At 43.0% G+C, this 60,948-nt stretch overlaps 2 protein-coding genes across 2 annotated transcripts in view; both read left to right on the top strand.

Annotated features, from left to right (window-relative positions):
* Nucleotides 1–8,975: 8,975 nt before the first annotated feature.
* ERICH2 (glutamate rich 2) lies at nt 8,976–32,417 on the top strand. Its single transcript, XM_081095445.1, has 11 exons — nt 8,976–9,084; nt 12,447–12,482; nt 14,159–14,207; nt 14,435–14,471; nt 14,782–14,895; nt 19,743–19,891; nt 23,225–23,409; nt 29,330–29,387; nt 30,781–30,852; nt 31,473–31,600; nt 31,890–32,417. Exons 4-10 carry the CDS (start codon nt 14,443–14,445, stop codon nt 31,592–31,594), a joined length of 729 nt encoding a protein of 242 aa, XP_080951571.1. The 5' UTR covers nt 8,976–9,084; nt 12,447–12,482; nt 14,159–14,207; nt 14,435–14,442; the 3' UTR covers nt 31,595–31,600; nt 31,890–32,417.
* A 12,723-nt stretch (nt 32,418–45,140) lies between these two features.
* Nucleotides 45,141–60,948, top strand: part of GAD1 (glutamate decarboxylase 1) — a 45,142-nt gene continuing 29,334 nt past the window's right edge. Inside the window, exons 1-5 of the mRNA XM_081095444.1 lie at nt 45,141–45,486; nt 46,867–47,010; nt 50,237–50,299; nt 55,619–55,777; nt 56,882–57,124. Coding sequence (XP_080951570.1) covers nt 46,929–47,010; nt 50,237–50,299; nt 55,619–55,777; nt 56,882–57,124 — 547 coding nt within the window. The 5' untranslated portion in view covers nt 45,141–45,486; nt 46,867–46,928. The remainder of the gene's footprint in view (nt 45,487–46,866; nt 47,011–50,236; nt 50,300–55,618; nt 55,778–56,881; nt 57,125–60,948) is intronic.

Genomic DNA, 60,948 nt, shown 5'->3' with positions numbered 1-60,948 from the left:
AATGTACACCCAATCTGAAAGAAATCACGTAAAAGTTTTATCTGATGTATCTTTAAACAATTAGTAGTCCCAGAAATTATTCCAGTTACACTGAAAAGAATCAGGGTTATTAACTTACACTGATTTATTGTTCAAATAACATGGCCCTAAGGATGAATACTAAGAATAACTTAAACAATATTTGCTCATATTTAAATGCATTTAGAAAGCCATTTTAGCATCCAGTATATATATATTTTTTTACCAATCCCCTTTGTTTTCCTGGATTCTCCCCAAGAATGCTCCATGTTCTTGACAATAGTCTGGGATAGAGGAGTCTAGGTCTTTCAACAAAAACTGTTATTACTTTCACCAGCCCACTCTACAATGTGTCACAGCTGAAAACATTTCAATCTGAGTCAAAATACCGTGTCTCTAATGCTGGTTTTACTTTAACTAAAATATACTTAGAGCAGAGAAAGACAAGAAATCCAAAATGTGTACAGTATGATGTCTTGGTCCATCACAAAAAGGTACTACCCTTTGGCTTGTCCCACAAGGTACTTACAAAATGGAGGTCACCTTTGAGATTTGAGATGGGTGAGAGATATGCTTTTTTTTGTAAAGTGAAGGAGAAGCAGGGAAATTTTAGGAAAGAGTCCATATAGATGTTGAGGATCTAGTAGCTGATTCCCTTAAACTATTTTTTAATGCAATTGCCATTTGAAGACCAGTGGTGTAGGAGAGGAGGAGAGCAGATGGACTGAGGGCACGAGGTACAATGATAGGGCAGCACTGATGACCCCCTTGAGGTTAACCATAATGAATTTAAAATGAAACTAGTCATGTGTTTTCCATTAGTCACAGTCTACTGGGCTGATACACGCATGAAGAAGGTAGAAAACCAGATTTAACCAGAGTTGAGGACTTAACCAAGCAAGTAGTTTTGAGAGTTTATTTTTTATTTATTTTTACACACACACACACACCGGTTTCGAGAATTTAAAGATGAGAAAGGAAATGTAATCACAGTGCACTACTAGATTTTACAGTAATGCAATTTAATATAGATTTTAGCTCCTGGCTCATCATACTCGCTAAGTAAGTGTAGTCTGGTGGTCACCACTCCATCTCATTTTCTCTGTGTTGGGGATTTAGACCTTTGTCATTCTTTTATTATCATAATAAATGTGATAAACATGTGCCTTATTTGTCATCTTGAGAAAAAAGTTCTCAAATTGCATTTTTTTTTCTTTTCAAATTCCATTTTAAAAGATCATGCTGGCTCTTGGTTAAAATGGATTTGGTGAGGAAATGAGTGGATGTAGTGGCATTAGGAGACCGTTGCAGTAATCCAAGGAAAGGGTGCTGTTAGCTTGGTCCAAAGTGGTAGAAGTAGAAGCACATGGTGTGGAGAGTTATTCAGACCTACAGTTAACATGACTGGGTTATGGAATGGAAATGGGGAATAAAAAAGAGATATTTGTTCAGTCTCCTTGTTAATGGCCATATTCACTAAGATAAGGAACACCGAAACAGGACAATAATAGTGGTGGGAGATCATTAATGTAGTTTTAGAGCTATTGAGCTTGAAGTACCATTGAGATATCCCAGTAAGAGGTCAAGGAGGCATATATTATATGAGTTTATAGGTGAGGACGAGAAGGAGACATATGTTAGGGAGTCATTGCTAGTATATTGATGGACAGTGAGCCAAATGAATGGGTGAAATCTATTAGGAAATACAGAGTAAGAAGCAAAGGAGGTAGTAGTATATTGTAAAAAATGGCCACATATTCCTCTCGTTTTGGTTTGCATGACTCTTTACAATGTGATTTTGTCTCTCATTAAGAGGAGTTTCTTTCTCCCAACTCTTAAGCCTGGAGCAGCCTTGCAACTTGCTTTGACCAATAAAACATGGTAAAAGTAACACTGTGGGACTATGAGCCTAAATATCAAGAGGCCTTGCAGCTTCTGCTTCTCCTGCCCTGTTAAGAAGCCTGGATTAGCCTTCTTGGGGACAAGTGATAACAAGCTATCACTAACCACCATACTTATGGGAAAGGTCATTTTAGGTAATCCAGGCCTCTGTTTGACATCAGATAGCTGTAGATGCATGAGTGGCTATAGGCAAGAGCACAGAGCCTCTCAGCCAAGCCAAATCCAACTTGCTGACCCATAAAATCATGAACAAATAAAATATTTGCTATTTTAAGCCACTAAGTTTTGAGGTGCAGCAATAGACCACTGATGCAGAAGCCCAGGAAAGTCTTAAGAAACTCCAATATTTAAATATTGGGTAGAGAAACAAAAGCTGGTGAAAAGAAAGGAAAGGAAAGGAAAGGAAAGGAAAGGAAAGGAAAGAAAAGGAAAGAAAAGAAAAGAAAAGAAAAGAAAAGAAAAGAAAAGAAAAGAAAAGAAAAGAAAAAAGAAAAGAAAAAGAATCCCAAGTGTTTGGGGTTTTTTAAAAGAAAAGAAAAAAAAGAACAAAAAGTGAGAGCCAGAGAGAGAGGAAGAAAACCAGTGTCACAGCAGCGAGGAATTGACCCACAGAAATCAAGGAGTGTTTCAAGAATGAGGGAATACCAACAGGGTCAAATATGGCTGAAAGGTTACATCAGATGAGATGAACATTCCTGTTGGATTTAATGACATGAAGGCATGGTCATGGTGACGTTTGGGGCAAAGGAAAATATGATAAGTTCAGTTTAAGACAGAGTGTGGGATGCCTGTGGAGTATATAAGTAAGTACATGAAGCTCAGTGAGAAGTTTCACACCTGTGGGCATATTGGTGATAAAGTGTGGATGTGACTCCAGGAAGGCTACGTAAAGTGGGATGGGGAGAGGATCTTGGGGCACACCGGGTTTTAGAGGGTGGGTATAGTCAGATACACCACAAAGAAGCCCATGAAGTAGGAAAACTGGGAGAAAGAAGTATACAAAAGCTAAAAAAAAAAAAAAAAAAGTATTTCATAAAGGTCTATGTATGGTGCCAGGTGGGTACTAGACTTACCAAGAGAATCAATTTGTAAGTTATATAAATGCCTAACCACTATACTGTATACCTGAAAGTAATGTAATATTGAATGTCAGCTGTAATTTTTTTAAAAAGGTAACTGGGGGTGAGAAGTATGTCAAATGCAGCAGAGAGCTTAGTAAGGCTAGAACCAGAAGGTCCTCCCATTGAATCTGACACCATTTGCCAGGAAAATGTTTTAGCAGCACCGTGCAGGCAAAGCCAGCAAGGTGTGCTGAGCCCTGGCAGAAAACTAGAATAGGCATGCCTGTGTGTAAAGAGAATCCATGCAGCGAGAAGAGGAGGTCACTTTTCAATGTCAAGTGTTTGGGTTTTTTTTAATTAATTTCGTTTGTTTGTCTTAAGGCTATGTGACTTTTGCTTGTTTAGTAATTGAGGAGAAAGAGGTAATAAAAGAAAACCAAAAAAGGGGGGGAGAGGGGTTACACTCAGGATCTTTTTTCTAACATTTTCTTTTCCAGATTCCATGAAAAATCCTTCTACTTAGTTTTTGCAGTATGGCCCTTCATCTCGAGATTATATCTATCTATCTATATATATATATATATATATATATATATATATATATATATATATTTGAAATTCCCAGGTTTGTTTGCTTTTTCCATTAAGACTTTAGGTTAGCTGATTCCTAATTAAGTTGAGGATGGACAGGGCATTTTATTTTTCTCGTTTGGAGCTAGCTTCAAATCACAGAGGAAGTATCTAGTGATCCAAGAGTTCCCAAATGGCCCTAAGAATAGAAGTGAAATTTCCTGGTCAAATAATTTGAGAAAGGCTATCCATTAAAAATCTCCCTCTGAGAGACTGACAAAGTACATTAGCATATTAAAGCCTCTGAGCCATCCTAGTTAAACAACAACAACAACAAAACTCTGTTTAAAAGTTTACAAACTCATTCCCCTCCCCCATGCTTTTTTTCTCTGAATGTTATTAACATACCAGAAGAATTTCCCCTTAATACCCGTTTAGGAAACCCTGCTGTAGCAATTTGATTCTCCCTATGTTCTGTGGACGGTGAGGTTTTAAACAGAGGTTCTCCATCTTATCTCTAGATTCAAGGATTCATGTTACCCTCCCTAAACGGTGAAGAACAATGGTGACCACAAATTACCTTGCGGACCCCTTTATACCACCAGGACCGGAGACAGTAACAAAAACTCAGGATGCTGAGGATGAAGATGGTTGAGGAGAGGTCATCAAGATACATCATCTTTAATTAAGGAAAACAAAAATTGCCGCTCAGTGAAAGGATTGGCAATTTATTACCTTCCTAGGATGTGCCTTCAAGACGGGATCAACGTGTCTCCTTATGTGTCTGCAGGAAGCAGTCAACTAAACTATAGTCGCTTTAGTAAGATTTTTGAAGTTCTGATGAAATAAACAATCACGATGTAAAGCCCATGGAAATGGATGGTCTACATCAGGGGTCCTCAAACTTTTTAAACGGGGGGCCAGTTCACTGTCCCTCAGACCGTTGGAGGGCCAGACTATAGTTTAAAAAAAAAAACTATGAACAAATTCCTATGCACACTGCACATATCTTATTTTGAAGTAAAAAAACAAAACGGAAACAAATACAATATTTGTATTTGCATGTGGCCCGCGGGCCGTAGTTTGAGGACCCCTGGTCTACATTATGGGTTGAAAAGGGGGAAATTCTGGAGCACAAATATGTCATTGTGGCAGTGTGCTGTCTCCAGCATTACCCAGAGGACAATGGGAGTCAGGCTGGTCCCAGCATGAACCCTGATGGGGTCTAGCATGAACTGGCAGCCAACCTTCCCCTTCCTATTAAAGTGACTATTTAGATACAATCAACCTTTTCTGGGGGAAAAAGATTACTATATCACATATATGCTAGTATTTAAATTCATCCACACCTCAAGACTTGGGAGACAATCATCATTTATGCGAAGCCTAAAATAACGATGTTTTGGCTCCAGGCTCCCTCTACTGTCTCTGCAATAATAAATAAACATTTTATGGCACTCTCCTGACTAGATTCCAGAATTTATGAAAGTCAAAGCAAACACAATCTTGTGCAGTAATAAAGGAAATCGTTAGTATAGTAATCAGGAAGTTCAATATTTGGAGAAAGTTGAGAAAGATCACAAACTAGTTAATGATATAGATAGAACCACATGAAGTTATTTGACTATTTTTAATCCACAAATGACAATTTCATATGGCTCAGCTTGTATTTAAACATTTTATTGTCAAACATTGGTGGTGGTGGTGGTGGTGGTGGTGGTGGTGTGTGTATTGAGGTGGTTATTACTTTTAATAAATAATCTTTATTATGAAATCCCCTAAATATATTTGTTAATTTACATGTTGTTTCTTGACCAAAATTAACTACAGGGTATGTGTGCATGTGTTATAACTTGGGTTTAAAAGTTAAAAAGTGTGAAAATACAAAATGTTTCACACAGGAAGGTAAATGAAAGAAATGTAGAAAAGCCATATGTTTACAAAGAGGAAAGCTAGAAATAAAATAGTTAACATTTTAACTGTGAGAGGAGGAAGTAGGGCAATTTGCATAGACTTCAAACAATCTCACACTATTGAGAAAACCTGCAAATCCTGGAAAGAATTAGAGATAAAAGCCAAAGTCAATACACTTCAACCACCCTTGATGTTTCACAGTCACTAACGAGAAAGCATCTTCTGGGTAAGTTCACACTTTGCACAAAATAAATATTAAGTCGGTTGGCAATTTTCCAAACAGTTAATATTTTACAGTTCAGGATTTTATTTAAGTTTGCCTTTGAACCAGAAAAAAAAAATGCTTTTTGAAGTTGTTTCCATAGTTCTAGGAATTCAGTCTAAGAATGAAAGATGCTATCAAAAATTTATTTACAAGGGTGTTCATCAAAACCTTATATTTACAGTTATTGTTCACCACTTAAGTCTTATGCCTAGTATAGCACCTAGCATCCAGAAAAATCTCAATAAATATTCTTGGAAGAATGAATTACAGGAAAATGTTGGAAATTTCCAAATGGGTGACTAGTTGAATAATTATGGGTAAATTGTGGTTTATACATATTATATATGACCATTAAAATGTTTTCAAGACTTTTTAAAAGACATTAGGGAAATGTTAAGGCATTAGATAAAATGTTAAGCAAAAAGGGCTGACTACAATGTGTACACTAATACAAATCTTATAAATATATATGGACACAAAAATGGTTAAATTATTGATTGAAGTGGGTTTTTTTTTCTGTGTGTTGCAAATTGCCTATCATGAGTATGGATTGTTTTTATAATCAGAGCACTAAATGTTATTTAAACATTTTTATAATGCTCTGCTAACATTCATATCTGTAATAAAAATTTATCTATTAAAACCCATGGAGCCCTAGCTGTTTTGGCTCAGTGGATAGAGCTTTGGCCTGTGGAATGAAGGGTCACAGGTTCAATTCCAGTCAAGGGAACATGCCTAGGTTGCGGGCTGGATCCCCAGTGGAGGGGGGGGGGGGGGCAATGAGTCTCTCATTGATGTTTCTGTTTCTCCCTCTCCCTTTCTCTCTGAAATCAATAAAAATATGCATATATAAAAAAACCCATGGGGTTTAATAGAAGGTATTTGCTGTAGGGTGATTCAATATTTGTATAAGAGTGTCTGGCTTTTCCCTATTATTTTGTTAAAACAAATGCTCACTAGATACTTACTTTTGATAATTTATTCAGTGGTCTGAATCATGAGCCAGAGCTAAATTGTGCTCTACTTTTGAGCATTACACCAATAACTTCTGTATACAAGTTCACAGAGATAGGTGAATCATTTCTGAAGTTATACAAAGATAAAATGTGTTTTTTCATCAGTGAGAAATAAAATAACCACTATGTATAGGCACTGGGCCAGGCAGCTTCCCTTTATTCATACACATGACATTATAGTAGAAGTAGTAATAATAGCTAAGTTATTGATCAATTGTCATGTGCCATACTCTGTGTCAGGGGCTTATTTTCTCTCATCATTTCATGTTTTGAGCTATTGGGGCAGGTAGTGTATATTATCACCACTTTGCACTTGAAGACCCTGAAGCCCAAGGTGGAAGCTAGAAATAACCATCCTCCATGTGGAGAAAATACTTTTATGCTCAAATGTCATTAAACCATTGTTGCCCCTTCTTTCAGGAACAATAAATAAACACTGAAAACACTGTATTCTACAAATGAACGTGATCATCTGTTGGAAGGAAGGGGGGGCGGGTGTAGGAGGAGGCAACTTAATCAGCTAGAGTAGAGGTTTTCTTACTTTCCTTGGAGTATAACAATGGGAATAGCCAGTCAGACATCACCCATTATCAATACAAAGCAAATTCATCAAAACTGACTTTTTCAAAGATATTCGTCAAGAAATATAATGATTTTCCCTTTGCCTATTTGAACAAAAAGTCTGCAAACTTCAGACATTGGCTACGTAAGGGTGTTCCTATAATAGAGGTAGTGGCGTGCTATGTCCTTATCAAACAAGGGATGTTTTTGTCAATGACTTCATTGAATTCTTTAAAAAAAACTTCTATTCTGGCTTTATCCCTTTGCCTCCTTCCTTCCATCCAGGGTTCCAAGGAAATTTAGAGTGAATGTGGAGAAATGATTTAAAAATTTTTAAAATAACAGACACTCTGCATACTTTTGTTTCCTGAAATGGTTCGGCTGGCTCTATTTTTAATAATAGTAATAAATTAATTTAAAATTGCCACATATGAAGCATCTTTTACATGCCAGAGCTTTATATATTTTGTGTCATTTGAAGCTCACAACCATCTACCAAGGTACATATTCCCAGAGGGCACCTAGTCCAAAGGTTAAGTAGCAATTAAACTTCATATCAGGGCTATTCAGTGAAATTTGAATCAAGATTTGATTCCAACAAACAGGCTTCCTTCAAAACACGTTGCCTGGCAACAAATCGATCCTAGTGACTTCTACGCATCTTAAGTGGAGAAAACCAACCAATTCCTTCCTAGAGGCCAAGCTTGAAGAACAATTAGAATTGTTTAATGATATTCTTCCCCGCCCCCTTCTGTGACTAACACAGTCATCTAATCAGTAAAACCTCCCATTGGCCGATTTCACTTGGGACTTGGCAGGGGTTGGTGGGACTGAGGAGGGTCCCGGGTTCTATTCACTCGAACCTGATTTGTGGGGAAACTGGCGTCCAGAGACCCCCCAGGAAACCCATAACCTTCTTGGGGCGACCTCAGGTTGAGGGGCCAAGTCCTGCAGGGGACATTTGTTCATTCACATTCAGGGAGAACCCTCCCTCCCAGTGCAAGACTGAGCCTCCTTTTACTCCACAAGTTTAAAACTCTACCGCGGCCACCACGCCCTTTTCCCTCTTCCCACCAAGAATAGGATCAGGTATGAACAGTGATATTTCAACCTCCCTTCCTTCGGCCCTTCTCCCAGTAACCGGGGAACGTGCGGACGTGCGTCCGAGGGTGTATGCACTTGACCTACTGCGCGGCGGGACCCCTAGATCCAAGGGGCTCTCAAGTCAGGGTTTCGCGCCCCGCACCTGCCTTCACTCGCAGAGCGTGCTCCGCCTCCGCCTCACCTTCGCCCCGCCCCGCAGCCCCCGCCCAGGCTCGCCCGGCCCCGCCCCCTCAGCCGGGCCCCAGGCACGCCCCGCCCCCTAAGTTGGGCCCCGCCCAGCCTCCTCAGCCCGGCCCCGCCCCCTCAGCCCGGCCCCGCCCCAGGCCCGACCCGCCCCCTCAGCCCGGACCGGGACCCGGTCCCTCCCCGCCCCCACAGCCTGGCCCCAGGCCCGCCCCGCCCCCTCAACCCGCTTCGTCTCGCGCCAACTGCGGCTCCCCAGGCGCGGCCCGCCCCCTCCACGCCCCTTCTCTGCTCCCGAGCTCGCCCCTAACAATCCCCGCCCCTTCCACCGCCTTCCACGGCGGCTCCCTGGACTCCAGCCGCAAGTGGTATCGTCTCCATGGCGACGAGGCGTCCACAGCTCGCTGCTCCGAAACCCGCGCGAACCTCCAGCTGGGCCGGCCTTCGGCGACTGCCTTTCAGATGATCCGCTTCCGAGGGCCCCAAGCGGGTAAGAGGCGCCGCGGCAACTGCGGGTCTCCCTCTCCCGGCCCCCGCGTGCAGCCGGACTCCCCTCTCACCTCGGACCACCCGGGCCCGGCGCCTGGCTCCGCCAACTTTTGTACACCCTCCAGGTTTGGGCTGTGCGGCCCCACGGCTGCCAGGCGGCACGCGAGAAGGTAGGACCCGCTCGCACGGCTGGAGGCGCCTCTCTGGCCGCAGTGGGAGGCAGGACGTTAGTGTCCGGAGAGTGAGCGATGGCGGCGCTGCCCCGCGGGCACACACGCCGCCAGCTCCGGCCGGCGGACTCCCGCCTGCCAGCCCCCTCCTCCCCTCCCGCCCCCGTGACAAGTGCTCCGTTTCATCTCAAGGCTTCCGCTACTTCCTTTGGTCCTCTACTAAAATTTTATCCTTATTTATTTAGATATTTATTTATTATTTATTTGTTTTTGGAAACTGCTTAATGGCCAATAGGAGCAAGCACTCACTGCTACAGTTAAGACGTCATTACTCTCTAGACATAACTTGCGCAGCCAAAAAGTTTCGGTGGAATTTGGACGAATTATTTAACGCCCGCGGGCTTTCTTTTCATCTTTCGTAAAATGAGGGCCTTGGACAAGGGATCACTTGTAAGGTTCCGTCTTCAGCCTTGACATGACATCGACCTGAGATTTCTGGTCTTAGTGAAGTCTTTCTGACTGCTGCCTTAAACTGTTCCACCCTGCGCCCGGCGGCATTTAACTTAACACATGGATGAATCTGTTCTTATCCAAGAAGTTATTGTGGTTTTTTTAATAAGCCTGAAAAAGACACTGAAAATGTTTTTTATTTATATATTCGTTTCATTCTCCTGAAAACCAAATACAATGTTCCCCAAATCCACCTTGCTATTTTTATTTTTTGCTAATTGAAGTTTTGTGTTTTTTAATCTCAGGGAAACAACACTGCTCTTTGTTAAGAGTTTACCAGAGTTGAATTGCAACACCTTTGTAGCAATTCCGCTGCTGCACTCCAGAATTCAGAGCTTCCTGCTTACCACCTTGGAGCTGGGTTATCAGTGCTTCCCCCCTCCTTTGCCCCATCCAGTCTCAGCTGTGCACTTAGATCTGTCTTCCCTAAGTCAGAGTTCACCTTCAGGACTGTCCCTGACAGGCTGTGGGTAATAATAATAATAGTAACTGGAGGAGGAGTTGTAATTAATTATAATTACAGGTGCCACTAATACTTATTATTATTTATATTAACCCTCATAATTCTATGAGGTAGGTAGTATTTTTATACTCATTTTACAGTCGAGGAAAGTGAATCATAGAGAGGTTAAGGGACTTTGCTCAAGGTCACACAATTTGCTGGGATTTGAACATAGGCAGTCTGACTCCAGAGGCTGGGCACTGAATTATGTTGTAAACGAAAAATAGAAAATTTATATGTAGTCACTTTTAAATATGAACGTGAGCAACAGATGATCATTGACGCCATTTTATACACCGTTGAGCTCTGCAATGAAATAATGTCCTTTTATGTTTCCTCATTAAGTTCTTCTGGGACGGAGGATGGTGCTTAATCAGCTCTGCGTCTCCTTCTCACCACATTGGCAAATCCTGGACATGTAGCTATTTAGTAATTCATTCCTTGCCTAGTAGAGTACAAGATAGCTTATAAAAACAAATAGCACAAAAGGGTAAAATAATTGCACAAGTGGGATGAAGAAAAGATGTCTTCCAATATTACAAGAAAAACCTAAAATACGGATTTTGTGAAATCTGAATTTTTAATATTGGTCAATTAAATCCCTTATTTTAAGCTCATGGGCTGGGGATATCTGAGGGGGTCAGCAAGCAGTGGAGGCAGAATTGGAAAGATAAAGGAAGAGAAAGTCTAATAAACAGAGCAGTCCCGGAACAACTTTCCAGTAACAGAATCAAGCTTGAGGCCTGTTCTCTGGATTTGCTATATTCTTTCAGGTATAATTTCTTTAAGTATCCCTAGAATACAGTATTGTCTACTGATAGCCTCTTCCTCCTTATGTGGTTAAAAGATCCAGCCCATCTGAATATAAGAGTAGGTACTGTCCTAAGACACAGCAATCATAGTAATTCATAAGCTATGGATCCGTCCCCTGCCGGCCTCACCTGCCCAGCCCTGCCCATCACCGGACACTGCCGCCTCCAGTCCAGCCCGGCCCCCAGGTTTGCAGCGCTCCAAGTCAGACCTGAGTGAGCGCTTCTCGCGGGCAGCGGCCGACCTGGAGCGATTTTTTAACTTCTGCGGCCTGGACCCAGAGGAGGCACGGGGGTTGGGTGTGGCCCACCTGGCACGAGCCAGCTCAGACATAGTGTCTCTGGCGGGGCCCAGTGCTGGGCCAGGTAGCTCCGAGGGGGGCTGCTCCCACCGCAGCTCGGCCACTATTGAGGAGCGGGCCCGGGAGCGCGTCCCCTATGGCGTGTCTCCATCCAGGTAAAAGGTTGGACAGTAGCAATCCATAAAGATTCTGGAGCTAGAAAGGCAAACTATGGCAACACAGGATTGTGGAAATCTGTGGAGTAGAAGTATTTCTCAGGAGAAGCCATCCCAGATTTCTTTTGTTAAGGCCTTATTTGGTTCATTGTATTGTTTCAAGTTCTGAGCTCTGTCTACTACCCTAGAGAATTAGGAGGAAAATCTTTCATTTATTCTAGAGTTTAGTCTTCTACGACTGTTTTCCCCCAAAAGATGCCATGCTTTTCTGGTGTACTTTAGCTCTCTGTGAGCTTCTCAGAGGGATAATCTATACTAATAAAAGGGTAATATGCTAATTAGACTGGGAGACCTTCCAGACGCCCTTCTGGACAAAGCCATGGTGGCGGGGCTGAGGCAGAGGAGGTTAGGGGCAATCAGGCCAGGAGGGGAGGGCAGTTGGGGGTGATCAGGCCAGCGGGTGTGGGGGGGCAGTTGGGCTTGAGCAGGCCAGCGGGGGGGGGGGGGCAGTTGGGGGCAATCAGGCTGGCAGGGGGGGCAGTTGGAGGCAAGAAGGCTGGTGTGGGGGGGCAGTTTGGGGGCGAGCAAGCCAGCAGGCAGGTGAGCGGTTAGGAGCCAGCAGTCCCAGATTGCGAGAGGGATGTCCAAGAGGTCCCAGATTGGAAAGGGTGCAGGCCGGGCTGACGTACCCCCTCCCCCCCCCCCACAACACAATGCACAAATTTTGTGCACCGGGCCACTAGTCAAATTAATAACAATGTCTGGCTTGGTTAGGGTTGCCTGGAAAACAAAGCTCGAGGCAAAAGTTTACATACTACTGATGTATTCAGGAGTACAGATCAGTGTGAGGGAGCTGGATTTAAAAAGAGAAAAACTTAATGCAAAATAATGAAGCTTTTCTTTTATTGTCCACAGATCTGGCCCTACACTTTATATTCCAGAAATCCCTAGGTATGTACTACTAATAATAATTTGAGAAGTCTGGCTTAGGATTTGGGGACAAGTGAATTGTTTCCTATGAAAAGTTTAGGTGTGTCCTCTCTCAAACATAAAAAAACCGTATGAGCTGATTTTTCTCCCTGAAATTAGAATGAAATTTATGCAAGTACATAAAGGGCTAACTTGTAGGAAAATCAGTCTACAGAGGGTAACTTAGGAAAGGTAAAACTTCACAGAAAAAACATTTTAACTTATAAGTGTTAATAAACATAAGGGAATTTATAAGGTAAGAATTACTTGTCTAGAGAAAAATCAAAGGTTAATTTCTAAATGTTTTTATTGAAATAATATTTTATTAGAAATGCAATATCTTCTTCTGGCTTATATGCACTCTATAAAGGTGTTTTTCATAATATGGATGAACTAAAATCTGGCAGGCAGTTTGGCTCACGTTTTGTTGAAGACAAAAGCTGAGGAGACAAAAGCTGGTGTAAATAATTTGCTGGTGTAATAATTTGTAGGGTCAGCTCAGTAGGAAAGGTGAATCCTTAATCTGCTATTGATTGTATTTGTATCTAGATCTAGAGACCGTGTGTGTGTGTGTGTGTGTGTTATTTTTAATCCTCACCCAAGGATATTTTTCCCATTGAGTTTTAGAGAGAGTGGAAGAGAGAAGGACAGACAGAGAGAAATATCGATGTGAGAGAAACACATTGATTGGTTGCCTCCTGCACAAGCTCTGACCAAGGCCTGGGCCAGGGAGGAACCTGCAACTGAGGTATGTGCCGTTGAAGTATGTGCCCTTGACCAGAATCGAACCTGGAACCCTTCAGTCCGCAGGCCAACACTCTACCCACTGAGCCAAACCAGCTAGGGCTAGAGACCAGGCTTTATAAAATCAAATAGTAACAGAGTTAGTGGCTTATTTAATCCATCACTTTTCTAACATGCAAAATTATTGCTATAACTCTTTTTGCATAGACTCCAAGGTAAAAGGGGACAAAGGGTTAATTTCTGTATACTTTTTTTTTAATTTAGTTTCATCATCCAGAAAATGAGGTTTTCCAGTTAGGATGGAAATAATCTATACCAAATACAAAAAACAATATACATATTTAATACTCTACTGACAAACTGAGTTCTGCATTTTATTTTATTTTATTTTTTTAAATATATTTTTATTGATTTTTTACAGAGAGGAAGGGAGAGAGATAGTTAGAAACATCGATGAGAGAGAAACATCAATCGGCTGCCTCTTGCACATCTCCTACTGGGGATGTGCCCGCAACCCAAGTACATGCCCTAGACCGGAATTGAACCCGGGACCTTTCAGTCCGCAGGCCGACGCTCTATCCACTGAGCCAAACCGGTTTCGGCCATTCTATTTTATTTTGAGTCTAAATTTATACAATTGTTCACTTATGAAATAAATATTTTGGTTTTTGCAGGAATTATCTAGATAAGACAGATGCTGTAAAGGTAAGAGTACACAAGCTTTTTAAGGACACTTTACTAGTAGTTCTATTTTACCATCAACATATAGTTTTTTAAATAATTGCTTTAGGATAAAGTTACCTTTTAGCCTAAATAACAGAAATGTTTATATAAGACTATGAATAAATCACTTCAAATACAGCAAATGAAAATAATAATGATAATGCTAGTTTTTATTTCTGCTTCTATTTTAGGCTCCAAAATATAGACAGAATGGCAAGTTGCTGGTGGTTGCTCCAAAGGGTAAGTGATTTATTACTTAAAAAAGAATATGTTTAAATAACATTTTGTCTTAAATATTAAGAAGATAATTTACTGGAATAGTTGAGTCTGATTGAAAGACTTAGCAATTAATCCTTTATTATATTGCCTGTCATTCAAAAAATGCCTAAATATTTGCCAGTCAGGAATTTCTGTTAGGAACATCACTATTGATAAAATACTGAGAGTGTTTTTTTCTTCTCTTTCAGAAAAAGTGATGATTGAACCAAATGAAACAATGTCAGAGTAAGAAAATGTCTCTGATTGTGCCACTGATCTATCACACGCCTTTTGAGCAATTAGAATTAGATAATACAATCATTTGTCACCCAATTAAATTTGAAAGGCCAGAAGTACATGGATTAGCACTTTGGCTTTGGCTTCAGTCAAAGCAATTGTTACTAGATAAAAGGACACTTAAAATGAAACATGAATTTTCATAAAATTGTAGAGATATAGGTAATATTCACTTTTTTAAAATGCTTAAATGCCAAGGATTCTGTACTTACGTAATTCTCATTGCTCATTTCTTTTTCTTCTTTGTTTTTTTTTCTAGAGAGAGTGGAAGAGAGGGGGAGAGACAGAAAGAGAAAGACACATCGATTGATTGCCTCCCCCATGCACTCCGACCAGGGCAGGGACCAGGGCAGGCATGGAGTCTGCAACCGAGGTATGTGCTCTTGACCTTGACTGGAATCGAACCCGCGACAACTTCAGTCTGCAGGCCAGTGCTCTATCCACTGGGCAAAACCAGCTAGGGCCTCATTGCTCATTTCTTTCAGAATATATCTTTAAATGAATATTTATAAACAGATTTTTTATTTACTATGAGATGATTCATTACTAGTAAATAAGGAAAATACATTCATACCCCAAGTAGATGAAGAGATTAGTGATAAAAAGAGCCATAGTTCAGTTTAAACTTAGTAGCTAAAGATTAAGTAGCTGATTCTGCTCATTTATCAAAGCCCTTCCTGATATGATCATCTGCTATCACCTGAAAAAAATATTCTATCATTTAGTCTATAAAAAATTACATTTTGAAAGCTGATCATAAAACACATTTATAGAGATCAATTATTGACAGGTTTGTAAGCACCATTCTGGTGGGATTCTATTCAAATTAATATTATTTTGACTTATTGTGAATATTTTGGCTGGGAAAAATTTCATGTAATGCAATATGTATTTCAACTTCATACTATCAAACCTAAAAATTAAAATTAGATTCCACCTTTGCTTTGTTGTAAATTACATATTAAATACATATTCTTATATTAAAGGGAGAGTAATGTACAGCAGATCAATGATGAGAATCTATATACTTCAGATTAAACATTATAGACAACCAGAAAAAATAAATGCTCTGTTATATATATATATATATATATATATATATATATATTTATATTTATATCCTACTAGAGGCCCAGTGCACGAATTTGTGCACAGGTGGGATCCGGCCAGCCCAACTCAATAGGAGCTGATTGGGGCCAAGCTGGGGGGGGCGGGGGGAGATGCAGGAGATTGGCTGGCCGGCCCCACCCCTGATGGGGCCAGGGGGTGGGGGCGGCGATCAGGGGCTGGGCCAGCCAGGCGGGGAGGGAATTCAGAAGGTTGGAGCAATGTTTATTGGGGCCTCAGTTGGGCTGGTTGGCCGGCACAATGCACGTCTCATAGTGACCAGTCATTCCGGTCATTCCATCATTCCCTTTGCTTGGCTTTTATTTTTATTTTTTACTTTTTAAAATATATTTTTATTGATTTCGGAGAGGAAGGGAGAGGGAGAGAAAGATAGAAACATCAGTGATGAGAGAGAATCATTGACTGGCTGCCTCCTGCACACCCCCTACTGGGGATCGAGCCCGCAACCCAGGCATGTGCCCCTGACTGGAATCGAACCCAGGACCCTTCAGTCCACAGGCGGACATTCTATCCACAGAGCCAAACCGGCTAGGGCTCTCTTGGCTTTTATACTAGTGTATCTAGATTACATCATTGAAAACATTTAAATTAAAAAGTCTAAGACAATTTGAATAGTCTTTGAGGGAAATATAACTTCCAATAATAGTAACAGAAGTTAATAGGTCATTAATGAAAATAAATTGTTTTGTCTACTGTGAGCCCTGTGTTCTGAGACTGTGATAAGCAATGTTAGAATTGGATTGGGAGTGATCCACACCCTGAAATAGTTATACCCCAGGGATAAATCAAAGTCAGCCAGGGCCAAAATAGAAAAGTAGAGTGCCTACTTTTTCCCTTGACCTCATTAATAATTGCATCAGCTCATCAAACTGTTTTTTGAAAGGGTAAGATGAGAACATTTCCTTAAATTTGCTTGCAGAGAAGAGTTTAGGTTTGGTTTGGTAGTTTGAAGTGGATAGTTAGTGTAGCCATTAAGCCTCACCATTGTGTGGCGTTGTCACTTCAGGTTCCTTACCCAGAGTTGAAGGCAAACAGGATCAGTCCTGGGAAAAAAAAATGAGCTAGAAAATCGTGTGGGAACTAGTGTGGGAACCTTTGTTTGGGAACTAGTGTGACTGAACTGCAAAGTTGATGAATTTTCTCAGCATAGCTTCAGATTCCACTTTCCAACCCCTACTGGCTCGGTAGTCTGGCTGGCAAGTGGAATTTGCCATAAGATCCTATCTAGCTTGGGTTAGAGGAAAATAAGAACTTTTCTTTCCCCACCAGTTCTTTGCCTTAATCTGGTTGATTCTTCAAGGAGCCGCAAGGACTTTATAAACCATGAATATCAAACTCTGCACATAAAACTCACATTTATCATTTCCTTTTTTCCCATAGACCCATGTGAGAGATTTTGTCCACTCAACAAATTGCACTTAATTAACAAACTTTTCAGTAGTAAAGGTAAAATATATCTTTAATGCTGAACAAAGTTTTATAGGTCTTGGACCTTTGATCTGTTGGGTTTTTTGGTCAAGCTTCTGAGCATACTTAAAGATGTGAGGGGGAAATGGCTGAAGCAGACCCACTGCACTCAATGCTCTGAGCTGAAAACACTATATCTCTGTTATTCCATAATTACATGTTTTATCTTTTCTAAAATGAATAAGTTATTTTTTAGTTCCCATTTTTACACTTTAAGAACAAGACCAGGAATTGGCCAGCAAACCTTATATGTCAGCAACACAAGTTTCTCTAAATATAACTAAGACATTCTTAGAAAAGTAAGTTTTAATTAATTTTAGGCCCATTTTTGACAAATTGTAAATCATTTTAAAACAAAGTTTAAAATATAAACTTCCTGAAAAAATTTGTTAATTCCAATAGAAATTTGGGGTCATTCCATAAATATGCCCAGTGCTCTTAAAAAGCAGTTCTAAAACCTGGATTATTTATCCTTTAGCATAAATACCCTCCAGTGAGATATCTAACTTGACTAACTCTCTAATCTTAGCAGATACTAAATTAAATATCTTCCATTTCCAAAGGATATTACATAAAGTAAAAATTTGAATCTTTCCTTAATTATAACTGTATTTAAATAACACATCTTTTAGAGTATACTGGTTATCTACATTTTTTAGTGGTTAGAGGCATTGTTACCATAAATAACATCACTTTAGCAAATGAAAATCAATAGATTACAGTTGAAGAGGAGATTGGCCTTTGGGCCTTTGAGTCTTTAAAACTGCATATGAGAAAGACTACAAAAAGTGAGCAGAAAGGTAATTCATACTTTATTGTTAAAATGAGGATTTGGCACCAATTCTCATATGTATTTTTATGGCATGTTAATGCTTCCAAATAGTAATATCCCATTTATTACATTGAATATGTTGGCTTTCTCCATGTGTCACTAATACTATTTAAAAAGCAAGTACCCAAAACCATACTAGCTAAATTTTCTTGGTCAATTATAAGTAACATATTTCATATTTAAAATATGTACACATATTTTCATCATAGTTTAACATCTTTTATAATTGATGGCATCTTAAACTTGGCAACGTTTTTTTTTTGTTTTTTTTCTTAAAAATGGTAGTCTAATAAATATATGGTATTTTGGATCCAACAAAATACTATAATTTGTAAGGGGGGGAGGTAGGCAGTTAAGGCCTTTTACCTAGATTAGTTATTAGAGCAAATAAATTCTAGTAATCACTTGTAATGACCTTTGGTATAATAATGAGATCACCATGCTAGAAATTGAATGTTTAAGTGACTTCTCAACTTTTCACATCTAGAGTTTCTTCTTAGTTGTTTTCTTTTGCAATAGAAAATTGAGGGCAGAGGCAGATAAATGTAAATAATTTTTGCTGTGCATTTTTTTGTTTGTTTTTTAATTTTTATTGATTTTAGAGAGGAAGGGTGATGGATAGAGAGAAACATCAATGATGAGAGATAATCATTGACTGGCTGCATCCTGCATGCCCCCCACTGGGGGCATGCAACCCGATATGTATCCTTGACTGGAATCAAACCCAGGACCGTTAGTCCACAGGCCAATACTCTATCCACTGAGCAAGACCAGCTAGGGCTGCTGTGTATTTTGTGTTACCAGGGAGAGGACTTACTTTAGCAGCATGTACTGGGGAAGTGAAGATTCCATTCCATCCCATTGTATTAAGAATATAACAAGCTATTTAGCCTCTTTGCTAAATCACTGTACAAGACCACTAACTTAACTACAGTACTAATGTTCTGGATTCACATTTCAATGGGGATAAAATAGAGAGCCACCATAACTTGTGTGTGTGGGGGGGGGGGGGGGGGCGGGTAATACTTTATATCTTTTTATATCTTTCCATGCAAACTAAGAGTTTAATTTTTAAACTTGGTAAAGGAGACACATTAAAAGAATCTTAAAACTATGGAAAACAGACTTGGGGTCATTTTTCCACCGGTCTGGGTGCCTATCTTTGTAAACAGAGTGCACCACACATGAATCCTCTGTCTCAGTGCATTGTTTACTGACATGAGGTTTCAGGCTTAGAGGCTAAGAGAGAACCCATTTTATTTCAGCTACTTAATGAAAAAGCAGGCTACTTTATATTAGGACCAAGATTAACATTAGTGTTGCACTCTCTCCATACTGTAGCATTTAGCAATGGTAAGAATGGATTTACAACATTTAAAAAAGGCTAGTATTCCTTAGTTTTTTTTGTTCTATATATATATAACAGATATATATATATATATATATATATATATATATATATATACATATATATATATATGATGTGCCAAAGACACGCGTACTGATTGCTTATATGCTCTGTGTTAAAGAATACTGAAAACATTCTAAGAATCATTACACAATGGCAAATGCCAAGCAGAAATAGAATTTTAATCACCAGTAAAAATTATTTTTAATGCTTTCCCACAAAGAAGATACTGCATTTTAGCTATTTAGTTGATTATTAGTATATTATACTGTGTGCTTATATTAAATAAGTGTGTGTGTGTGTGTGTGTGTGTGTGTACCCAAATAAAGCCTTAAACATAATTTTGACCTAGGAAAGTATTTTGATTGTCTACTTTAACATTTAGGAAGAAAGTCTCTTCAAAAAATATTGAAAATAAGGTCTTTTTAAAGAATACTGAAAATAGAGTATCTTCAAAGAGTATTGAACATAAAGATACAGAAACAAATCTACAGTCAAAGCTATGGTCAACTTCCTTCTTAAAAGAAAGCACAGGTAATAACAATTGGTTTTGGGGTTTTTTTTTTTAGATCAACTGTTGCTTCTAATTAGCCTTCTTTCACCATGACCTTTGGGATGTTGACAACTCTATAGGTCTGGGGAGGATCATGGGAATTGGTACTTTTTCAAATTGATGTAACATATAATTCTGATATGCAGTCAGGTGTAGGATCCATGGAAAAATATTATATGAAATGATAGTAATAGAGTATTAAATTTTAGAATGAATTAAAATACCTAATGAAAGCAAACAAGTTCCATTCATTCAACGATGGTTTATTGAGTGCTGGTCACTGCTTTAGAAGCTGTGGATACAATAGTTAGCAAATAGGCAAGGTCCTTGCCCTTATGAAGTTTACATTCTAGTGGGAGATAGCCAACTATTAAAAATCAATAAACAATATAAAACAAATACAAACAAAAAAGCAACACAATGTCAGGTTGTGATGGATGTTACAATGTTAATAAATGGCCCCTGGGAGAGGACTACCTTAGATCTAGGGATCAGGAAACCTCTCTCATGAAGCTCAGTGTGTGTTTGTGAATTAACTGAGGTGAGACAGTTCCTGTGACATCACACAGCCTTGAATTCCCTATTCTGATCTTTCCCTGATGACATCAGTGTGATGAGTCAATGAACAGGCTGGATACACACTGGGAGATCAGAGTGGCTGTGAGCTGATGGACACCATAAAGGACACAGAATCAGGTAGCAAAGCCACCCTACTCTTGGAAAGACTTTTTTAGTTTGTGTTCTCTAACATTGTTTTCTCTTAAGCTCTCCTAGATTTCCTCATTTTCTCCTTTCTATACAAGTGTTTCTATGTTATTTAGAGTAGCTCCAAAAGGCATCTCACAAGACTTCCCAGATATTCAAAATCTGACAAGAAAGAAATGATGTATCACAAGTTAGTGTGAAACAGAGAGATATCCATAGAGCCAAAGTAGTCCTATAAGCTCACTCAATAGTGTTTCCCAAAGAGATACGTTTAGGAAACACATAGTAAACTTTTTTTAAAAATTACTTTAATAGTAGTATATTTTCATGTGTGTTGGGAAAAATAACAATATAAGATGTGGTTAATAATATGGCCCTAGCCAGTTTGGCTCAGTGGATAGAGCCTGCAGACTGAAGAGTCCTGGGTTTGATTCTGGTCAAGGGCACATGCCAGGTTCCAGGCTCAATCCCCAGTAGGGGGTGTGCAGGAGGCAGCCAATCAATGATTCTCTCTCATTGATGTTTCTATCTTTCCCTCTCCCTTCCTCTCTGAAATCAATAAAAATATATTTTTAAAAATAATAATAATAATAATAATAATAATAATATGTACTCTGGAGTCTAATTGACTCCCAGATCTACCATTTAATTAGCAGTGTGAAGCTGGGCAGGTTATCTAACCTCTCTGTCCCTCAGTTTCATCTATGCATGAAATAAACGTAAAACCTCTTTGGGTTGAGAGAAAATGAGTTAATATATGTAGTGTTTAGAAGAGTAATTGGATATAATGTGTTAGGATTATTATATGTTACTTTTATTAATCCATCAGTTCCATGGATGATATTTATGATCTAACAAAGTATATGTTAAAAAAGTACATTCAAAGGAGAATATTAATTAGTACAGGATATATATATATATATATATATATATATATATATCAAAATGGTTGAAGATAGGATAAGAATTACTGAAGTTTGGAAAGTGTTTCAATAGTTTGTACCATAGAGATTTTACCTCTTAAATATTTCTCTAATCTATCACTTACGCTCCATCCCTACTTTACCAGTTCCCTGTCATGTCTCTTATCTTGATTTTTAAAAGACAACTCTAATCTCTCCCCTTACTCTTTATTTTTGTCTTCCCTCAAATACACTTTTTACCGTGCTCTCCAAGTTTTCCCTCAGAAGTGCAAAATTGATCATACTTGTTTCCTTACATAAAATCTTTCATTAGTAGCCCCTTCATTCTTAAGATAGTCCCCAAGGCTTCTGGTCTACAAGACTCTCCATTATCCATCTAGCCCCTACCTACACTTCCAGGCACATCTGTCACCATTTCAGCCTTAACCTTGACCCTTAAGCAGCACCAGAGTGATTATAGTCCACACACATTCTTGCTTCTGTATTGGCTCATGTTGTCCCCTCTCCCGGGAAAAACTGATCCACTCAGACTGGACAGCTCCTGACCACTCCCAGACTGGGGTATGGCACCCCTTTGTTCTCCCATTTCCCTAGCACACATCTTCATCACTGTTCTTCCATACTCTTTTATAATCCTCCATATGTTTCTGACTCTGCAGTTAGAGTTTTTGCAAGTACTCTCAGATCAGGGACCATTCATTTTTGTGAAACTGGGACTCAGCATAGTGCCAGGCACTAAATGGGTAGTCACTCAGTGGTGCTTAGTTTTAATTGTAGGGTTATCTATGTTTGACTTAACATTAAGGAAAATCATTAATAATGTTATGTAACCTCTGGTTATATCTAGAATATTCCACGTGTGTTTCTTCTGTGTGTGTGTGTGTGTGTGTGTGTGTGTTGAGAGAGAGAGAGAGAGAGAGAGAGAGAGAGAGAGAGAGAGAGAGAGAATGAGAGAACTTTATTCTCAAGTAACCAAGGAGTGACATGACCTAAGAAGGACTATTTGTTTCTCAGCCTCTCCAGCCTTACTTTTACTCTCAAGCTCTTTATTTTGTATTTACCTTCTATAAGAATAATTTAAGAAATATGTTTCTGGAGGTAGAATAGCATTAATTTCTTTTTTCTTGAAATTATATTCTTTATAAACAAAAAATATTTTCTATTTATTAAAATTTCAAGCACCAAACAGTTAACATTAGCATCAACTCATTGTTATAGATTTGGGTTTTTTCCTCTTTCATTTGGCAGGTTTTTTTTGTTTTTTTTGTTTTTTTTTTTAAATGTATTTTATTGATTTTTTATAGAGAGGAAGGGAGAGAGATAGATAGTTAGAAACATCGATGGGAGAGAAACATCGATCAGCTGCCTCCTGCACATCTCCCACTGGGGATGTGCCCGCAACCCAGGTACATGCCCTTGACCGGAATCGAACCTGGGACCCCCCAGTCCGCAGGCCGACGCTCTATCCACTGAGCCAAACCGGTTTCGGCTCATTTGGCAGTTTTATTACCTGTTTTGAAAATGGAAACCAGTGCTGTTTAGTCAAGAAAAAATAAAGCACACAAAACTCCAGAACAGAAAGCCATATAGGCAACATGTACGCTTGTTACATTGTCATTTAGGAGTAAGCATTTAAAATTTTTGAACTTTTTAATATTTATTGATTAATTATGTATGTTGTTTTAGGTGAGGTGGGCAAAAATGAAGTCATTGCAAAACAGGAGGAAAATAATGAAAATTGCCTTCAGGTTATTGATGATAAATTGTCCGAGTCAACAAAAGATGATGGTGAAGATGACACCAGTGACAAAAGTAATGAAGACAGTGGCCCAAAAAAGGACACTCGTGCCCCATTAGAGTTAATGGCAGAAGTAAGCTTTACTTGTGCATTATAATTTAAGAATCTTAAAAATATTAAAATAACTAAATATGATATAGCCTTGAGGATTTAAAAAATAGTAAAAAGATCCTTGCCATGTACAGATGCTTACCTGGCTACTCATCTCTCTTACAACCTTCACCAAAGGAGCGGTGAGAGAAGATTCTAGAATTGACTGACAGTATTCTGGTAACAGGAGCAGGAATAAGAGTAGATTTGGTATAAAACTCTTCTAGCACTGTTTAGAGGAATGCTTTGTACATAAAGCATGGGCACCATGCTAGTTACTGGGAATGTGTAGAAATAAAGACAGGTCTCACCTTTGAGAACTAACATGCACATATTACTTATATAATATAATTTATAATGAAATATGTGCTAGTAGAAGTGTTTATGGAATTCTCTGGGAACAGAGGATTAAGTGAGTAATTAAGAAAAGAAACAGGAGAAATGGGATAAAAGGAAGAGACCTGAATACATCTTAACAACTTAAAGGAAGGAGGAAGAGAAGGGTAAACAAGAGGAGAAGGCATTCCTGACACCGCAAACAACATATGCAAAGGCATTGAAGCCTGAAATATCACAGGGGGAAAAATGTACATTTACTGATAATTCCATAGAGAACAAAACAATTTTATTTATTGTGGTGTCACAGTCTACCATTACTTAATATTACACAACTTCATGTATATTGTACAAACTTTATAATAGTACATTTTCATGTCCCCTTCTCATCCTTGCTATTATTGTTGTCAAACATTTTATTTCTATATATGTTATAAGTTCCACATGCATTGTTATTTTCATTTTAAAAATGGTCAATTATCTTTTTTCTAAAAATATTTTTATTGATTTCCGAGAGGAAGGTAGAGGAAAAGAGAGATAGAAACATCAATGATGAGAGAGAATCATTGATCAGCTGCCTCCTGCACACTCCCCACCAGGGATCGAGCCCAAAACCCAGGCATGTGCCCTGACTGGGAACTGAGCCATGCTTTCCTGGTCCGTAGGTTGATACCCAACCACTGAACCACACCAGCTGTGCTAAATGGTCAAATATCTTTTAAAGAGATTTCTTAAATTGGAAGATATCTTTCTTTTCCCCCAAATACGTTTTTATTGATTTCAAAGAGAGGGAGAGAGAAACATCAATGAGAGAAATATCCATCAGCTGCCTCTTGCACTCCCCCTAGTGGGCTGGCCATGTATCCTGACCCAGAAATCAAACCAGCAACCTTGTGCATGGGATGATGCTTAACCAAATGGACCACACCTGCAGAGCAGAAGACATATCTTTTTTGGAACCATTTCTGGTGTTCTTTTTTTTTCTCAGTCCACACCTTGGGGATATTTTTTCCATTGCTTTTCAGAGAGAGTAGATGGAAAGGAGGGAGGGAGAAAGGGAGGAAAGGAGGGAGGGAGAGAGAGGGAAAGATGTGAGAGACACATCGACGGGTTGCCTCCCACATGCTCCCCAGCCAGGGACAGGGAGTGAATCTGCACCTGAGGTAGGTGCCCTTGACCAGGAGTTGAATCCATAACCCTTCAGTTCACAGTCTGTCGCTCTAACCACTGAGGAACACCAGCCAGGGCCATTTCTGGTGTTCTTTATAGCTTTGTGAGGGTCCAGCTCTTCATCTGATATTTTCCTTTTACCTGAAAACACACACAAAAAAACCCTCTTTCAGTGGGTATGGGTGGGTGGGAGGGAAGAGATCAACCAAAGAACTTGTATGCATATAGGCATAGCCCATTGGCACAGACAATAGGATGGTGAAGGCCTGGGGCAGGGGAAAGATGTGGGCTAGAAGGGATCAATGGAGGAAAAGGAGAACATATATAATACTTACAATAATAAAGAATTTTTTTAAAAATCTTCCTTCAGTATATTTTATAGGACAGTTCTGCTGACAGTGAATTCTTTCAGCTTTTGTTTGTCTGAAACAGTCTTAATTTCACCTTTTTAAAAAGATAGGTTAGTTGGAGAATTCTAGGTTGCCAGGTTATTTCCTATAATTTGAAAGGTGATTCCACTGTCTAATACAGTGGGGCCTTGACTTACAAGTTTAATTTGTTCCATGACGGAGCTCGTAACTCAAATTATTCGTATGTCAAATCTTAAAGTGAACGAGTGAGACACGTGATGCTGGGCTGATGTTGTGGCGTTCACTGTGACGTTCGCTGCGCCAACTAGCGGTGGGGTATCTGAAGCTGGCTCGTAACCTGAATTTTAGCTCGCAACTCAAAGCAAAAAATCGGCTGAGAGACGGCTTGTATCTCGAAAAACTCGTTAGTCGGGACACTCGTAAGTCAAGGCCCCACTGTACTGCTTTCTGAAAGATGCATAGTTTCAGAAAGATGTCTGTTATTATCGTTATCATTAGTAAGCTACATTATAATATGTCATTTTGTCTGTTTTTAATTTTTTTCATCTGTATTATTATTATTGGCAATTTGATTATGATGTGCCTTGATTCTTCTGTTCATTGAGATTCTTGGATCTATCCGTTTATAGTTTTCACCAGGATTGGAAAATATTCAATTAAATCTTCAAATATTTTTTTCTGACCCCTGCTCTCTTCATCTGGACTATAATTACACCTATGTTAGACCACGAAATATTGTCCCAAGGGTCACTGATACTCCTTTTTTTCCTCTGTTCTCTATTTCATTTAAGAAATTTTTATTGCTGTCTTCAAATTCATGATCTTTGCAATTATAATCTGCTGTTAATCCCATCCTTCTTCCCTCCCTCCCTTTCTCTCTCTCTCTAATATATGAGAATATAACATACATTCATTTTAAACATTCTATTTATCATCTCCAGAAGTTTCATTTAAATATTTTGTATCATTTCTCTCCGTATGTTCATATTTTCCTCTACTTTTGAGCATATGGCATATATTTATAAGAGCTACTTTAACATGTTTGTCTACTATGCTATCGTTTTTGTCAATTCTACATCAGTTTCTATTAAGTTTTCTCTGTCTTTTGATAGATAAGGTATAAATATATAAGCTTAAATATATATTTTTAGCAAAAACATTTGAAAGTTGCAGACAATATAAAACATCACCCCTAAAACTTGAGCATGGGTCTCTTAAGAATAATTCATTCTTCAAATTAACATCATACCCTTATCACATCTAAGAAAGTTATCAACAATGCTGTAACAAAGTATATTATATTCAAATTGAAACTTCCCTATTTGTCTTTAAAATGACTTTTATAACTGGATTTTTTTCTCCAGTCAGGATTACATCAAAATTCATGTTTTTAGTTTACTTTTTAAGCATTTCTTTATTTTGAATGTCACAAATAATTTAATATACAACCAATTTTTTAAAACCTGTCTTCAGCTTAAGTTTGAAATCTTAAATAACTTTCATGAAAGTCTTTATCCAAATATCCATTGCATGAGTTTCTTAATTTCACTGGCTTTTGAATTATTAAAGAAAATATGTTTATATTCAAAACATAAAATATATCAATGCAAATAAAAAATAGATCAATGTAAAGGAGCCTTTGAAATGGATCCCATGCACCTTTTATTTCTGGAAGCTAATATTATTAATATAACACGTCATTAAATAGACTGGAGTCCGGCCAGCGTGGCTCAGTGGTTGAGCATCAACCTAAGAACCCGGAAGTCACAATTCTCTTCCTGGTCAGAGCACATGCCCAGGTTTCTCAAACCCCAGTGTGGGTGTGCAGGAGGTAGCTGATCAATGATTCTCTCTCATCATTGATATTTCCATCTCTCCCTCTCCCTTCCTCTCTGAAATCAATAAAAATATATTTTAAAAATAAATAAATGCAGATACTGATGTTTAAAAAACTAGACTGGATATTAGTTGATATTAAGAAATTCTTGTTGCCGAAACCGGTTTGGCTCAGTGGATAGAGCGTCGGCCTGCGGACTGAAAGGTCCCAGGTTCGATTCCGGTCAAGGGCATGTACCTGGGTTGCGGGCACATCCCCAGTAGGGGGTGTGCAGGATGCAGCTGATCGATGTTTCTCTCTCATCGATGTTTCTAACTCTCTATCTCTCTCCCTTCCTCTCTGTAAAAAATCAATAAAATATATTTAAAAAAAAAAAAGAAATTCTTGTTAATTTTGTTTGGTGTGATAGCAATAATGTGATTGGCTTTTTAATCAAAGTGAAATGAGGTGTTATCTGTAAACTACTTTTAAATAGTCTAGGCAAAGGGGGCAAAAGATTATGCAGTGATATTGATAAAGCCAGATTGGTAAAATGTTAATTTTTAAAGGTAAGAATTGGGAGCATATACTTCTTTTACAATTTCCTCTACTTCTGTGTATATTTAAATTTTCCATAAGGATTTAAAAAATATAAACATAATAAAAATAAGTGCAATAACAATTACTTGAAACTAAAAGATATTCTTCTAAGTGACACATGAATTAAACATTTAAACTTATAACATTATAACATTTAAAAATAGTTATAACCATAACACTAAATATTAAAACATTTGAAAAATGCTTGAAATTCAAATGTTTTGATGATAATGATGACTCAAGTGTGACAGTAAATGAACTAAATATTAACACCAAAAACTAGAAAAAGAATAAAATAAACATAAGGAAAAGTACAAAGAAAATAATTAAAGGAACAAATTAATAATTCAAAGTACAAACCAAATTATTATATCAATTTAAGAGCAAGATATTGGAAGAAAATGACATAGATCAAACACTAGATATTATAATTAAAATGGAAGAAAACTACAAATAGGAATGAAAATGAACGTCTTAACCTTTTACAAGAATCAATTTTTAAAAATGTAAGACAATTATTGATCTGAATAAATAAGGATTCTGATGAAAATTTTTTATAGAAAGAATAATTCTGTTTATATTAGGAAAATATAATCTAATACCCATGGAAGAAACTTAGAAAACTGGTAAAGAACTGCCTCTAACAATGGCACCTGGGTATTAACAAATATATGGAAATGTGTGAGAAGTGTTTTGTTGTTGTTTAGTTGTTTTTTGTATGACTCGATGCTCGTGTCTCTTGGAGAGTAAACCTAGTGTATCTACATATGGTTCAGGATGTCACACACAAGCAAGAACAATTATCTAAGTGTAGGCTATTTTTCATGGAAGCAGTTTAAATAACTAATAATAAAATATTAGTTTGGTAAATTACAGCCTAAGTAAGTAAAAAACATATAAGGATGTTTAATTCCATGGGAGAAAATGATCATGATATGTGAACATAAACATGATGTATTTTTAAAAAGTTACTGAACAATTCTAGTTTTTGTAAATATGTGGTCATTTATGGAAACAATATAAAGATGTAAAAATAAACATTTCTGGATGGTAGAAATATAGAAGCTTTTTAAGTGGGGACAGAATGAGTATATTTAGTTTTAAAATTTTCTACATACAAAAATGTGTTTCTTTGTAACAAGAAAAATATTTTAAAAATAGTAAAAGCAAAATGGTATGAGTGCAATACTAAAAAGTAATGAATATACATAATTGTAAATCTTCATTTTTTTACTGAGTATGATCATGTAATTATGGACTAAGTTCACAAGTAAAAGCTGTATCTGAACCAAAAGAATATTAAAGTGATTAATGTCTTCACTATCTTCTCCGGTTTAATCAGTCTATGTATCCTCAAATTGTTCAGTAGTGTATGTGTAGTGTGGCTGCAGAAAAGTAGAGGTATCATTCTACATATGTTGCCCTGCCATGAGAAGTCCTTAAATATTCTTAATTGATTAACTGATTACAGACTCACTCCTGGAAAAACGTGTGTAAATGTTAAAAGCAAAATAGTTAATCATTAATAAAATATTTTCTAGGGAGTATACAATTGACACTTAAATTCTCTCTGAAATTACTTATCTGGAGAATTTCTTAATGTTTTCCAGTTCCTAAGAGCAGAAATGAGCCAAGACTACCATTTGGCTAAAAAATTATGTCAAATGAGTAAGTACAAAATACTTTCTGTTTTCTAATCTTCTCTTTGTTTCTAAATACATTCCATAATATATAAGATGGTTTGATTATCCTAAGTCCAGTGAATTTCCCTGATGGTGTCTCAGTGATTCCTTGACAATAAATTAGGTTGATTGGTATGAGATCAAGTAAAAAAGACTAATTAATTACCACTAATACCATGAAGGTAAATCAAAATCCTTACCTTTATGATAATGGGTAATTGCTGTCAGGTAGTGCAGCAAACCTTATTTAACATGCAATTATTCCACCAATATTTGAGTGCCTACATATGTCAGGCACTGGAAACATAGCAGTCAACAAAACAGATAATGATCCCACATTTATATCTAGTATCAGGCAGATGATAAAACTCATATAAAGAGTGTGTCATAAATAATAGGTTCTATCTAGGAAAATAAAGTAGGGACGAAGGAATAGAAAGTCCTGGGGGGAGGCAAAGCAGTTTCAATAAAATGGACACATATGTAATACCCTTTGTAATACTTTAAGCAATAAATTAAAAAAAAAATTAAAAAAAAAAAAGTTTCAAATAGGATGGTCCCGGGAGACCACATGGAAAGACTTGAAGTTGAGGACCTAGTCATGTGGGTATCTGGAAACAGTGAGTTCCAGGCGGGACTAATAGCAAATGTGCCTGACAACAACCAGGACCATATCACTGGAGAAAATAAGCAAGGGAAGTGTGATAGGAGATGAAGTCACAGAGGTCATGGGTTAAGGTTGTGCAGATTACATAGCACCTTTTCACAGCTTAGGATCTTCACTTTTTCTCTGAGTGGGAAACCGTTGGACATTTTTTAGTAGAAGAATATTACCCAGCTTTTTTTTTCTTTATATCTTTGGTTTTTTGTGGTTTGACTTGACAGTTGTGGTTTTTCTTTGCCTTTATACAACGGGAGGCTTGAGAGGTTTCCTGAGTTTCTTAATTCTGTGGGTTGATGTTTTCATTACCTTTCTTAGCCATTATCTTTTAAAATATCACTTCTACTCTATTCTCTTTCTTTTCTTCCTAGATCTTCAATTATACATAAATTTGAGTTTGTTTTCATAGTGTCCCACATGTATCTTATACTCAGCTTTGTGTTTGTTTTACTTTTTCCCCCCGATTTCTTTTTATTTCTCTGCTTCAGTTTGGATATTTCCTATTGTACTTTAGTTAACTTATCCTCTGTTCTGCTGTTAAAACTATTTTATATCACTCTCTGTTTGCACTTAAATACATCCATGGTATAATTGTTGGTGTTTATCGCTTTTGTGCATTTTTCCTTACTCTGATTGACAGTTTCAATCTCCTTCTGAGGTGCCTGTTTGCTGAAACATTTTGACCATTAGTAACACACACTCTGTTGTCTATTTTCAGTCCTAATCTATGAACCAGAAAATCCTGAGGCCAAGGAGTTCTTAGTACTTATTGAAGAAATGTTGCTGATGGGTAAATTTAAAAATTGAAATTCATTCTTTCTCATAGAACTATGAGCAGTCACTATTTATTTAAAACCCCATTATCCCAGGAGATTGCCAAAGTACATCCTCAGGATGTGGTTAAGAAAAGGCTAATGGTCATCTTGGATGGTTATTGAAACCAGCTTGTCCTTTGTAGATGGTCAAGACGACTTCCTTTTCTCTGTGGGGTGGAACTACCCAAACAAAGTGGGCTTCCTGGGCACAGGCATTTGCACAACAGTCTTCAGAGGGAATAGAACATGTCAATTGCCCCTTGTATTAAAGGGACTATCCCACAATTCCAAGGAAAGCCAGTGCCCTCTGAATTATCCTATTCTGTTTAAGAATTACATTCATAATAAAAAAAATATTTTATAGATCTGGTTGGAAATTTACTTTCAGTCCACAGACATCTTTATGCCAATAAGAATATAGTCTTATTTGTACTACTACTTTAACCCTTTATACAGTTAACAAAGTTCAGCTCAGTTCTCATGTCCCCAAAATATACATTTCTTAGTGGAGGGAGAAGCAAGAAGAATTTCAATTTTTCAAAAGAGTGAAAATGTTAAGAAACATATTAAGTGATTCTCTTCCTTTCTGTGGCAGAGAAAGCTCAAAATTGTGAGGAAGATGAGGAAGATAGTGAAGAAGACAGTAGTGGGGAGAGTGAAGGAGAAAGCAGTGAGGAGCCGAGTGAAGAAAGCTCTGATGAATGTGAAGATGGGTGATGAAAGGTGCTACTATGGTTTAATCTTCATATATTTTCATTACTATATAGCATGGAAATATAAAGAAGAAAACTGCATTTTATTCTTCTTTATTTGGTATAGAGGTACTTTAATTTATCCATATTAGTTTGAACTCCTTCCTAATATTAAGGTCTTGATTCAATGTGAGTTACTCAGAGAGGAAAACAACTTATATTTGAAAACACATCGCACTATGTGCCAGGTACTGTTCTACACACGCTACTTAATGCAACAAACCCATGAGGTAAGTACTGTTGTTATTCCCATTCAGCAGATGAGAAAACTGAGGCACAGAGAGGATGGGTAGCTTGCCCCGGCATCATATACCTATTGAATGGTAGAGCCCGGATTGCACATGGACATTATCGCTCCAGAATCATACTCTTAGTCCCTCCATGACCACCTCTTTAGGTATTTTTATATCATTTTTCTTATGTTCTTTATAACATATATCAGTACCTGACATTCTTATTTAATTACTTGCCCTTTTTATCTTCTCCCTTCCAGTCAGGAAATGTAACCTCCTGAAGTACGACTTTGTCTTTTTCACCATTGTATTCCTAGCAACTGCACAAGTACCTGGAAAATAATAGGATGTATACACAAAGTGGATGAATGTAGTGAAAATTAATGAAATGTTTATATTCTTTTATGAAACATTTACACAACTATATGACACCTTTGATGTATTAATCGAAATTATTTTGCTGATTCTGTATTCCTCGATAAATTTCTGCCATCTTCAAAATAGGTTGTAAGGTAACTAAGGTAAAAATAAGAAATATATTCCTAAGTAATTTGTTTTCAGTGTGCCAGTCTGATTTGTGGAGGTGTATTTTGAATTTTTATTCTTATATCAGATGTTATATCCAAAATGTTTGCAGCATAGTTTATTCTTTGGGCATTTTGTAGTCTGCTAACGTTTAAAGGAAGAACTTGTGCACCATTTTATAGCAGTGACTCAGATAAATGAAGACAGATATGTATAATCCTCTAGTGACATAAGAAGTCAGATAGCACTGGAGGGCTGGCTGACACAGACCTCACAAATGGCTCTTCTTTTTATTTGTGGTGGGGGTTGTTATTCCTCCCCACTATAGCAAAACCACCATGTGTCAGTCTGAGATGCTTACCTGAGTATAGAGGTCCTCTTCCCCCACAAGAAGTTCATAAAATACAACTGAAATTACAAATTAGTTACATTAATGAGATTTTAGTTTTCTTTTAAAGGAACGTGAAAGTTCTGAGACAACAACTATCTGAACAGTCAAAATATCACGAGGTTTGCTCATACAGGATACTCATATCCCACTCTTCCTATTCCTCATTCTTCTTGCTCTCCTTAACCAATGTAACTTAGGGTGTTGGCAAAACTTGACATAGGTATGTAGTAATAATAGATAAAAAAATAATCTGCCAAGTATTATTTTATTATTTAACTCACTGTCTTCTCACAATAGTTCTAAGCGCATGCTATTATTATCCCTGTAAGTGATATGAATTGAATTGGGGATGCTTGGAGATATCCAAGAGTAAATGTTAACAGGTATTGGAATTCAGATGAGGAAATTAAGACTTGGAGATGCTAGTTTTTGTCTCAGTATGAGAGATCTAGAGAACCTTGAACACAGCGTTCCATGCTACTTCACACATCACTAAATTCTAAAAACCTTCACATAAGCTAAAGCCTAGAAACTGTTTAATGTTCCAGACTTGTGCCTTCTTTAAAATGTTATAACATGTTACAGTGGTGTGAAAGAACTAAATACCAATGCTCAATTAGTTGGAGCATCATCCTATATACAAAAAAAATTTGTTTTAAATGTGGGTTCCATTCCAGGTTAGGTCACATACCTAGGTTGCAGTTTAATCCCCAGCTGGGGTGCATACAGGAGGTAGCCAATCAATGTTTCCCTCTCACATTGGTGTTTCTCCTCCCCTCCCCCCACCTCCCCAATTCCTCTCTCTCTCTCTAAGATCAGTCCTCAGGTGAGGATTAAAATAAAAATTAAAAAAAAAAACAACCAAATATCCAACAACATGAGAAACCCACTAAATCGCTTCATTTATTAATAAATATTTACTGAAGGCCTGTTAGGTATACTATGGGGAACAAAACGCATGAATAGTACTTAAATAGTACTCTTAAATAGCACTGTCATAGTTGAAATACAGGGTGATAAACATTGCATTGAGGAAGTCCAGTGTGCACACAGGAGGGGTACCTAACCGAGGCCCAGCATCCAGGGAAAGCATCCAGAGGGGAGTGAAGTCTAAGCTGAGAAGTTAGAATGAGCAGGCATTCGCTACAAGACTATGTGGGGAAGTGTTCTAACACTAGATACATTCGGCATCCAGAAAGTAAGTAGGTAAGGTTGGATTGCAAAATGAAAATGAACCTGTTAAAGTAGAAACAGATGAAGCTACAGTGATAAAAGAGCTGGATAATGGAGGATTATATAAGCCTTTATCTTTAGAGTAGTGGGAAGCCATTGAAGAATTTAAAGAAAAATAATGATTGTATTTTAGAAAGAACATTCTAGTAGCCAGGTAGAAAAATGTTTTCTTGAACTACAGGTCATGATCCATTGGTCAGTTATGAAAAATTTATAGTGAGTCACAAGTAGTTGGGATGTTTTAAGATTACATTATATAGAATAGGAAATAGCACACATTACGAAAGAGTATGGAAATTACGTTTTTGTGAAACTTTTGGTCTGAGTATGTGTGTGTGTCCTAGATCTTGATGTAAAATGTAGTTCTTCCTGGGGATTGCAATTTAATGTGAGTGTGTGTGTGTGTGTGTGTGTGTGTGATACATATACATACACACATACATTATATGATATATCTGAAAGTGTGGAGAATAGACGTAGAGTACAGAACACCACTCGTACATAGTCATTCTAACAGTTTAAAGTTGTAGCCTAGAAAGAGTCAGTTGCAGAGAGATGCAATGGAATGGGGGAGTTATTTTCGAGGTAGAAGGAACTGAAAGGAATTGGTGATGAATTACTTGTGGGGGAGCAGTAGAGGTCAAGGATGTCTCCCACTTGGATAACTATGTATATGGTGGTGCTATCCCCTAAAAAAAATGAAAATAAAGATTTGCTGGAGATGTTGGCAGTTAACTTACAGAAGCTGAGCATGGTAAATATAATAGTTTGCTATCACAGTTGTAACAAGTTACAACAAACTTAGTGGCTTAAAACAACACAAATTTATTATCTTACAGTTCTGGAGGTTAGAAATTAAATGGGCCTCACTCGGCCAAAATCAAAATGTCAGCAAGGCCGCATCCTTTCTGGAGGCTCTAGGAGACACTCGGTTGCCTTGCCTTTTCCAACTTCGAGAGCCTGCTTATATATCTTGGCTCATGGCCCCATTCCTCCGTCTTCAAAACCAGCAATGTCTGACTGGGACATTCTCAGACTGCAGTCTCTCTAGTTTTCTCTCCTCTGTCTTGTGGTTTTTGTTAAGTAGAACCCTGGGGTGTTGAGCCAAGGTTCAACAAAGATCCCATGGGAAAGTGAAATAGGAAAGTTTATTACTCACAGGTCCTAGAGGAGGTACACCTTACGACTGGGGAGATCAAGTTGCAGGCAGTAAGTGAGGAGCAGGACCTGGGGTACATGTCTTTATTAGGATCTACAAGAGGAATGCTTTTGGGGTTCCCAGACTAAAGCCAGATCGGTCAATTCAAACCAAAAGGATCCAAGTTTTGTTAAGCGCCATGAGGGTATTATTCAAAGGGGTGCACAAAGGAAATAGTTGGGAAGCAGGAGAGACTGTTTATCACCAGGTGCATTGGAAAGTCATATGCACCTGTGGTTACTTGTGGTTCTCTTATCTAATGCTTGGGCTGCTATGTAGGCCAGGCACTTGACAGAGAAGCTAGTCAGTTGTAGGCTGCTCAGCCACACAAAATGGAAGCAGAGGCAGCAATATTATGGAACAGTTTTGCTGTATTCTCAACACTCTGACTCTCTCTTCTATTTTTAAAGAAATTTGTAGTTACTTTGGGCCCATCTGGATAATCTAGGACAGTGATGGCAAACCTTTTGAGCTCGGCGTGTCAGCATTTTGAAAAACCCTAACTTAACTCTGGTGCCGTGTCACATATAGAAATTTTTTGATATTTGCAACCATAGTAAAACAGACTTATATTTTTGATATTTATTTTATATATTTAAATGCCATTTAACAAAGAAAAATCAACCAAAAAAATTAGTTCGTGTGTCACCTCTGATACGCGTGTCATAGGTTCACCATCACTGATCTAGGATAATCTTTCCTATCTAGAAGTCCTCAGATTAACAACCTTTTTCCATTGATTTTTAGAGAGAGTGGAAGGGAGAAGGGAAGGAGGGTGGGAGTGTGAGAAAGAGAGAGAGATTGATGCAAGAGAGACACATAGATTAGTTGCCTCCCACACGTTGTTAAGGTTATTAGTTACATTACAGGTACATTGATGAACATTGTGACTCTCCATTATATTGCACAGCCTGACTTCATCCATATGGGTTTCTTTAAATAGTACAAAATACTTTATACAGGAATGTGTTCGGAAGGGTCTTTGCAACCAAAATAAGGAAAAAAAATATCTTACAGATGACCATGAACATATATTAAATGCACAGGGGAGGGGAAATTAAAAAAAAAAAAAAGTAACCTGAATAAAAAAATCTGTAACCTGAATTGCCCTTTGCCATTTAACCTAACATGTTTATGAGATCTGGGGTTTAGAACATAGACAGCTTTTGGTGGGTGGGGGGGCATTATTCTTCCTACCACAGAAAGTATTAGGTGATAGTCTTTTGGAATTCATGCTGTGGAGCTTAGAAGAGATACTTTGGCTATAGATACACTCCTTAACTAGGAGTCATTAGTTTAGACTTAATTAGGTAACACATAACTGAGATATCTCTTTGATTAGAGATAGTAATTAAAGATAAGGCAGGATGATAATTATATGTACTGATAGGCTATTATGTGTTAGGCATTGTACTAAGCATTCCATATCTTAATGTTTTATTCATAACACTGGTGTGGGGTGGACATTATTATCTCCATTTACATGAGAAGAAACTGAGGCCTAAAGAGACAGAGTAACTTCCTAAAGATCATATGTCTGGGAAGTGGCAGATTCAAATCTACGTCGTGTGTGTGTGTGTGTGTGTGTGTGTGTGTGTGTGTGTCTCTTTATAACTTCGACAATCAGTGGTCAGTTCTCATCTACATTGACTGGCTGTAGATTTTTTAAAGTGGTGACAAGTACATAGGTAACCAATATATAGAGCTTGTTTGGTGAATCTTCATTTTCATTGTTTTCTGGATAGGATGTTACCCATATAATTTTAATAGTTGGTTAACTGTCATGAGTTTCTTTTGCCCTCTTTAAATACTATAGCGTACTTCTTCTTTTGTATGAATTAAGGCTTTTGGTATTTCATGCCCTCAAGTCCCTAAAGTATATCTTCATCTCTAATAAAATTGTTATTTTTGTTGTTAATCCTCACCTGAGAATGTTTTTTCCATTGACTTTTAAAGAGAGTGGAAGGGAGAAGGGAAGGAGGGTGGGAGTGAGAGAAAAAGAGAGAGAGATTGATGCAAGAGAGACACATAGATTAGTTGCCTCCCACACGTGCCCCAACTGGGGCTGGGGATTGAACCTGCAGCCCAGAGACATGCCCTTGACCCAGGGATTGAACCCACAGCCCTTCAGTGCACAAGCTGACACTTCACACCACTGAGCACACCAGCTAGGGCTCTAATAAAATTATTCTAAATGTCTTTCCATAAAAAGCTTTATTTGAAAATGATCATTGTGTAATGATGATAAATTCCAGTTCCCTGGACAATGTGTTAGGAAGAAAATCTTTTCACCATCATACCAAGTACCAGATTCAATTTCTTCCTGTTGGTATCAGAACTCAACCAAAGGTGAGGCAGAATACTTAAATCAGCAGACAACATCTTCAGGCTAACGCTACCTTCTCTTAGCTTGCAACCCACCAATGAAAGAAAATAAGAGGGAAAGTATTAAAAATCATATGTACTAAATGGAATTAAAAGAATACTTTAAGAAACTTGTCTCAAACTAAAACTTGTTAAAGTGAGATCTTTTACAACCTGTTAAAGCAATGGTTTGAATACTCACGTAACTGGCTACTCCCTTTTAGGTTAATTGCGGTCTCCTAGGTGGCTCTGACTTTTGAGGACTTATTTTTCCTTCTCTACATTTTCTTCTCAACTTATCTGAATCCAGATATAAAAAACTGATGTAAAATGACTTCTCCCACTCATTCTGCAGTTGCTAGTGCTTCCAGAAGGCCAGTTGAAGAGGTGAGGAAGACATTGTCTATTCAGCTGCACAAAATTAGTCAGCTAAATATGCACTGGGTGGTTATAGTGTTCCAGGAGCCATTCTATCCTGGGAATACACTGGTCTAAAAAAAAATCCCTGCCCTCGTGGAGTTTACATTTTAGTGGGAAGAGAGAAGCAATAAATAAGTAAAATATACAATATGTCAATGGCACAAGAAAAAAAAAAAGGGAAGAGATAGAAAGTACTGTGGAAGAGGGAGAATTGCAATTTTAAATAGAAGGATAAAGCAAGGTCTCACTGATAAAATAACATTTGAACATTTGAGTGAAGACCAGAATAAGGAGAAACAAGTCCTTTGTATACTTCGGGGAAGAGCTTTGTTCCCAAGCAGAGGAACAGTGAATGCCAAGTGCCTGCAGTGGGAGCATGCGTCAAGTGTTCAAGAGACAGCCAGTATCACTGGGGCAGAATGAGGACTTCATTACAAAACTGGCTCCCTTTCACCTCTTCTCAGGTGAGTGTGAATATCCTATCAGAAAGTTTTCTCCTTGGAATCAAAACTTCTCTGTGGGTTAAAAAACCCTCTAACTCACTAGAGAAGAGGGTCTCAAGTTCATGTCGGGATGATCAAGCTCTGCTGAAGCAAATGGGCAACAAAATAAAACACTTGTTAGGCTTAGCTTATGCAGCCATGGAGAAATTTAAATGGGTCAAAATCATTGTTGAACTGAGGAGGACAAATAGGAGCAAGAATTAACATTTATTGAACACCATAAACCAGGCACAGTGGTACTTGCTGAGTTTTATGGGCAGCAAATAAAATAGCCCACAAAGCTGATATTAGCCCCCATTTTACAGATGAGAACATTTAAAGCAGTAATAGCTGATAAGTAGAATCAAGATTTGAACTTGGCTGGCTGACTTTAAAGATTCTGCTTTTCCTCCTGTAATAAGGAGGAATAGAGGTCCTTAAAAGTAGTCCTTAAAAAATACCACATGATGTCACTCATTTCTGGATAATAAAGACCATTATAAACTTATGAACAAAAATAGATACAGAGGCAGAGCTGCCTCGAACAGACTGTCAAACTAGAGCGCGAAGGCCGGGGAGGGTGGGAGGGCAGGAGGGGGGCGGGTAAGAGATCAACCAAAGGACTTGTATGCATGCATATAAGCATAACCAATGGACATAAGACACTGGGGGGTAGGGGAGGCCAGGGGATTGTCAAGGGCGGGGGGGGGGAATAAAAGGAGACATGTAATACTCTTTGTAATACTTTAAGCAATAATAAAAAAAAAAAAAGCAGTCCTTAGCATTCACAGCATAAGAAGATTCCCCAGTGAGAAGAATCACAAAATACTGTTACTAAATTATTTCAGATAAATGAAGCTTTGTCTGGTCTCATCTAATACTCTATCCCTCCCATTATGGGAGTTCAGAGAGAGTGAATGATTTTCCAAGGTCAAATGGTTTTGTAGCCAAGTTGGGAGGCCTCAGCGAGCAGTGTGGGGGGCACTGGGACTGAAGAAGAGTTTTTAGCCCCATCCCACTAATTGTGTGGTCTGAGAAGTCCTGAAGGCTCTCTGGACTTCAGTTTCCTCATCAGCAAAATAGAAGTGATAGCTAAATGAGGATTCATACAATAAACACCACATAATTTTCATAAGTTGAAATGAGAGAAATAGAGAAAGACAGGTCTCTCGCACACTACCACCATCAGTCCAGGACTGGGCCCACAGTAAGCAATCCTGGGCAGCCTACCTTTCTCTGGGTCCCACCTTGGTTTTCCTTGGTCACCTTGGTGTATCTGACAACTACCACCACAAAAATGATGCATAACACATCACTCCCAAACTCATGTTTGCAGTTCAGCTCCATTCTAGTGACAAAGCAAATCAGATGGCCAAGCTTCACATCGAGGAGTGAGGGAGGGGGTGGGGTTGGGAATATAAAGTCCTGATCTAGGAAAGAGAGGAAAAAAGTAGTAACCAGTTCAAGTCTCTCCATGCTCTGATGCTTGTCTATGGCCTGTCCCTGGCTATGAAGTTGAGAAAATGTGCTCATAGCCCCAGTGAGAAGATATTTAGGGACTGCTTGAGATTTCAGGTTGTGCAGATCTAAAGGATCCTGATTCACCCAAAGGCAAAGAAAATAGGACCTCAGCAGGAATGAAAGAGCTCCAGATGACTGACTGCCCTGGAAACCTGTGGTGGGGATTTCAGATGATGCAGGTGAGGACCTTGGGTATGATAAAATTCCAGTGACACTGGTGGGGAGGGGGGAGATGGCATGTGCCAGGGGGGTAAGGGTGGCCGGGGAGAGGTCAATGGGGAAAAAAGGAGACATATGTACTACTACTTGTAATACTTTAATAATAAAATTTTAAAAATAAAAATTCCAGTGAGGTTAAATGTAAGTTCTTACATGAAGGGGAATGAACTAGAGCAGCGAAGATGAAAAACCCCTCCCTTTAAGGTCCCATTTTCTCCCCTGAGTAACTGGCCAGAATGAGGACAACCCTATCTGAAATGGAAATTTGTTATCAGATTCTCCAAAACTAAATCAGAACCTCCCACAACTTTCACAACGTTCCATATATCTAAGTCTGAAACAAGGGCTAAATACCTGTTATTTTAAATAGCTCAAGAGTTTTTATATGGAAAGAAATTGATAAAATATTACTATACCTCGTATCCCACTTCATACAATTTCACTGGAAGCATCTCGTGGGGAATCATCTCTCTTGCATCCCACTCTTTGGGGAAGAACTGAATTTGCCTTAGTTTTTGTTGAACAAAGAATTGAAAAGATAGATACATCCTAAAAGCTCTCTGTAGGAATTGCAATCCAGATCTGTTATTTCCTTAGTCTCCAATTTTGCAGTGAAACACGGTGCCAAATGTCAAAAGGTTCCCTCCTTAAGCCTATATTTGAGGAGCAGCTCTGTGGGAAATACTCTGCATCCCCTTCTCTTTCACCAAAGGGACAGAGACTTAGGATGTTTCAGGCCACTTCCGGCAGCATCTCTCAGCATTTAAAACAAAACAAACCGCCCTGCTTTGTGAAATATGGTAGGGGATGAGTGTGAACTGGAAAGGGCCAGCAGTTTTCCTTGAACTGCCCCCTAGTGGGGCCTGTTGTGTCTTCTCAGAAATTGTAATCTATCGCCACCTGGTGGTCCCTTTGTCTTTATGTTTGGAATAACAAGATTTATACAAGATTTGCCCTAATACAAATCACTCTGACCTCCTTGGTTAATTTCTTTAACATTAGAATATTTTCATCTTCTGGATATCAAAGGGGAAGGGACCATTTGACTGTTATCTGAGCAATTCAGCTCTCTAGGAGAAAAGTTGTAATTCCCGGAGTCCTTTCCATCCAGCTGGAATTCTGCCTCCCTCGCCACCCTTTTAACCCTTCCCTTTCTCTGAGGAATGAGTGTAGTGTGGCTCTTTGGGATAGGAGTGGCGATTTAGCTATGGTCTCCAAAGTTCAGAATGATTTGGGAAATTATCTTTAAAGTACACAAGTACATTGAAGACCTCAGCTCCGACCTAGGAAAAGCAAAGTGTCAACGCTTCCCACAGCCCTGGTCTCAGGAGGGAACCCTTTGAAGCGTGAATACTGCTCTCTCTCTCTCTCTCTCTCTCTCCCTCCCTCCCCCGCCCCCATGTGTGTGTGTCATAAATTAGATACTTAAAATAGATCTTTAAAGAGCCCACTGAAATGAACCAACACCGTGGCTCTAAATTACCTTTCCTGGAGGCTAAAAATACTAAATACGTCAAAAAACAACAAAACAACACATACCAAGATTGACGTTTCTTGTTTTCTCACCTTGACGTGGACATAGCTTACGCACAAAAATCTCCCCCGCAGCCCGTGTGGGCGCCCCTTCTCCGTCTTACTCTCTTCCCACCCACTCCTTTTTTCCTTTGCTGAAAGGCTCGGCTCCAAATTCGGTGGAATATCTTTAAACCTGCCGGGGAAAGGGCATTGTGGGCGGATGGTCCTGCTCCCAAGTTAAGCCCACGGTGACCTAAGGGAAGGTTATGCTCGCGGACAGGATCGCGTAGCCGGGGCTGCACACCCCGAGAGAGCCCGGAGGGATCGCACTCGCCCACTCCTTCTGCCTCTGGGCGTCGCGTTCCCATTTCTTCAAAGCTCTAAGCCTTAGATCAAATGAATGGAAACGAAACAGCTGGGCGGATGCCACTCCCTTCTGGGCTACCCCGCCCCTCCGGTTCGAGTCCCTTGAGAGGATATCATTTTTCCACCCCCATTGTCCAAAGCATCTCCCCTCGGTAGTAATAAAAGACAAAAAAAGGAGTGAAAAACACAAAAATATAGATTCCCAAGAGCCAAAAGACGACCACAACCACCCTCCGTACGATTTCTTATGGAGAGGGGAGGAGGGGGCGAAAAACACCACCACCATCACCTCGGCCGACTAGGAAAAACGTCAGTTACTGCCCGAAGGGAGGCGGGCGGGCGAGCCGGGCGGGTGGGCCAAACGCTGGAGGCTGGAGAGGCGGGAGGCGCCGCGCGGTGGGCGCTGTCCTTGGTGCTGAAAGGGCTGGGCCCTGCCTCTGAGCTCGACGTGCTCGGGCTGTGGGGTTCCAGACCTGGAGTTCCTTGTCAGCTCCGCCGAGCCCAAGATTCTGGGTTGGGATGAAAGATAATTGGAAAATAAATCCAAGTTCCCAAGTTTGTTACTCTCCCCGCCTAACTGGAACGTCACCTCCTTGAGAGCAGGGATAATAGAAGTTGCTGGGACAGTGTGAGCTCCATGAGAACAGCGTCTGGCACATAGTAAGGGATAAATACTCGTTCAATTTCTAATACTTAAACATTTTTAAACTAAGGACGCGCCCTTATCGCTCCCCTCTATAAAGGAGAAAGGGGGTACTGTCCTCACAACTGGACCGGCTCAGCTTTAATTTGTGATGCCTGCTCTTGTAGATTTCTTTTTCAACGAGATCATTTTCTTGGCTAAAACGTTAGGCGTGAGTGGTTTGGACACCGGGGTCAGAAGGAGGAGTAGTTGGGCATTTCTCAGTCTGATGCCACAGGTGAAGGTAAACGAATCTTCCTTTAGGAGAATCTCGGGAAATGGGAGAAGGTTGAGGAGACAGAGGGCGAGGGGGCATCTTCCCACGACTGCTGCCCCCAGGGGCGCTGGGATTTGTGGTCTCTTCCCTCCTGTCTCCTGGCCCCGCGCCTGGGATTTGTGGTCTCTTCCCTCCTGTCTCCTGGCCCCGCGTGCGTCGTGCATAATAGCACCGCACCCGGCTCCATGATTGGTACAGCCATCTCAGAAAGGCTCGAGCAGGGGACATGGGTGGAATTCCCAGCCTCACCAGAGAGCAAACTGCGCATTTCAAGCGTGACAGAGGAGCTGCGCGGTGTGTGGTTCCCAGGAACGTTTCCTGCGCGGAGTGGGCACGCCCACCCTTCCGAGCCCCCAGCCCTGCCCTGGAGCTGTGGTTTCCCCAGGCCCGCCGTTCGGGATGCGTTTGTGCCTTTAAAAGAGCCCAAGCTTTTATTGTGAGGTCGAGAGAGGGCAACAGTGTTTTCTTTAGTATCAAGGGCAACGGGGTTATTTTAAACCTCACAGCGAGATCTTTCTTACTGATCGGACTATATTTTCTCAGAGCGAATCTTCCATCTCCCTTATGGAATTTACAGTGATTTGTAAGATTTTTCTGCATTTCCACTGTGTCGTGGTGAAAAGTGATAAGCCATTAAGAGAGGAGGGGCAGCCTGGGGGGCGGGGAGGTGACCAGCAAGGCCGCAGCGGTGTCCATGAATAACCTTTCTCTGCTGCACAGCAACAGGAAAAAAATTACTGTGAAAACGAGTAAAGGTTACCCGGTGTCATCTAGACACACACAAAGATAACTCTGTATTGCCCTAAATAAAAGAAGCTGAAGTCGAGGAAAGAGGAGAGCATTATTTAGCGACGAGGTAGCTGAGGGAGGGCTCGAAGGCACAGGAGAGCACAGCCAGCCCCTCCAGGTGTGGGCTCTGGCGCATCCGGAAAGACCCGGCTAACACCGAGCCTTTCGGTTTCTGGGCGCCTGGCGCCCTCTGGTGGAAATATTTCCGTGAACGCCTTTTTGTGGTAAGGGGCTTGCTGCACCGGGCAATTCATTAAATATGCTTAAATATTGCAAAAGGAGGACCTAAAAAGCAAGGGCTTTTACTTACACACACACACACACACACACACACACACACACACACACACACACACACCATAACCACTCTGTGCTCGGTTCCCCGCGTGAGTGGCGCTTCTACATATTATTAACCTTCAGATGTGATCAATCAAAATTACTTCTTTCCCCATCACCAAGAGGAGCAAAGCCAGTGAGAAACACAATAAAGAAATGAAGTCACTATAGTCAGGCTTCTAAATTACTAAAATCAAGTAGGTTGAGGCATGAGGAAACGATGCTATTCTTATTTCAACTAACCTGGGAATTTCAACTTTTTAACCACCCTGTCATCTAGAGGATTACCATCTCGGACCAATCCAAAGAGTTAGAATGTAGGACTGAATTTTCTTAAGAATCTGTACTATATGAGCCCTCAGCCTACCTTTCTTCTTGGGAACACTCTGGGTATTGCCTACTCGTGTTTCTGGTTTGCACCCACTAAGACCCTTGAACAAATCTTTATCACTTATTTCTAGCCAAAGCCTTTACATTAGGTGGGAGCCCCAGGTGGGTGGGAAACGGGACCCTTTCTCTGCCGTGGCACTGGGTAGCTGTGCTCAACTGAGATACTCTGGGGAGACCTTGAGCTGGATAAGAAAACAAACGAAAAGGAGATGGAGATTCCTTCAAGCGTCTGAGTGTTTCCCCCATCTCTGCCTCCTTTGCTTTTACAACAATGCTGGCTGAGTAGAGGGCCAGCGAGGACACTGGTAGGTCTGGGAAAAGAAATTGAGGCAAAGCCGCTGCTCTGGTCTTCTCAAACATATGGGGGTGGGGGCAGGAAAGGGAGGAAGAAGTGCCCAGCCAAGCAGACTTCTTCACAGGAATTATCTTTTCCCTCGTCTCACCCGACACTATTTAAAAAAAAAAAAAAAAAAAAAAAAAAAAAAAAAAAAAAAAAAGAGCGTGTTGAGTACATACTGGATTACTCATAGGGTCATTTTTTTTTCCGGGCGCAAAACCGTGATCTGGGTTTATAATCGCCGTGCAAAGCTCCAGCGGCGGTCACGCACCTGCAGAGGAGCCCCGCCGCTCTGCCGGCGAGCTGCCCCCGCGAGCAGCGGCCGCGTGATTCCCCCGCCTCGCGGGTCCCGCCTCCCTACTCCGCCCCCGCCTCCCCCAAGCCTCGCCGCCGCCTCTCCCCGTCGCTCTCTTCTCCTCCGGGCGCTAGTGTGCGGGACGGTGCTCGTGGGAGCGAGGCGGCAGCTGGACGTGACGCGGGGCCGATTAAGCCTGTGGCGGAGCCAGCCGAGCCGAGCGGATCGCGCGGCGCCGCGCGGAGGAGCAGCGGACGCGCTCGGCTTGCTGTCGCCGAGCCAAGGTGGGTAAGCGCGCGGCCGCGGACTTCCCAGCGCCCAGCCTAGGCTCCCGCGGTCCCTGGGTCAATACCGGGCGCCCGTCATCTACCGCCCAGCCCTGCCTCCCCGCCGGTGCGCCGCAGAGACCCCCGCCCTCGCCCTCAGCCTGTCCCCACCGGCAAGATCCACGCCCCGGGGATGCACCGAGGCTGAGGCTCGCGCAGACGTGGGTGGCGAGTGCTTTCCGCCGGCGCGTCCCGGCTGCGAGTGCCCGTCTCACCTGAGGGCTCGGGGGCAGCCGCCGCGCCGCCGAAGGCGCGACTCGAAGCGATAACCTGTTACTCCTCCAGGAGCCGCGGTCTACCCTCTGCCTGCGTTTTCGTGCGCGTGCGAGCGCGGAGCTGGGGGTGAGGTCCTAGGGAGGCTGAGAAGGCAGTGGCCGGTGGGCTTTACTCCGCGCGCTCGGAGACCGGCCCAGATTCGCCCTCCCTCTCTCTGTCCCCGAGTCTTCGGGCGCCATCGCGCCAGCGCGGAGCAAGGGTGCCGCGTCTCAATCCCTGTCCGCCGCCTCCCGCGCGCTGGGCGCAAATTCGTTTCCCGAGTGACGTTCCCCTTTATGGCCTCCCTCGCCCTTTCTGTGCGGCGAGGGATCCGGGGACCTCAGAGGGCTGGGTAGAGGGGAAACATAGAATCCTGGAACGAGCCTCATCCGAGGCTTCGAGATGGCTCACAGCGGGGTGGGACCAGAGGGAGACCGGCGAGGTTGCGACCCGCTGCTCTCTGGCGGTTTGGAGTGCAGGGTGACTGGAGTGCTTCCCCGGGGAAGCACCCAAAGGTCCGGACCCTTTTGTCCTCACCTGGTCTCACCGAAGGCATCGGTTTCCCAGAGCAGCTCGCCTCCTTCTTTCCAGGGAATTAGCCAGACACAACAACGGGAATCAGACATTGAACCAGACGTGCCCGCGCCGTGCGCCGCTCCCCCCACCCCCCTCTCCCGCCCTCCGGCAGACGAGAACCCAATGGGGCTTGTCGCGGCTGGGCTGGGAAATCGCGCCCCGAGCCTGCCTTGCCCTCTAGCCCAGCCCCCGCACCCTGCGTCCTGCGCTGGCCTTGGGCTCCTCTGGTCTCAGCCCTGCGCTCCAGGTCGCCCCGCTGCTTCTCCAGACTGGAGAGCCGCCCGGGGCTACGTGGCCGACCCCGGAGTCTCGGAGTTCCCGCGCAGGTTCCCCCTCGCCCCCTGCGCACCCGGACCCAGCCGACTAGCAGCCCTCACCCCCCCCCCCGCTCCTCTCCCCCCAAGCCGGGACTTCAGGGAGAGCGTCCGCGCCCCCCAGTCGCTCAGCCGCCTCCCGCGCGCCGGACCCCGCCAGCCTTTCCCGCACAGCTATCGCTTCTCTTTACAGCCTATTCCTGCGCCTGACGGGCCGAGGACCCGGGCAGCAGAGGCCCCGGCACGACCGAGGCGATGGCGTCTTCGACCCCTTCTTCATCGGCTACCTCCTCGAACGCTGGAGCGGACCCCAATACTGCCAACCTGCGTCCCACAAGTAGGTCCTGCCCCGGGTTCCTAGGAAATCACTGCAGGGAAGATGAGTGCTGGGACGTGGGGAGGCTCTGCTGGCGGAAAGGAAGGGGCAGAGCAAGGAAAGAGTCTGGAAAGAAATGGGGCCCGATCCGCTCCCGGCCGGCCAGAGGTCACCAACTCACTGGGCTGCTAGGCGATTTGGAGGCGCTGGAGAAGGGGGACCACGCCGTGTCCGAGTCGCAGCGATGGTTGAGGGCTAGGGCTTTGCTGCGAGAGAGGGGCGGGTGGCGAGAGCGTTGTTTTTGTTGTGTTGTGTGTGGTTTCTTGGCTTGGTGGGACGTTGGGGGTCAGGGTAGGGGGCGGTGTGAGGAGTCGAGAGTCTCAGCTGGAATAGAGTTTTCTGGCTCCGGTTTTCGTTAAGCGGAGATCTGACCCCTCCTCCCTTCCCCGCGCGCTGTGCTCCAAGTCTACAATCAGCGGAAACGTCGACGTTAATTGCAGCTTTTAGAAAACTCGGGGTCCCTAATTGCTCCAAATTTGCCTCTAGCTATTGACAAGTGAGGGAGAAGTCAAGGGCAAGAAAGGTGCATAAAATGGTTTGGGGTTGAGCCTGAACATTTTAGACAATTCATTACATCTCAGAGAGGAGAAAGAAAAAAGAAAAAAGAAAAAGGAGCGGGCAGCATCCTGAATGGCGAGAGCTGTCGAACCAGAAGGCCAGGTTTGCCAGGGCGCGGGGAGAGAGCACCGCTCTGTTTTCTCCCGGGCAGGAGACCTGTCTGCAATTGCGTGTCCTGGAGAGAGAGGAAGAAAGGGGGAACCAGTTCAAGGGCAGGGGGGGGGGGATAAGGGGGAGGGGGAGGTTTATGCTTCCCCACTCCTAGTTCAGTTCTTCAATCCATTCCAGAATGCCTTTGATTCAGACTGATATCCCACTTTTCTGTAGAGGCACGGGGATGAGAGAATTGTTTTTCTTTTTCCAATTTGGATTGAAATGTGTCATCCCCAAATCCATCAGCTCCAGATAGTAACAGCCCCAAATTTTCTATAAAAGAGAGCCTGAGGGGTGGCAGGGTCCTTGAGAGGGCTTATGGCTGCGCTTTTACGACACTTTCTATACGCGTAAGGAAACGTGGATGGTTTCCACCAACGAAGATGGGGGATGTTATGGGGTAAAGCCCCCTCTCCATCCCTAGTGTTGCCACTGGCTCCCGCGCTGGAAGCCTTGTCGTAAGTCCTTAGACTGCGTTCTAGTTCCCATTGCCCCCCCCCCCTCAGGCGAACTACAATTACCCACACAACAAAGAGGGGCTCGGGAGGGCCGCCAGCCCTGGCGGCACGTGAGTCTGGCACTGGCGGCGGAGCTGGCCGGAGCAGGCCGCGAGGAAAGCGAGGCCAGGAGCCTTTGTCTGCTGCTCTGGCCTGGATGGATTTCTTTCCCAGTCCTCTCCACATTTCCTGCTCCCGCCCCTCCTCTGCTGAGGGCCCTTGTGTTCTTCCACCTTTGAGTACTGCGCCCCCGCCTCCAATGAGCTCCTACTTCCCTTCCCGGCTGCAGCCAGCCGTGGAGTGGCATGTGCCCAGCCCCGGGTCCGAACCCCAGTAGAAGCTCTGATCTGAGTTCGCACATTGCCTGGCGCCACTGTAATCCGCCGAGTAGAGGGGAAATAGTAGAAGATTCCGCCGGGGAAGTGCATGCACCTGTCGGGAGAACACCGTCGCGGGGCCCCCAACAGCCAGCTGTGGCGGGAGCATCCCAGGCTGCACGCTGAGCTCTCTACACTCTCAACCTCCGCTGCAGACACGGTCTCAGCCGCCCAGCTGGCTCGCTGCTCGGCCCCTGAGAGGTAGCCTTGCTGAATCTGCACCCCAGGACTTGCCTCTGCTCCAGCCACCCCTCCTCCGTTGCTTTCCACCACTTGCTGCATCCAAGAGGCTCTCTCATTTCCTCTACCTCCCTTTCCTTTCCTTTTACTGTTATTCCCAACTCTGAAAGACAGGGGGATAGGCCTGAACTCCAGCGCCCCAGCTCCCTGACCCTGGCAAACGCTTAGCCTCTCTGAGCCTCGGTGCTTTTATCTGTAAAATGGGTCTTAGATGAACACTTCTCTTGTCTCACAGGGCGGCTATGAAAATTAGCTGCGGTGGTGTTTACAGTGAAAGCACTTTATGGGCTTTTTACCTGCCAGGTATTAGTAGGGTTTGACTTTGGCACCGAGGTCATGTCTGCTGCAGGAACTCCGTCTGTGCCATGCTGCCTCACTGACCTGGGGCTGTTTCCTCTCCTCGCTGGAGCTGCGCTGGGCCTTGGCTCCATGGATTTCACTGTCCTGGTCGCAGTCTACCCTCGCCGGCGGCTGCAGCCACCGGCCAGAGCGGGGTGGGGTGGGAGTGGTGGGAGGAGTCTTGCTTTGAAAGATCCGATGGGAATGCACGGGGGGGGGGGCTTCGTAGGCACCCGGGTGCTGCTGGCTGCAAGTTGAAACCCGAGGGCAGGATCGGCCCTGAGGAGTCTGATCATACGGCACCTCGTGGGTCCGCCAATGTGACCGGAGAACAGGTCCCTTCGCTATCTCCAGACCCCAGATGTCGAGGGAAGGGTTAATGGGGGGCGGGTTGGGAAGGGGGGCCGGGGATGAGGACCGGATGCGCACTATTGTCTTCCCGACTCCCCCGTCAGACGGAAGAGCAGTCAAGCGAGTCCGATCATCTAGTCAAATACTATTTTTCACCCAATTAATTCCTGAACTCTTCCGCGACCCCATTTCATGCCAGTTTATTTTAAGCTGCCACTCGGCTGGAGACCCGCCAAGAAATTATGAGATGTGATGGTCCCAGATGCCTCCGTGTTCCCTTTGCGGGCGGCTGTGCTCGCCTTTCCAGTCTTTAGGGAGGAGATCGAGAGCCGGGGCCAGGTGGTGGGCACCGGGCAATGCGCGCTGCGGGGCTGGCCCTGTGCTCCTGGGATCCGCTGCCACCCGCGTCCGCGGCTCCCCGCGAGGGTCGCTCGGAGGCCGGCGGGGCGCTGGGGCGCGGCCTCTTGGAGACCCCGCTCTGTACCTGGACGTGGGAGCAGGACGCGAGTGTGCCCGTCCGCCCACCGACCTGGCGCCGCGGTCCTTTCAGGAGAGAGCTTTGAACCAGGAGCTGTGGCCAAGCCCTGCGCCTCCTTCCCCAGAAAAACCTCTGCTCTCGGCCCGTCCTCCCGTGGCCCAAGCCTCACTGATCGCCCCTCTCTTGCTTTCTAGCGTATGACACCTGGTGTGGCGTGGCCCATGGATGCACCAAAAAACTGGGGCTCAAGATTTGCGGTGAGTGAAGAGGCCCCCCCGGGGCCGGGCCAGGCGGCGCTGCGGGCGGCTTCGCGGGTTTAGGAGCGGGATGCACTGGCCAGGGGCTCCCGGCTGTGGGGTCCGGTGCTTACAGCCCGGAGGCGGCGCAGGGACGCGGCTCTAGGGACTCTCCTCTGCCTGCCCCTGGCCTGGCCTGGAGGGACCTTTCGGGCGCCTGTGACCGCGGGCCACCCGCCGCGCGTCTAGGTGCCAGCGCGTGAGCACAGCGCCCCCGCGCGGCGGCCCGGCGCCCAGGCCGCTCCGGCCCTCGCGCTCCGCCCGCGCGTCTGGAAGGTCGTGCAGAAAGGTGAACCGCCGAGCGTCACCCGAGATCTGGCCCAAGGCGGCGGCACACACCTCCCCTTCCCCTCTTTCCATCGTGCATGGAAAGCGGCCTCTCCGGGTGGAGATTTTCGCCCCGAGATGCCATAACATCCAGATTTCGTTCTCCGGGGCCTCGGAGGGCAAGAGAAAGGATTGCCTGCAGCCCCCGGTGGCCTGCCTGGGCGCGGGGGAGCGGGGGGGGGGGGCGGGGGGGGCGGACGGCGCAGACCCGAGGGTTTGCCCTTGAAGTGCAGGAGGGACGGGAAAGGGAGCGGGCGAGGGCGGGGGGCCTCAGGAGGGAAAGGGGGGGTCGGGTGCAGTTTGCCAGAGAGAAAGGGAAATAGATCTGGGAACTGGAAAGGAGAAAGAACAGCTCTCTGGAGACGTGAAGGTCTGAAATGAAAACGCCCAAGGGATGTCATTTTTTTTTAAAAGGGAGAAAAGGAGATTGTTCGAAGGGACACAGCCGAGTGGCTCCGGCTGAACAATGAGGATTTGCTTTCCTGGCTACAATTCACCGTCTAAATCGTTAGCCTTATCGGGCCAGAAAATACGGGCTTCCCCGGGCAGGGGGCGGAGCGGCGCGGGAGATGGATGAGGGGCTTATTAAGGACCCATCCATCAGCTGCTGCTCGCGGAGATAGCGCGGGCCCCGCCGGCACGGCCGCCGGGGGGCGAGCGGCTGCTCGCGGGGCCGGGTCCCCCGAGCTTCGCTGCGCCCCGGCCCCGGGGGGCGACAGCGGGTTGTTTAAAGCAGCTTCTGGGAACCACCCTCCCTCCCCCGCGGCGCCCGCCCTGCGTTGCCGGGGCTCTGCCCTCTGGATCCCGGGAGCACCTCTGACGGTGAGGAAGGGTTGCTCCACCCCAGACCTAGCCATGTTCCAGGGGAAGCCCAGCGCCCTGGAGGGTTTGGCCCTCTCCCCGGCACGCTAGGCCGGCGGGGCGAGGCAGGGGCCGGTCCCGGCGCGCAGCTGGCAGCAGCCGGGCTTTGTTCTATAAATAGCCCTCCCCTCCCCCAGCCGCCGTTCGCGGCCTAATGGCCGGTTCCGCGCCGGGTCCCCTCGGCGAGGCGCTGGGCTCCGGCAGCCGTCATTGTCAGCAGCCGGGCAAGCAGAACTGGGGGCCGCTGTCCCCGCGGTCCCGGGCCGGCTGGTGGGCAGCCTCATCCGCCCCGTCCCCGCCTCCTGGCCTCGCCCCGGTCCGTGGGCCCTTCGAGTCTGCAGGAAAAAGTCTAAACGGCCCTTTGGGTAAAGGAGCTTCTCTGGGTCCAGGAATAGGGGCCCCGAGTTTGCAGCAACTTCGCCTGAGGGAGAGCCCTTGGGCATTGGGGGGCCACCATCCTTAGAGAGCTCTTCTCTGTTTCTACCCCCACCCCCAACAGCAATCTCAGGAAAGCTGAAACCCGTCGGAGCGGACAGGGCTGGGAGTCGTTAAGGGGAAATTGCCTTCTGCTAAAAGACATGCTCTTGGCCCAACCGGTTGGGAGGCTTCACGTGAGGTTTGGTTTTGAACGGAAAGAAAACTGCCAGGAGGATTTCTTTTCCATACTTTGGGCCAACTCTGGCTTTCCGTTTTCATCTAGTGGAGGCATAGTGCAGTCTTTAGTTTTGACCTGAATCCACAGCCCCTCCCCCTCCCCCGACTTAGACACCTCCACTCCCTTCATTCCAGATTTTCTGTGGCCTGAAGGTTGCCCTCTTAACCTGTCACCATTTGGGGCTGGTTTGATCTTTCACCTTAAAATAGCAGAGGGACTAATGGTCCTCCTCCCACCTCCTAATTCATTGCCCTGCTCCCCGCCCCCGCCCCCCCCCCAACTTCTTCAGTGCCTTTCCAAGTTTCCACCCCACCCACTCTCCTACCCCCTTCCCTGGAACCCCCAGGAATGAGGCTGCAAGGAAGACCTGTGTCTCACCAGAGGTACCCTTAGCTCTGGAGGCAGAATCCCCTAGGGAAGAAATCCAATTCTTGTCAAGAGGTTGAGATTGGGGCAGGCATGGTGGCATGACCAAAAGAGGAGATGCAGCGAGCCCCGAAGTTCTGACTCTGGGCTCTGCTGAGCCGGTGTCTTTGTACCTCCATCACTATTCTTTGCAGAGGTCCCAGACGGGCTGCCAGTTACAGCCCCTGTGCCCTTATTTAGCCTATGCAGTGTGTGTGTCTCTGTGTGTGTATGTTTGATTTTGTGTTAATTGCCAACTTTCAAACAGAGAGAGACTTCAAATACATTTTTGGCTTCCCGTGAAATAAAATAAAAGGTGTGAGTGGGGGGAGATCTGGCAGGGCACTTTTAGCCCATAGAAATCAGAACAAGAGTCCCTTCCTCTAGTTAAATGCAATTCCATGCGACAGCTGGGGAGGAGAACAGGGCTGTTGGGCTTCAGGCCCAGTGCCCAGCGTGGCCGTGTGCTTTTATGCCCTGTGCTACTCGCAGCCCCCCTTGGGAACACCTGGCTGGTGTCAGGTACCCCCTAGTTCCCACACGTCCCCACTCACTGGGGCACCTAGACCTTTGAGTTTGGTGTCAGCATGTGGAACCATCAGCAGGATCTCCCCAGAGCCCAGAGGTGGAGTTGTGACAGGCTCACCCCGTGTCCTCAGCTTGAAGCTAGCCAGAGTGCTACAACCTGACCAAAGCCGCCTACAGCTTTGTCTTTCACTCTGATTTGCCTCTTTGCCTCTTAAGAATGTTGAGCTGGGTTACTTTACACGACTAGATCCTCACCGCCAGGGTGTAGAGCAAGAGGGAATACAGTCTGCATCCGTCTCCGGGACTCCTTGCTACGCAGGGAAGTTGTCAACACACTGACCGCAATGTGACCCGCCACCTGGTCATCTTTGCAGAAGCTCACAGCTCCTTCCAGAGCCTCTCAGAGCCCAGCGAGGCTCCCAGTATTTTAGAAAACAAATACCTTCCAAGAAATTGTTATTATAATAACAATATACAGTAAGTGTTTCTATATCACATTAATGGTTTTTGCCACAAATTATAATGCAGTGTAAGTGTGCTAGTCATAAGACCACTTACAGGACTTATAGAAAATATGGATTCCTAGTGCACTCCAGGGAGGGTGGTCCAGGACTGGGATGCAGGTTTGAAGTTGTGTCACAGTTGTCACCTCTCAACCCCATCAGGACACCTCTGAGATTTAGAGATAACATTCAAAGCCCAAGTGGAGGTCCTAGGTCCTACAGCTGCCCAGAGTACAGAGACTGAAGGCTTTTGCCAGGAGTGGGTCAGAGCCAACCAGAGGTTAAGGACCTAAGAGTAGGATCTCAGCGGGCAGGACCGCACCTCCATTCTGCCACAGGGCAAATTTGGTCTTTTCAGCCTGGCAAATTCCACAGCTCCCTGTTCTGGGAGCAGGGCAGCAGTCTCTGAATTCAGGAGCCAGGCCACCCTGCATCTCTCTGGCAAGTGAGTGATGGCTCCTGGTTTTGGACTTTGGGAATTTGGAGGAGGAATTCAGAACTTAGGAGAAGAGGTGAGGGAAAGGATAAGACCCCCACCTTTAAATCCAAGTGTAGAGCTCTGTTATACAGTACAGTGATTTTCAACCTTTGTCATTGCATGGCACACATAAACTAATTACTAAAATTCTGTGGCACACCAGAAAATACATTTTTTCTCTGATCTGCAAAAAAAAAAAAAAAATAGGTATAATTCTGATTCATTCACACTGGACGGCTATTGTTGTGTTGTCTGTTGTCATTTTTTAATTTGACAATCTAAGGAAAAATAGGTCAGTGCCCCTGACTAAATCGCCAGGTATGGCATGTTTTGAAGATTCTTGTGGCATACCGGTTGAAAGTCACTGCAGTGGTGTGTTTCTCCTCTTCTGGTGTCCCTTCCGGCTTCAGCGGTAAGTTTACAAGATGCTGGGAACAATGAAGGGCCTGGTGCCTCTGCCTTCCTGTTCTTCCCTCCAAAAATAGACCCTACTCCTGTGTGTGGGAGGACTCTAATCACCCAGCCTTCCCCCTGCATCCCTCCTTCCCCCACCCAGCACCGCTGAAGTGCAGTCCTGGGGAAGTAAAGCGGAATTCCTCAGATTAACTTGCCTCTTCTTGAACCTCCTGGGACTTTGCTCCAAGCCTCCCTTGTGATGTAAGCGACTCTCCAAGGATCTTGGTATCTACAAAGACAGCTTTGGGGTCACCAAGAAGCTTAGAGCTCCCTTCCTCTTTTCAGTATGGTGCATTTCAGACAAGGACTAAGCCTGAGGCTAAATTGGAGGAGATGCTGAGGGGAGGTGGGGGCCTGCAGGGCCCCGAGCCCAGAGGGGATGTGTGGAGAGTCTCCAGTCCTTTTGGCTCAGCCTGCTTCTCTGGGAGAGATCCATTCCCTCGGAGGGGGAGGGGCAGAGGTGAGGCGCTTTGAATCCCACCCTGCGCTCAGAGTCTATCTCCGTGGAGTTCTTGGATGCCTTTCTAGCTTTATTACAGCCTTGGCTACCATCTGCCAAACTGTAAGCTCCTGGAGGGTCTCAGTTATCTTCAGAACAATTACGCTTACATTCAACCTGTGAGCTGTACTTGGTGGCTGAGGAAAGCATCTTCCCTAATCCGCACTGCTGGTCCTCCCCCACTCCCTCGGCTGCATAGCCCGTAGGCCCTGGGCTGGCAGTATCCTCTCCAACCACGTCCTTCCCTTAAAACCCCATCCTGGGGCTGGTTACTGGAGTGGAAGCTGTCCAATGGACTTAATTCCGAGTTCGCTGTCTCGTTCAGAGATGAGAATGGGCTTTGCTCACTGTTTCTCTCTCTTGCATGACTGGGTCTGTCCCACTGATGGCGCTTGGCACTCCCCTTCCCCGCCTGAAGGCGAGAGGTGCCAGAGCCCTTCTGCAGAAAACGCAGGCAGCCTCTCTGGAGAAGCGAGAGCCCGGCCTGCACAGTCAGCCTGGCTCAGCAGCTGGCCCTCTGAGGCTGGAGTTCAGTGCACCATCTCTGACCCAGCTTCTTGCGCTGCAGGCTTCTTGCAAAGGACCAACAGCCTGGAGGAGAAGAGCCGGCTGGTGAGCGCCTTCAAGGACAGGCAGGCCTCCAAGAACCTGATTTCCTGCGAGAACAGCGACAGGGATGGCCACTTCAGGCGCACGGAGACCGATTTCTCCAACCTGTTTGCTCGAGGTAGTCCCTCCCCACCCGTCCCTTACCCCATTTCCCCCAGAGCTATCCAGTAGGTTCTATTGCATTTCTTGACTTTTTCCTAAAATGCTACTTCTTTTACCAAAAATGTCATTACTTTTTCAACGTTTGAATCCCTTTCCTTAGTGCCAGTCTTTATTGCTTTGGGAGCTGGATGAGGATAGTCAATAAAACAGTCCACTCTAACACTTCCAAGGATTAATATGGATTCCTAGAATATAGGAACATAGGTAATTCCCTTAATAGCATTTATCCTCCAAGGTTGGCAACAACAGTAAGAACCAAATCACCCTGTGGGAAGCTGTGTGTCTGGACCTCATGCCAAAGTGCTGTCCCAAAACTCATTTTCCTTTCAGTATTTACTGTTGTCCCCCACATCACTGGTGCTTTCCCATTCTGTCCCTCCCAAACAGCTCCAAGGCAAATCCACCACCACCCTGTCCATTAACTCCCCACAAGCAGGAGTGACCAGAATAACAAACGAGACTTTATTAAACCTCAGGGATAATCCAGGGAATAGACGCAGAGCATCACACCTCTCACCTTCCTGAGTTCCATCTTCTAGTTCTAGTTTTCTGTCTAAGGACATCACAAAGGACCACACTCTTCAAGGGAGACCTCAGCCTTTACCCACAGAGGCCTGACCCTCCGCCATCAACAGATCAAGCACATCATGACACTAAATCAAAAGCCCAATGTCTGAATCAGATGTATAGGGACACGCATGGTACCAGGGGGGCAAGACAGAAGCCCCCTCCATCGCAAACCTGACAGATGTCCGTTCAGCCTGCAAATGGCAGGCTGCTCACAGCTTCTCAAAGCTCTCCATTTCACTTATGAGCAGCCTAACTATCAGAAAGTCTGTGGACCCCCAGAAAGTGTGTGCAGAACTTCTGTGTATATGCTTATGTGCGATTTTCTGGGAAGATGGTACATCAGATCCTCAATGTGTATATGGGTGCATATCCTGGAATGAAATTAGGCCTATAAGAGCTATCATGGCTGGTGCTAGGAATTTCTGGGCCTGGAAAAGGCAGATATGAGTCAAGTGATAACCACTCATTGGCTTTCCCCTCCCCTTCCCAGATCTGCTTCCAGCTAAGAACGGGGAGGAGCAAACTGTGCAATTCCTACTGGAGGTGGTGGACATACTCCTCAACTATGTCCGCAAGACGTTTGATCGCTCCACCAAGGTGCTGGACTTCCATCACCCACACCAGCTGCTGGAAGGCATGGAGGGCTTCAACTTGGAGCTCTCTGACCAACCTGAGTCCCTGGAGCAGATTCTGGTTGACTGCAGAGACACCCTGAAGTACGGGGTCCGCACAGGTAAGGGTGAGAGCCAGGTGAACATGCAGCAGCAAGCTTGCCCTACACCACACCCTCTCCAGTTGTGAGGATGTCAAACTCATGTGGAAGGAGAACACAAACCTAGTGAGGGAAGGCAGCAAAGTGCTCAGTGACCACACAGCTACCTCAGGCAGTGACAGTTAATGGAAGGCCCCAACCCTGGCAAAAGCCCATCATCATTTGTTGTTGTGAAAGTAGATTTAAAAGATATACAGTACACGGTACTCTGTCAGCTTCAGTATAAAGTTTTCATTCTTGGTTTTAAGCTATTCACAACCTAAAGAGAGCAGAAGGACCCATTTTCATGGCCATTTCATTCTGATAAATCCCGCTCTTGCCTGTCCCTGAAATTGGGGAGAATTGGGCCCATTTCTCTTCCTTTTTATATTAATTTCCTAAGGCTGCCATAACAATTTACCACAAACTGGGTGAATAAAACAGTAGAAACTTATTCTCTGTCAGTTCTGGAGGCCAGAAGTTTGAAATCAAGGTGTCTGCAGGGCCATGCTCTCTCTGAAGAATCTTGAGAAGGATCCATTCTTGCCTCTTCCAGCTTCTGGTGGTTGTGGGTATTCCTTGACATATAGTTGCATCACTCCAGTCTTTGCCTTCACTTTCACCTTCACATGGCATTCTCACTGTGTATGTGTCAAAATTTCTTCTTATAAGAACACCAATCTTTGGTCTAGGGCCCACCGCAATCCATTATGACTTCATCTTAACTTGATTACATTTGCAAAGAACCTATTTCCAAATAGTCACTCACCAGGAGTTAACACTTGAACATATCTTTTTAAGGCACACAATTTAACCCACAACTCCTTCTATTGGCTAGACCAAAAAGTCTCACACACGTACACACACACACACACACACACACACACACACACACATACTTCAGATTCTCTTCCTACCTCTGGAGTTTAAAACTTCGTTTTTTTTTAAGAGTTTCTAGAGATTTCTTTATTTAACCATCACCTGGATATTTTTCCATTGATTCTTAGAGTGGAAGCAAGCGGGAGAGACAGAGAGAGAGAAACATCGATATAAGAGAGACACATCAATTGGTTGCCTCCCACATGAGCCTGCACCAAGATACATGCCCTTGACCGGAATTGAACCTGAGACCCTTCAATCCACAGGCCAATGCTCTATCCGCTGAGCCAAACCGGCTAGGGCTACCTCTGGAGTTTAGACACCCTAAATCGCCAGCTCCCATCTCAACAGGAAGCTCTGGAGGATCCCCTCTTGCCTCCTTTTCACATTACACAAACCCTCTCTAATCAGCAATCCTGGCCAAAGTGGTTACTTTTCAGTTGCCTCAAGTTCAAGGACTTTTTGGATTTCTGCCTGTCTACATCGAAGCCTGAGAGTTAAGCAGTGATTTCTTCTCTCTACTATCTTTCCCCACTGCAGCCTGGCCCTCCTGAGCTCTTGGGCAGATAGATCTATAAGTATTGGCAATTCATGGTATAGTTGCCAACTGAGACCACAACTGGTAGCCTCTTGTTTTTTTCTTCTGTTTCTCTCCCTCTCTGTCATTATCCCTCTTACTCTTCCTAGCCATTTGAAAGTATGACTGGGAAGGTTGGTGGAGATAGAGCTGAGTAAGGCTATTAGATGTCAAAAACAAAGTGTTAAAATGAAATAATGAGGCTGGCCAAAGAAGCATTTTTAAATAAAGAATCCCAAACAGCTTTTGAGGTCTGCCAACACCACTGGAATAAGTGTAACTTCCTTGAATAACTGTAGGGTGGACACGACTCAATTATATTACAGTCTGTGTTTCATTTTTAAAGAAAAGCACACTCATCAATTTAGTTACATTTCCCCTTGGTATCTAATGGCTAACCCATTTCTGATGGAAATTAAGTAGTGTTATTTGGCTAGATTAAAGGAGTCAGAATTCTCTCTCTGTGTATATTTTAGCTTGACTTGCTTTGAACCAACATTTTTTTATTTTGTCAGCTCACTCTAAATACACTTTCTCAGAGAGATGAGACCACATACTTTTATCAGTAAAGCCCAAATAGTGTTGTCCCTTAAAGAAAAATACATGGATATGTCATAATGGCAACCCCTATTGATGATAAAACTGAAGCATCATAGACTCCTTTTTAAAATTTTATTTTTCAATTATAGTTTATATTTAATATTATTTTGAATTAATTTAAGTATAGCATAATGGCTAGACTCATGGCAAGCCACGAGTTTGACATGATTGCTTTACGTAGTAGTACCCCTGATTTTTCCAGTACCCACCTGGCACTGTACATAGTTATTACAATGTTATTGACTATATTCCCTATGCTGTACTTTATATGCCCGTGACTATTCTGTAATTACCAACATGTACTTCTCAATCCCCCCCCCCACCTTTTTCACACAGCCCTCCCCCCTTACCCTCTGGCAATCATCAGTCCATTCTCTGTATCTATGAGTCTGTTTTTATTGTGTTTGTTCATTTACTTTGTTCTTTAGATTTCACATATAAGTGAAATCATGGTATTTGTCTTTCTCTGTCTCACTTATTTCACTTAGCATAATATCCTCTAGGTCCATCCATGCTGTAGCAAATGGTAAGATTTCATTGTTTTTTTATGGCTGAGTAATATTCCATTATATATACGTGCCACACTCCTTTATCCACTTGTCTATTGACGGGCATTTGGGTTGCTTTCATGTCTTGGCTATTGTAAATAATCCTGCAATGAACATTGGGGTGCATATAGTTTTTAGAATTAGTGTTTTAAGTTTCTTTGGATATATATCCAGAAGTGGAATCACTGGGTCATAGAACAGTTCTATTTTTAATTTTTTAAGGACCCCCCTATTGTTTTCCACAATGGCTGCATCAGTCTGAATTCCCACCAGCAGTGCACGAGGGCTCCCTTTTCTTCACATCCTCACCAACACTTGTTGTTTGTGGATTTATTGATGATAGCCATTCTGACAGGTGTGACATGATATCTCATTGTTGTTTTAATTTGCATTTCTCTGCTGATAAGTGATGTTGAGCATCTTTTCATATGTCTATTGGCCATCTACATATCCTCTTGGAGAAGTATCTATTCAGGTCCTCTGCCCACTGTTCAATTGAAATGTTTGGGGGGTTTTTTGGTGTTGAGTTGTATGAGTTCTGTATAAATTGAGGATATTAACCCCTTATTGAATGTATCTTCTACCATTTAGTAGGTTGTCTTTTAATTTTGTTGATGGTTTTCCTTTGCTGTGCAAAAACTTTTTAGTTTGATGTAGTCCCATTTGTTTCTTTTTCTTTTGTTTCCCTTGCCCAAGGAGATATGGCAGAAAAAATACTGCTAAGAGAAATGTCAGAGATTTTTCTGCCTATATTTCCTTCTAGAAGATTTATGGTTTCAAGTCTTATATTTAAGTCTTTAATCCATTTGAAGTTTATCCTTGTATATGATATAAGAAGGTGGCCGAGTTCCTTTTTTTGCATGTATCAGCCCAGTTTTCCCAACACCATATATTGAATAGGCTGTCTTTACCCCATTGTATGTTCTTGCCTCCTTTGTCAGATATTATTGGACCGTATAGATGTGGGTTTATTTCTGGGCTCTGAAGCATGGACTCTTATTAGTTCAGTGTATGAATTCACTTAGATATTCACCCTGTAGCCAATCATCCCTGTTCTTCAGAGCAGCTTCTGGGAACAGGTATTTGCATCTGTAGAGTTTACTATCTTCCAGGCAGTGTGAAGCCTTCTGCTGAATCTCAGGGTATTGACCCTGGCAAAGTGTACTGTGGCTGCCATGTGAAAACAGCTTCGGGATGCTGGT

Source organism: Myotis nattereri, assembly GCF_964212035.1.
Source record: "Myotis nattereri genome assembly, chromosome: 7".
NCBI lineage: Eukaryota > Metazoa > Chordata > Mammalia > Chiroptera > Vespertilionidae > Myotis > Myotis nattereri.
Note: the sequence above shows the minus strand (reverse complement) of the source record. Positions and strands in the feature narration are given on the sequence as shown.

Bases quoted from the DNA above. Each gene is read 5' to 3' on its own strand.
- ERICH2 (XM_081095445.1), top strand. From the start codon at position 14,443: ATGATTGAACCAAATGAAACAATGTCAGA. The intron at 19,892-23,224 runs GTAATAACAATT...ATGTTGTTTTAG, and splicing joins CTTCTTAAAAGAAAGCACAG to GTGAGGTGGGCAAAAATGAA. The intron at 29,388-30,780 runs GTAAGTACAAAA...GTCTATTTTCAG, and splicing joins TAAAAAATTATGTCAAATGA to TCCTAATCTATGAACCAGAA.